Source organism: Ascidiella aspersa, chromosome 7, assembly GCF_963924565.1.
Source record: "Ascidiella aspersa chromosome 7, kaAscAspe10.2, whole genome shotgun sequence".
Taxonomy (NCBI): domain Eukaryota; kingdom Metazoa; phylum Chordata; class Ascidiacea; order Phlebobranchia; family Ascidiidae; genus Ascidiella; species Ascidiella aspersa.
In genome coordinates this window covers 23,009,540-23,081,628 of record NC_139453.1, presented here as the reverse complement: position 1 = coordinate 23,081,628, position 72,089 = coordinate 23,009,540, and the positions used below count along the sequence as shown (strand labels likewise).

Sequence of the window (72,089 nt, the reverse complement as noted above, 5' to 3'; positions counted from 1 at the left end):
CGGAATATCCTAACCCAGAAATTATGAACATTTTGTCAACTTGTATAATATAATGATTGCAAACTGGTTTCTATGCCCGAATGGAGGAAAATTTAAAAGGGGGTCGGGCAAAGAAAACCTTTGAGTCCCACTGTTTCAAATTAAATGTCTTAAATATCTCAGCGAAATATACAAATTTAACTAAAAAATATGAACTAGCATATTTAATTAATTTAACAAATTATATAATTAAATCGCATGGTTTTATAGTTATGGGGATGTCTAAGATTAGAAAAACAAAATTCGCAGTTTTGACTGTTTAATTCACGTGCAGCTGAAAATTTGTATCGATGGAAAATCTAAAAACACCGTTGCACCATGTGAGGTTTTTGTTGAAAACGAAAAATTAGATCAGAGGAAGTATACACATTAGTCAACTAAAATTAGCTAGTTATCAGTGTCTGCGTGTAAGGAGCATTCTAGAATATGTGGGCTGCAACAAAAATAAAAAGAAACCAGCTGCGCTGTCTTACGCGTAACATTCTACAGCCATTTTAAGACGCGTATATTAACGCCCACCGGTGTATCGGACAGCACTCTGGAACCGATTACCATACAAGTTTCTGGAATGCGAAATGACGAATAAGGAACTGTTTTCCTGCTGCAACAGTTCAGCGGTCGGTTGCTTGTTTGTGTCAAAAAATAAACTTTGAGACGCACGTTTCCGCATTTTGCAGGCACTGAAAAGTCACTTAAACAGTTTTAATCTTTTCGTTTTTTACGGCTTTATTATGAATCGATGACCTAGCTAAACAATGATTCTCAACCTTTTTAGTAGGCTTTTTACTGGCACTAGGAGAAATATAACTGAAGTATCCCACATAATACACCTAAATAACTTTGGGTTCGGGTATATTTTCCAAAAAAAAATTTTTTTTTGCCAAGAAACATGACGCACGCTTTTACGTAAAAAAACATTCTTCAGACTAAGATGAAACTTCAAGTTATTTTTATCAAAAGGTTTAGTTGTTTTATATTATCTCATTTTATCATAAGCCACAAATTTTTGTCACAAATTGACCGACCCTTATTCCAACATAAAACGTTACGGATTTTATAATTTTTTAACTGGGTTTAGTGCGTAAGATTTTTAGACGAAATGGATTTATTACATATATTATGATAACATTTTTGAAAAAGATTTATCTTGAAAATATTTTTAATCAAAGCGGTGATGACCCAAAAATCAAAGCGGTGGTGACCCAAAGTTGAGCCTTGTTCTAACTATTACAGCCGCCAATGGTTCAAAGTCATATATTGCCCTAGGCCTAGGAATTGCTTGAAAGGAAACTTTTTTGACATACAATTATAGTTGGTGCTATACACAAGTGGTTCTCAACCGCCGGTCAGCGTCAACTTTCCTGCCGGCCCGCAAAATATATTACAATTTTGTATCTCAATTGCAAAATTCAAGATGTTGATGCCTTATCTATGAAATGTTGAACTTCGCCAGCTCCGCAATTTGCAGCATTATGACGTAACATAGAATTGATTTTGACTTTATTGTACGTCACAATACTGCAAGTTTTTGGCCAACTGTTTAAAAGTAGGCTACAACTCGTGTCTTAAACTTTAAGACCAGTTGTATGAGAAAGCTTAGAAGTGTATTTAGTTGCCTGTTGCGTTAATAAATTTTGGGTTGATTTGAATTTCTTGTTTTGGAGTTGATTTGAATTTGGGTTGATTAAGCTCCACCGTTCCGCAAAATTTGTTTTGAAATTTTACCGGTCCGTAAGCTAAAAAGGTTGTGAACCACTGGTATACCCAAAACACTTTCGGACAAATTTCCATGCTAATGCACAGAACGACTGAGTTTTATATTGTTTTAGGTAGAGGACTTTTTGTAAAGTTTCATTCTACACAAAACAGTTGCGGTCAACATACTTCAGGCAACTAGACAAACTGCGAAAGAGGAGTGATTTTGCCAGTGGCCAATGATCAGATCATGACGCTTTAATCCAACTGGTAAAATAAGCGGATCCATTGGTTGTATCCAAAATTGTGCGTCACAAAACACAAGCAAACACTTAATGAAATAAGAATCGCGTACTCAGTCAGGAAGAAACTCAAAACAACGCGTGAAAAAGTGAACGGTGACGTGCAAACATATTGATAGATTTATTTTTCTCTTTTTTAATTAGATTAGAATTAGGATTAAAAGATTTTCGTTTTTAAAAATATATTAGAATTAGATCATTTCAAGTGTTTTTAAATTACATTATAATTTGAATTGCTGAACTCGTGAAAATTAAAATATTAACTATAGAGTTTTGAATTAGAATTAAATGTGTTCACAATCAGCTTAGTTTAAATCGCATTTGATTGTGATAAAAATGTAAACGGCAAATATTTCTGTGCTAATTTCTTCACGTTTTAAAAAAGCCTATATATACATGCTATTCAGGCTGTAACAATCGCCTACGAGTTGTGATTTAATTCAAATTCTTTGTTAGGATTGAGTCACTTAAAGTTCCGTTGCAAAAAGTAGCGTTTTTCGAAAAATCCGATATAGATTAGAACTAAAATTAGAGCACACAGGCAATTCACAAATTAGATTAGATTTAGTCGAAATTTGCTCTAAATCATCGAATTAGAAAACTAGAATTATCTATAGTTGTCCAAAAAGTCTGCGAGGAACACGTGCTATCTTAATAAATCGCCAATTTATTTTGGTGCAAGGCAAAAGTGGACCGACATGTGATTCATGTTGTTTGCGACATGCAAGTGACAACCGCCGGCCGGAAGTATCCGACATTTAAAAGTGCGCGAGAGTCATCGAAATGAAATAAATATACATGGTCGAAAAAACAATCCAGCTCAAAAGTGTGTTAGCTGTCCAAACCCTCTCCGGCACCTGTACCAGCCTCCGTTTTAGCAAGGTGGGGATAAAGCATCTAAGCGATACAAAAAATAGAAACCGACTTTTAGAATGCAAACAAAATTTTATAATCGATGTTTTCCAAATTAAGATTCACTTTTCAGTGGCTCAGCATTTGTTATCAAACAAATAGTTATCGATAATTTTGCTTAACTATGAGAGGTGGCATTTGGTTAAACAACTGCGGAGGCCCGTTAGATCAAACACATTACAGCTTCAAATGTTAAAAATCCGCGAAATATAATTTTAAGATATCTATAGGCTATAGACAGAAAAATATTTACCGAGCCAAAAAATGATATGATAATCTCAATCATTTATTTGTGCAGAAGAACAATTTTCAGAAAGTCACCCTTTGGTGACGGTACCATGCGCATTACAGCAGAAATGTTGTGCAAGTTAAACATTAGAAAGTTCACAACGAATGTCACTTTTTTATTTTATTTGTAGTTAAATGAAAATAGGTATTTGTTGTTTTCTCATAAAAAAATACTCGATTACTTCGTAAATGACTAAAGTCATTAAATATAAATAAACATATCGATAGATGTTCCAGTTTAGGGTATATGACAAAGGAAGCGTGGAATATACTGATATTTATATGACATGCTGAAATTTCACATTTTACAAGCAAATCGATAAGACATATATGTGCGTAAAGCCATACGTAAATTCGTTTCGTATCTGTGTCTATCACATATCAGCCTCGTGACAGCAAAAACAGACGGAAATAGATAATTCGTGTAGTTGTTCTTCGACGTCATTGCTAGCTACGAGTCATGTAAACAAGTTGCACATCGGGTGATCGAATATGCATATACATGACACACACACACACACACACACACACACACACACACACACACACACACACACACACACACACACACACACACACATACATATAGGCCTAAAGTGGACCTACCTTCTTCGGATCGCAAATAGAACAGAGTTGAGGGGAAAACGCGGTTGAACGACAGTATAGTGACTTGTCGAAGTCCGGGTGAATCAGATAACCGAACGCGCTGCAACGGCCGGAAGTCAGAAGACGCATTTTGCAACAACTGTGCACTTAAAATAGCTGCACAGATCATCCGCCGACCGCCAACACAGACGCGTCAACCGGGCTAGTGCTTCGCTATAGACCAGGGTTTCTTAACCAGGGGTGCGACAACTGCTCCAAGGGGATGCGAGGATGCTGAATGAGACATAGAAAATATATTACCGTAATTTATTTATTTGCCCAGTTAAATGTAAAACTAACTCACACTGCATTGTGTTAATGTGTTATCATTTTCGTGTATAAACATAAAAAACTGCGAGGATTGGTTGGTGATTGAAAAGGGGTGCGGGAATTGTTTGATGATTTTAAAGGTGTGAAGCAAGGAAATAGGTTAAGACCAACTATACTATAAACCTAGGCAGCGCCGCGTCGAATCTTCTGCCTTCGCTGATTCGCTCCTCAAGCAACCGTGTCTTTCCAGCAGCTGTGGCAACCCCGTTTCCTCCTGCAGAATCCAAATCGGTCACGAGACATTTCTGGTCAGCAACGCAGCAGCAGGTGTATGTAAATCAGCGGCGCCCGCGTCTTTTTTATTTCGATGCTGGTGGTGGTGCGTGGATGGCATTAAAAGCGTTAAAACGCGACTCTTCCCGGCGGCGTGGTGGCGTGGGCTTGCTTACAAACGCGAAAACATGTGTTCCGGGCGGTTCGATCAGGCGCGTGGCAAACAACAATAGGCCTATTGTCGTTGGTTCATTTCAAACAACTTTTAAAAAATGCAAACGCAACTGGGAATTGCTACATTTGGCCTTTTCAAGTGACGTGGAAACACACCTCGGCCACTCAAAAAGAAACTCAATTAGTCTAAGTGCAACTGACACTTGACTGGTGCTCGTTTTGAAATTATGGATTTTTCGAAACTTGTTTTCGTCGCACGTCAGGGGAGAGAAAAATAAGAGAAACAAATTACATGAAAAAGTCCGATTTAATCAATAGCCCGGTGCGTATTTTTCGAACTACTTATATAGCGACAGTCGGTGCTCGATGGCCCTCGAAAAATACATTTTAATAGCTCTCAGTAATAAAGCGTTTAAAGAAATGTGTCACAAATTATCACGGTGCCACTTGTCTGTGGTGATCGGATGTAAAATTCAAATCGAACAAAGTGCCAAGAAACTCATTGATAAACACTCAGCGTAAAATAATTGCGCGCGTGTTACAACAGAAGACATTTTAGGAGCCTAAAAATAACTCATTATTTCATACAATAGTTCATTATTTTATGGTAGGTTAACGTTTATAATATGTTGAAAAGTTCTTGTTTTTTGTGCATTTCTGCGAGTACAATGCTACAAAACCAGTTATGATATACTGTGGTCATATCAATTAGCTAACTCTGAATGTCATCCGCATAGAAATACAGCCACAAACAACAACGCTTTGCTTTGCATAATTTAATGAAAAATAAATACTTCTAAAAAGAATTTAAAAACAATTTAAGTAATTAGAAAGCACCAGAGATAAACGGCAACAAGTTCTTGCAGCTTTGTTTCATCCTAAAAGAAATGGCATTCTCTAGTGATAGTCTAACGATTGGCCAACCGCCGTGCTATTTGCTAAACGAAAAAATGGCAAGAAAAAACAAACAAGTATATAGAGTATAGACAAATTATAAATTATCAATAAATGAGCAACCGACGCTTTTAGCAATTATGTTAATCATTTAGCTACAGTAAACCAGTCGTGTTTATGACGTTTTCCGGAACAACATTGTTCCACACTTAACTTTTTCTGGCCAAATTTAAACAATCTGTATAAAAATGAGAATATTTTGACAAATTGTATATTATGATTAAAATCTGGTTAATGTTCATGTACAATACACCAAATTGGGAGGTCGTATAGTTTGTAAAAGGTCGCCGCGACAGCAAAAGGGTGAGAACCACAGATCCAACATATCAAAAACTGCTTCCATTTAAAAATATGTTAAACCAGGCTTTTTCGGAGCATTTCTTGTACTTCATGTTACAGTTTGTGCACTAACCAATTTGCAGAACCTGGATAACATGCGAGTAAAATGTAGGACTGGAGAGTCGAAGTTGAAGGCGGGAACTCTGTAGCCAAGCATTTTAACCGCAGCCGAAGTCATTTTTATTTTCTTTGTTGAGCCTGAGCTGGAGTCGTATAGCCATTTGTAAAGTTTGAGAGTTGAAGCTATAAAATTGTTATCCGTTCAAGAATTCTAAATTGCTCACATGAAAACTACTAAACAGTTTAGTGTGACAAATGTAACTTAATTAAGCCTGTGTTGGAAATTTAAAAAATTACCACTACCAAACCGAAGCCATTGGATATGTGTTTGGTGGCCGGAGCTGGACCCTAATGAAGTTGATGAACCTCAGAAAATGTAGAGTTACCCATAGAGGCGTAAAGCGAATTTAAGTTTATTAGGCCTAATACAGTCTCGGTATCCAATATATAAACTGTTGCTACCAGGCATGGTAATATAAATAAAAAACAGCCTACGAAGGCGACTTGCACATGGTTGCCGAAACGTTGTTTAACAATTACACTTACCAGAGGAGCTGAATATCGGTGCCGATCCTATAACAAACAATATTCCAATTTTGGGCGTGATTTGTAATCCATCGCAGCGATTCTACCTTGACATGTGAATAAATTAAAAATAGTTGATACACAACCTATTTAAAGGTAACTAAACTTATTAACGCTAAAATAATTTTGGGTTTAAAAACCTGGTAGAAAAATTCCTTTGAACGTTTTTTCTTTATTATTTTGCCTGTTAAAGCACAGCCATGACGTCACTATTAATCGGAAGGGATCGCGATGCTGTTAGTCAAAATTATCGGGTATCGCTATCGGAATAAAATCTACAGTATCGCATCCCTATTTATGAGAAATTAAAACAAACAGCCGAAAGAGTCGAGGCGTCTTTGACCTTGGCTCAGTTCAGACGACCCACAGATGTTACAAAGCCGGCCAAGACCACAACGGCGCATCAATTCAACACGCGTCAACTTTGTTCGCGCAGACGACACGTTTCGCTCGAGTGTGCTCACCAGATCCCTCTCAATTCCATTTCATTTCGAAACCTTGCACATATAAAAATATATGTATACATTTATATCTGAAGTGTGCGCGTTTGTGTCGGACTCGAATCAATTGCACTCGACGCAGTTGCACAACACGCCGTGAGAGAGTATCCAAGGGGTGCGCGCGCGGCATTTTTTTAGGGTAGTTGGGGGGGGTAGAAAGGAAGCACTCGAGTCGGTTTGTCTTGGTCGCGCGAGCAACTTCCCGATATCAAAAAATAGACGACCAGTGCGCCGAGGAGTGGACTCAAGCGGGGCCGTGTGATGGCGAGTTCGAAAGGCCCTTCACTTGCACTGCGCTGCCGCGATAAACGGCCCTGTCATTTTTCAAGGGGCCAGGCTACAATTGTACTCGAGCTTTATCGAATTTGTTTCGCGACGGCTGGCCACAAAGTGACGAGGGGTGACTGTTAACTGGGGCCACCTGTGCCTGGTGCAAAGCGCGAGAGTGCCACTCTTAGGGAACCGGACGCGCGACGCGGGAACTGGGTTATTGTTCGTCACCCCCCGGATTATTGTAAAGGCGCACTTCAAACAAAACGGCTACAGACGGGTTTGCGACAATTGCTCCCTTGATTTCTCTTTTCGTGTATACTCGATATGTGGGTTTTCATCGCGCGTTATGAAACTTTGAGAACGCCGACAGGGCTCGAAACTTTTTGATGGCATAAAAAAATTGAACGCAATGGGTGCGTGGTCATTTTTTGCTGATATAAAAAGAGTGAGCATCGAACTTTTTGGAATTAGAGGTGCTTTCAGAAAAGAACAAAAGGAACTGTTTTTCTGGAATATGTCCTTTAATACTAGGAGTACGTCTCAAAATCCAAAAAAAGTCAGCGAGTATATTGCTTTAGCAACTTTATTTAATGATTGGGTAACATTATAATAACGTAGATATAGACCAGTCCGGTGTTGTAATGTCAAATATTTGTTACGCTATAAACCATACACGTTCCAACATAAAAATTAAATTAAATTAGAGGAAATTTTTCGAATACTAAGTAACGTCGTTAAAACAACTAGGCCACGTTGGTAAGTAACTAAACAAAGCATGTATTGAACTTACCAAGATGGTAAATGTAGGAACTATTATTTCGAATTTTATCATGGGAGATTTTTAGCTTATACTGTGGAGTCATTGATAAAGTCTGTGCCTACAGTTTATCTGTTGCAAAAGAAAAACGATGAGGGATCTTTAGCGCCCAAAAGCGGATTTTTAAAAAGGCCTGGTGTGCTCATCAACGTAAAATATATTGAACAAAGACAAATATTTAAAAACATTGGCATCTTACAGTTGCAATAATATCTAACATCTTGACCAATGCAATGGAAAAAGTTATACTTGACACATCACATCCATATTAATCATGCCTTGTGTTAGAAAGCGTCTGTATGTCTCCTGTCGTGGTGTTGAATAGCGGCTATTGTCCACAAATTGGTGTCAAATCAGCGTAAAATCATCCATTTTTTTTTCAAGGAGTTTTGTCCGATTTAGCGAAAAGTCAAACATTGCCTAGAAAATGAATCTCACGCCTGTCAACCGCTGTTGTGATATCGAACGCCGCAGCTGGTTTGATCAGGAATCACTTGGCAACTCAGGTGCTGGGACAAGTCGAGAAAGTAAAAACAGTCCAATCAGCCCTCTCGAAAACACCGTATTTACCTGTTTGTGGCGATAATGACCGATCGCGGCAGGAAAGCAGGCTCGGGCCAATTGTGTCCGCGAAGTGCAGGGGAGAAAGCAGGCCAAGCGCCGCGCAAAAGCCCCACTTGTGTCCGATAACTTGCTTCGCGCGACAATAGCAGTCAACACTTGAGTGGACAAAGGTGTACAGCAGGCAACAGATAAGAAAGTTGTCTTTTCGCCAACCCGCGCTCCCTTATCTCTACGCGTTCGCGACCGACTAGAGATGGCCGGAACAGTCCTTTTCTCAGCTTGGGCCCGCACTTGCATTGTTATGGTTGCCAATTCACTGAACTCCAAATATGATTTTTATTTACACGGGAGTTTGGCCGATTTTTGGCCCCTGTAAAGTTGCCGGCGTGAATAGCCATGTAGCAAAATACAAAAACGGGCTTTTGCCATATACGTGTTTTCAACACACCGTATACAACAGAATCGGTAGCATTTAAAAAAGTTTAACCAGGTGCCTTGCCCTACCCAAGGCCTTTAGTTACAATGCAGCATTACGCTGAACATCCCTTTACCTATTTACCAGTGTTTGTTGACTTTTTGCTTTTACTATACCCCTATTTAGTTTAAGAAAAGTTAAGTGATCCCTTAATCCTAAAGCGTTATAACTCTAATCAAATTCAAATTGGGAAAACGATCCCATTTCTAGAGGGATTGTTTTAAAATAAGGCTAAAATGTTCGGATTGGCGCCAGAAGTATGCACTATCTAGTTCAAATTACGGTTTAAGTCTCCATTTTTCGCAACACGATTTTTGTGTAATGTTGACGTCACAAACACGGCTGGTTCGCATTTTTTAAAGGTTGCTAAACATATTGTCTTTTCTTATCAATATTTCTTTTTCTTTTCATTTCTGAATACTACTGCTTTGAACCGATCAAAGAAAAAGTTTATAATGGAGCACACTCCATGCCAATGTCACAGAACAATAAAAGACTGATTTTTGCTACGACTTAGCTTGATAGGTTTCCTGTGTTAGCAACACATGTTGAAGCCTACCGCCCGAAACCGACATTTTTAACGAGGTTAATTACTTTATCTAAAAATGTAGCTTTTGCATTTTAACACTGAACTGCTGGATCCGTTTAACTTCAACCAAATTTAAAACACATATTATTTATTTGAAATCTCTACATACCATATTTTTTCAGATGGACAAGACATCCATCTTTCCTCTTCTATCATCTTGAAATTTGAATAGGCCTACATCGTTGCTAAGATGCACTTTTTATGATATTCATTAAGGTGGCATAAAACAAAGTCACTAAACGCAATCTTGCCAACAGAATTTTGCAACAACAAGCTATTACAATTGTGCTTGACCGAGATTGCTGCGAAAATGAGGATTGACCGTTTGGTGTTTAATTAGTATTGCAGGGCGTGCTGATTAGGTCGCACACACCTGCAAAGTGCCGTTTCCGGGAAAGCAAGTGCCGACTTAAGCGCATAGGGCCTACTGCGTGAAGGTTTTATGTTGCAAGCGGAAAACGACTACAAGGGTTGTGTTGTGCTTTTGCGCTGGCAATCAGCCTCGTTTGACGTGCTAGCACCTAGACAGGTTGCGAAACTGCCTGCTAAAGTTCCCGCTCCGATTGCTGCAAGGTTCAACGTATAGTTTTACTGCAAATCTCATGTCTTCCAACGCCGATTTCAAATTAATTTGACAGCTCTGGCAGAGAGTATTTCGTTTCGTTTAACGAGAAGTCGTCTCTTTGTAAAACGGCAATGTTGCCGGGTTTCCCTGTAACACACTTATTGGGGAATGCCTCATTAAGCCATGTATTATTTTGTTTGATTGTCCCATGTCCTTTTTTGTTTGAGGTCAATATTTTGTTTGGATATGTTGTTTGATAGGGTCGTACGTGATATAAACATTTTCTATAAACATTTTTCTAGCAAAATGTAATAAAAACATATTTTACGTTTTAAAGTCGGTAGTGTAGTAAAAAGTCAAACAGCTAACCTGGAACACCATTGTCCAGTGTGAAACGGGCTACTTAAAACAACATTAACAGCGATGAAAGTAACCAGAACATTAACGTTTTAAAAATTGGCACTATTGTGAACCCCAATTAACTAACATTATCGCGCTAATCACGAACATGTCTTGAAGTCCGCTGTTGAACTTTGTAATAAATCGATTTGAAAAGGCACCCACATCCATAAATCCCTTTAAGCCTAGTATGTTGCAAGTCAGAAACAATACATAATTACCCTTGCGATGAGTCAAACAGCTGACCGGGAACACAACTGTTCACTGTGGAACGAGCTATACTTAAGCAATATTAACAGCGTTGACTAAAGCGATATTAACAGCGGTGAAAGTAAGCATATAGAACGGTCCGAAACGGCGTTTCGGTAACATAATTCTAGCAAGTACGCCGTAATGTTTTATTTTTACCAGGCCACACATTGTTGAACATTTGTGCACGACATCGTCAGATATTGGCTCAGGTTGCGTAAGGTTACTCGTTTTATGACGTAACGTTATGACGTAACTCTGTGAAGCCATTTCTAGGAAATTTTTATTCGTTTCAGTAGGAAAATTATTCCAATTTCACCTCTGAATATTAGGGAAAAATGAAAGACATAACATGTCTTTAGACCTGAATTTACTGTAAAAATATTAATACGATAGAATTGCTTATACCGAACTCGTTTTCCGAGATTCAAAGTACATGAGTTGGTAAACCATTTAGTACAGATACATGGTTTGGTAAACCATTGGCTACTGGGCGACTGGACGTGTAAAATAATGAGCAACTGCTCTAAAACTATATTTCTACAAAATCTGAATGACCATAGGCCTTTGGAATGCCCCTCATCACCGTTTCTACGTGCAAACCAACAAACAGAGACAAACGATTACCCGAAACTGCGCACCTGGCAACTTTCGTCGACAATATAGTGTTACCTCACCTGCATTCGCTGCGCGTCTTCCGGATTTTCGGGTTACGCGTTCCACTTGACATTCACAAGCGCACGACAGCCGACCGACTTTGCACCAAAGTTAACTCGATCTGCAGCAACAAGCGCACCCGTGCAATGGTTGCCCGATTGTTTCAGGGGCGCTAAGGTGACTGCCTATGAACAATTCAACAGGGTTGGAAATGTACGCATGTGTGTGTTGCCGTATACGGAATTTTTTTTCAGGGTAAAGTAGTTTTACTTGTGATAACCGACTCCATAGTGAGACAAAATATGAGTATTATTGAACCAATTTGTGTTACAAAACATGTATATAGTATATGTGGTGCAAAGCCCAGTGTATAGTTTTTTGTAATATATTACCAAAATGATTAGCCACTAGTTTGACGCGAACAATGAGAGACTTCAACAAAAACCTCAAAACTGTTTCCTGTTGGTAGTGCGCTGGTTTGAACAACGCAAGGTTGCACCTGCACAATGCACATATTTGCAAATATTTCGAGCCTTGCTGGCAATAAAAATGAATTCTTTCTTTCGTGTTGTTTGCAAAACCGCCTGAAAGCCATGCGTTTCCCAATTATCGTCGCACGCCGCGGCGCCTTCTCGATTGCCCGATTGAGAGGCGCATTTGCGTGCAAAAAGTCTAGACCCAAGCGCGAATTTACAGCGTTGCGCTCATCATCGAAGAAAGGCGCTCATCCTTAGTTGCAACAATTGCCGTGTTGGCCGACCATACAATACACAAGACGTAAAAAGCAACAATAGCTAAAGCAGAAAAATCCATAAAACATAGTATTGAGACCAACGGCATAATAAAGCAACTTGTGCAGTAATATCCACGACAGAATAATAACTTAATTGTCTGAATAAGACATAACCCTGCCGGGATAAGTCCTAAATTCATCGCAATAAGGCATAGACGGCCAAAATAAGGCCTGGAACTGTAGGGAGAGGCCATGTGGCGATCGGGGACCATGGGTCTGGCATCGGTCGGTTTGGTGTTGACGGCGCCTAAATTTAAATGGCGCCGTTAGAGCCGCTGTTTTGGAACCAAATTTTTAGCCCTGTTTGGGATTTTTTGAAGGTAATGAGTTGAGTTAAAAAATAAGTGTTGAAATTGTTAGGGGAGTTAGAAATGTACTTAAGGGTGTGGTTTGGGTTAGATTAAATGTTGTACATAGGCCTGATTCTGGCCATTTAGGTCTTATTCCGACGACTTTATTTCTATTTCTACGTAATTACGACTAATAAAGGTATTAGTCCTATTTTGGTCTTATGCCAAACTGTGTTTTATTTCGACATTAATGTGTTTTTTTTCGGTCTTATGTCTGGAGTCTGGCAGACTTATCGTTACAGATGTAGAAGCCTACTGTTCTCCTGCCGCTATGCAAACCACGCCGCCCTTTGGTTGTTGTGGCTGTTCATGGCACTTCGCCCACAGATGTTGCGCTCTATCATCTTCACCCCCAACCCCAAACAGGGTTCGGCCCCGCGCCCCATTGCTGTCACGAGCTTTGCGACTGGGGCCTGGGTGAGTGGCAACCCAACACGGTCGCACTTCGCTGCCTCCATTGACGGATGAACATTTTTCGACAGCTTAGAGATCAGATAACCGGAAGCCGTCCTTGGAAAGGGAATTCTGAGCGTCCCCTCTAGATATTTCAACTATAGTCACACCGCGTGACGTAACCTTAATTGAGGACAAATGCAGGAAAATCACAAAAAGTCGAGCTGGACCATTTCGGGTTGTGCAACAAATGTTACATTGTAACACTCGTGTATTGGGGTTTTTCTTTATAGTTCATTACTGTGATGTGTGGCGTAGTGTCGTAGGAGGGCAGATTGGTCATTATTGCCTGAAATGTCAAACTTTTTCAATGGTTTCTATGTGCGGTCCATCTGGTAGAGAATTTATTTTTTGTTTGGCCGGCATACTGATTTTTACATAATTTACATGTCGCGACATAAATCCCGTAGTTAGAACACGTTAGATTGCGTTTGAGTTTGATATAACCTTGTGGAGTGTAGAGCTGTTTAGAACAGTTAACCATTGAAGTTTTATATTTTCCATAATTGTCACACAAAGCACACTTTCCGCATGGGCCCGACTTGCCTTCATCAATATTTTGACTGTGGAAAGCTAAATTTTATTTTATTTATATATAATTTTGGTGTTTCGTTGTGTTTGTTGTATATTAGCAGAACTGACGATGCTTTTTGCGTAACTATAGTATTCTGCTTTTGTTGAATAAAGTTGTTTTTGGATCTCTTTTACAACCTTTGTGGTTTTGCTTGAATTTATCGCAAAACAAACACTACCTTTTATCATAGCGTGTCGTATTCAACTATACCGCCTAAGGTTTATATGCTACCCCAAAGAAAGCATAATATTTATTGCTGGATACATGTGTTAGGTGTTCTATAATTCACTCCTAGGGGGAACTTCGAAGTTTCAAGGGGGGAATTTGTAAATCCTATTTTTATGTTTTTACGTCGGTTATTGTAATAATGGTGCAAAACTATTTTTTGCAACGTTTGCTACTTAATTGGACAAGCGTATTATACTCTGCGTTTCCATGCACATATATGTCCTATGACTTTTAGCTAAACGAAAATTCCATACAGCTGTGGGGTCAATTTGAAATTGGTTTGAAAATCATCTAAAAATTTGCCCAAATTTTTTATTATATGAAGCAAATCTATTTTGCCCAAGTGTCATGTTGCCCCCTAATTCATCAATAATGTGTCAAACCATAGGTGAACCCTAAAATGGGACGTTGCCTGATTTGGGACATCGCGATGACGTCAATTCAAGGTAGAGTAATCAAGTAAGCATGAAAATATTTAAAATCATCGTAAAAACTGAGAACTATAATCATTTGAAAAAAGTGTCCCATTATGGCAACCTTCCCCCACAATTTAATCGAAAAATACTTTTTTACTACTGCGTTTCAGAGATAGTAGAACTAATGTGAAAAACATTGGCAAAACTGGTTCATATAATAACACCAATTAACACTGAATAATTCGAAACGCTGGATGTGAATAATAACAAAAACAAATTGTTCTGAAAAACGGAGTTCCAGCAGGTAAGAATGCCAAATAGGTATAGCTTTAAACACTTGCCATTAAAAAAATTGCTTTTAATATGTAAACCGTGCAAGCGTTTGTCTGTTTGCTCAAAGCCGTTGAAAAACGTTATGTGTTTATAGTGCAAAAATAATTCTTACATAATATACACGTGTCTCATGGGTCCCTTCATGGTGGTTCAAGGGACCCGCCTACGAGGGACCCTTGAGCCATTTTAGATACCCCGATTTTTGCCTTCTTAGTTAAACGGTTTAAACGTAAATCATTTGAAACTGCTACACAATCTACCCTTAAACACAGTAGCACCAGTTGTCCAATAATTGGGCATATTGATTTAGAATTACAGAAGTTGTGAGCAAAAGTTTGAAAAGTTGCTCACTGGTCCCGGTTTTCCCCCAATGGTTAACTAAATTTATTAAAACCGTTCCTCGAAGATGTACAATTAAGATTTGTTGAATACTGAAGTTAATAGATAAGTAAACAATCTGTAAAGCTTGATAATATATATTTGAGTTAGCTTTTCGGCAAATAATAAACACAGCAACTTATTTGGTTGGTTGTCTTTTTGGGTGAATTAAACGGAAAAAATGTTACACACTAAAACAGAAAATCAGTTTCAAGGTAATGAAATCCAGTTGCTATAGATAAAACGCTACACTTGCATGGATCGCTGGTTGTATCTGAATAATATTCAGCTCAACGTCTTTGATTTTTCAGGGTCAGAGGATGTCTATTGTCACCCTAAATACACGGGACAAGTTCCCACCGCCAAAGTGCAACTGTGATTCACTAAGGGTCGATTCTCCAGGCACACACACACACGCATATACATAAACGCATAACCTACACACCTACACACGTTCTCCCTTCACGCGGTCAATTAGCACGAATGGTCGGGTGTTTTCAAGTTGACACAAAATCCAGCCACATTAGCCGGAGCGGAAATCGCGCTGCTTAATCTTGCTGCGAGTAGAGCGGCCTGGGGGAGGATGAGTTGACTTAGGCGCGAGCTCTGAATCACTCGCACTCCAAAAATGAAGCGATTGCACAGCGGCGCGGAAAGCTACATATGCAATGTTATAAGGGACCGGGGGCGTGAGAAAATCGCACTACAAGTTTGACAGCCTCGCTTGTCGGCGATGAGCGTTTAGGAAGCGGAATTCAATCAGGCGTGTGCGACCCCTGACTGAATAGAAGGCCTTGCCTCGTATCGGACGAGAATTGACGACTTTGCCGCGGCCCAGAGCACTCTCGATTGCTGGCCGGGGATCGCGTTACAACGCCCCCAGTGCAAACCCCAGGCCAACGGCAAAAGCCGACTGGCGCATTAGCGAAATTATCTTGAGGATTTGGGCGAAAAGGCAGCGAAGAGGAATTCCGGTTCTACTCGTTCGTGTCTTGCATTTGGTCGCTCACCGCGCTTCGCACACCAGCATTGTTTTGAGGCAACAGAGAGCGCTGTCTTCTGACACTTTCTGCCCTGCACCCATGTGTGCTGAACAGTAAACAGCAGTTAGGTTCGGGCGCCATTTTGTATCTTCTGTATACGCATGTTAACGGATGATGTAAAATGTAAAAGGTGATGCGGAAAACTGTTCTTTCTTTAATAAGTCTCTATGGTACATCTGAATAACTTTCACATTACAACGTTTATAACGTATTTTATTGGTTATGTGAGGATCATTGGACTTAATCTCTATGTACAACATATACTAGGATCAGATTGCCTAATTTCAAAAATAATTGAACAAATTTTACCTGGTGAAGTACCAATTAAAGTATCCCGCCTTAAATGAAACTCATGGCTTGTAGTTTTAAAACTGAGCATGCGTGGATGTGACAGAACTTTTTCGAAAATATGTCGAAGGAAATTATTTATAAAAATTAAAGTTGTTACCTTTTTTTTGTTATGTTTACCAGCTTTGTTGCATACGGCCACCAAAGCGCTTACGGTGTCAAAATCAAATATGCTAGTGTCGAAACATCCTGAAAAAGAAGTTAAAGAAGAGGAATCTCGCTGTAACAATACCCTCGATAAGTTGAAATAATTACCGGGCAACAAGCCGTTGTTAGAGGGGCAGTGAGTCGGGCACTTGGAGTTCACTTCGGCGTAAACCTCGTCGAGCTGTTGATCGGCCTCGGGTAACAGCTTGACTGGCACCAAATTAGCCCAGCATTTCTTTTCAGCTGCGCCTTAAACCTTTAAACGCCGATGGCTTTCGAGAGAGACGTGGGCGCGTGTACCCCTAAACAGCAACCCAAAGTTCCCGATGCCGGGTGCGGAGTGGGGCTAAAATGAAGGGGGGAGCCACTTGCTCCGTGTTGTGTGCCGATCTTAAGTTTCACTTCCGACCGCTTGTTTGCAAGAGGCCGCGATCGACGCGCATTTGCGTGCAAAGCCCGGTAACCTTATCGCGCAAACTTGCGCGCCGGGCGAAACCGATCCGCCGTCGGTCACACGCGCTGACCAGGGCCCTTTGAGAGCTGCCCGCGTGACGTCACTCTCTATTGTGGCAGCTATTTGACGACAAAACACCAGGCCCCCGGGCTCCGGGTACGGGCACTTGTCCCCTTCAGCGGGCCCACTTCGAGTTGGATGTTTAGAAAATTAAGGCATTTTCATTGAGATTTGGTAAGGATATAGCGGCATGACGAAAACGGCCTGAATTCGAAACGCTGTCTCGAGTAGCCTTCGTGTGGAGGTCTCAGCTTATCTCCCAAATTTAGGAGTCGCATTTTACAAACGGAGTACTGTTGTAGCAGTGGATTATAGTTACTCTTAGAATCGCACAATTGTATGTCTATTTATCACTCGTTTTTATTTTGTTTGTAACAGTTGAATTTTTTCTGTAATTTTAAAAATATCTAACTAGCTAAGTCCTAGATTGATTACTTACAATCACGGAAAAACAATCTCTAGGTCTAGGTTAATTTGCTATAGACAAACGTATTGGTAGCATTAAATGAAAATATAATATCTTTGGCCCCAATGTGTCGTGTCAAAACCGTTGATAAAGTACGATTGTATATGTTTTTCGGCGCTTTATTTAACGACGAAAAAAGCTTAAATTTACGTCATTGTAGTCTTATTGTTTACAGCAGTTGCGTAAAAAACTGTGCGCGAGGAAGCTTTAAATGTCAGCGGAAACTCGCTCAAACGACTTCCAAATAAACTGTAGGTCAGCGCGACACCTGCTGGATTACAAGTTCCCGTAACGCCGTACGATACAGACATACAGTATATATTAAATGTGAAGACTGCGGCCCAGAGGTAGCATCTAATTCGCGTTTGAAGCCTGCGACTGTGCTGTTTGTCGTTTTAGCAATAAACTGTCGCTAATCGTCACGGCAAGTGAATACCGTGGAGGGTAATCTATTTAAGGCATCCCGCGCAGGTGCTGGGACCATCGGCTGCTGTTTATTTGTACATTTCCGCCTCGTAACACGGTCTAGGACAGATCAGTTGGGCCGATCAATATTGGAAGAACTCAGAGTTCGCCTTGTAAGATTCAACCAAAGTAATTATGGCTTATGCGGGTTATCGCGACCAAGCAAATCGGTAATTTTTGGTACCTTTTCCGGTAAATGTTTACAATGCTTTGTTGAAATCTATATACGTTTTCTTGTTTTCTGGACATTGTGTAATTGCTAAATATCCAATGACTTTACAACTTAGACGGCTGCACAGTAAAGAATGTTTAGGAATAGATGCATGATGTACCCATATGTAATAATTTTTATAACTAATTAGTCAAAACAACAAGATTTCAACATATATTTAATTATGTTTCTCGTTTAGACAAATGAATGCACTGCTTCAATTCTTATTCTTTGGGTTCGAAATACTTAACACTTGTCTCACCACTTCTAAGGTTTCTGAGCCCCTAAAAGAGAATGAGAAACAAATATATTAAGATCGCAAAAACATTGGCTGTTAGTAGGGATGTCCGACCGGCATTTTGGATAAAAAGCATCGCGATCCGATCGGATACAAAATGGCATCATTCCTTAGTCCAGTGGTTCTCAAACTGGGGTCCGCGGTCCTTTTGGGGTCCGCGAGACAATTTTCTGGGACCGCGAAGCACCCAACAAAAAATCAACAACCCGACGCTCCTGAAGAAGAAAACCTCTTGTGCAAAAAAAAATCAGGATACTTACTTTTCCAAAGCAAGCTGATTAGTTGTTCACTCACGTTATCGCGCAATTTGAGTTGAATTGTCCATTGTGACGTCATAGTATTGCATTGTGCTAATGAGAGTTACGTTTTTACAGCTTGCTGCGCTGTCAATGTGAGCTGTACGGTCACGGTTTTAAAACTGTTCGTGATTGCTCCACACAAAAAAGTGATTCGTTAGAGGTTAACATAGCCGAGCTGATAGCAAAGAAGCAACTGCACCCATCCCATTGATACCATTAAAAACAAATGTTATTTTGTGTATATTTTTAAGGGACCGTGACCGTGAGCAATTTAAAAAGTTGCTGAGGGACCGTTGCGCAATTTTTCTAAAAAAATTTGAGAACCACTGCCTTAGTCAAACAAGCAAAATGTATTACATTAAAGTGTTTAAAAGATTTGTTTTTCAAGTTATTGGGCCAAACATTTCTTTAATGTGAAGAAGTCCTTTCAAAGTAGAACAGCAGGGTTATATCGTAAACCATGGCTGAAATTCTTATGTTAATTTGATATCTGATTGGCACCGTTACTATCCGAGTACATATTGGACATCCCTATAGCTTTAAGTAGAAATCGAAAACAAGTTAAGAGTTTGCTAATAATATAATGTTACACATTTTGCAAAATGGTTAAACCACATTAACAAAGAGTTCAATGAGAAATTGCGAAAATTTTAGTTGGTGCAAAACGAAGTACCAAAAACTGTGTTTTTCCAACTCATGATCAGACAGTGTTTTTACAGGCAATACGTTTTATATTTGCTGACTGATACTCAGAACTATAGCCTCAACTTCATGTTAAGCTAACCCAGGGGTCACCAAGCCGGGTGAATTAATTCTGACCGCGGCATGTTTCCCTAATGAAGATAAAGTACAGTTAAAATGATGTCGAATGCCATTTAAAACTAAATTTGACAAAATTTTAAACCGAACAATTATTAAGGCTAACTACAGGCTTCATTGCATATATAGTTCCTTATATTTTCGTCGTTTAACTACATTTAAGTTCATAAAGTACGACACAAAATTCTGTATCTGGCCTGCGTTGTTCAGTGCTTTATCTGACCTTTTATGAAAGACGTTTGCGGACCCCCCTGATCTATAACCTGTTGTTTATGTGTACTGATTATTCAAGTATAACCACGTGCAAAGTGAAGCAACAAATGACTTTATTGGTTTTAAATATTCACTCTGGACAAAGGTTATACACAATGGAGGACGCGTCGTGGAACAGGTTAAATCAAATGGAAAGCAACATGAAACGAACAATTTACGACATGCAGCAAATTACTAAAATCTCTTTCTGCAATAAATAGCGCCACCTAGACACCATCGCATCCCACGTTTTGTGGCCGCACGATGCCGTCAAAGCAGCACACGGAAATCGTCTTAGTGTACGGGGTTGACTTGCAACACATCTGGTTGAGCTCTTGAATAACAAGAAAATAGTTATGAATATTGTTTACTAAAAACTGGGGTAGGGTAGTAAAAGATTAAATGAGATGTTGGTCTAGACTTTAGACTGTAGATCAGCGGTTCCCAAACTGGGGTCCGTACAACAGTTTCAGAGGGTCCGCAATGAGAATAGGTCTTTAAGTTGTTACCATTAGGCTTTAGCGAATGTTTTTTTGACATTAGACTATGTTTTAAACATTATCTGTCATCAATATTAGTCTTTAGTTATGCTTTATTATTCGATAGAACAAAGTGTTTTATGATGTCTCTTGTGATCATAAAGCACCTATTATGATGTACTACCTGCTATCAGCGAATCGTTCGCATTAGTAAGAAAGTTGTTACATTAGAAAGTAACGTAACTGCACTAGTGTACTACAATGGGTCAACTGACCCTTGAATTTTAATAGGGCCGCGAAATATCAAAATAATTGCAAAGGGTCCACCAGGCAAAACTTTTAGGAAAGTTTGAGAAACGCTGCTGTAGATGGGTGGTAGTTGTTAGAATTTTGTCTGTGTCACATGTAACCATTGTGTTCGTACGCTTAAAGTTGAACATATGCAGTTTTTGCATGTCCTATAAGCTTGTAGGGATTTTTGTTTGCCAAATATCGAATGATAGTTTTGTCAATAAAAAAAAACATCTACAGCTGACAGTCGTCAAGTTGCAAATTAACGAAAATGCACTCAATCTAAATAAACAAGTTTACTGAAACAACATCAGTTACGAATTATTTAGCAAGCAGGTGGTATACAGCTTATTAGGAGTCATGCAGGACAAGTCATCTCGGTTGAGGAAGTTATGTATTTCGAACGCTGAGTTTTATTAATTTATATACGCGTAAACAAATAAGTGATCGACACGCAGACACCTGCTGTCAATTTTTAATTCCGTTTGGATACCCTATTACAAAGCCTTTTATTCTCCTTTGAGATTATACAGCATTTTGAAATGACTTTAGTCTCAGTCAAATCACTTGTAAAATAAAACTTTTAAAATAACTTAAGTCCAGTGTCGAGTCTTAAGAATAAATAGCAAGTCAAGTCCCAGTTAAGTCACAATTAAGCGCGTCAATTCTAAGTGAAGTCCTTGTTGTAAAATTACACTTTCTTGTCCGATTATATGAGCTATACCTCAACTAAAAAAGACCGAAAACGCAATATACAGCAAGCACATTGTTTTATGTGCAACAATTAGAATGAATGTCCAAATTTTAAAACCAAAATTCTTAATGAAAACACTTCATTTCACCCAAGTTATTTATCTAAAAGACTTGAGTCAAGTCAAGCCAAGCAATTTTGACCTAAGTTATGTCACATGAAATCAATGACTTAAGCGCACTTAAGTGAAGTCAAGTCATTGCCTTATGTGATTAGAACATTGGTACGCACCTTGTCGAAGAAGGGTTTCTCCGCAGCAGCTCTGAGTGGATGAGTGGTAGGGTCGAGCCCCACAGCATGAATCTGGCGCCACCGCTTCGGGCCTCGGTAAAACCCGCGGTAGGTTTCCTGCAATGCGATAAATGGTATTTTTTTATAATATACTGTAAACGTTGCTGCGGAATTCGGGCTAATGTGCCCAAGTGTTTTTCATTTCGAAATCACATCCATCAGATAGCTTATAATCGTATTGCGAATTTATATAGCCTTGCCAATCAGGGTAATTTCCAACCTGTTAGCAAATTGCATTGATATGTTATAACGTTTAATTTTATAATGTTACTAATATTCATTTTCATTAGGGTAGTTGCTCAGTTCAGTTAATAATCTGCAATTTTTCTCCATCGTAAAACCTAATAAAATATATATTTTACAATATATAAAAACTGTAATGGCAAATTGTGTATGTTACGGGCAAAGAAACTTTTTATAAAATAAATACTGAATCTCTAAGAGCAACTAGACTATAAGTATAAGGCAAAATTGTACTGTCGAAAACCGAAAATAAAGTTGCCGTATGCGCAACATAAGTAATAATTAAGATTGTCGCGATTTTCTTTGTGGGCCACTATCTTAAACCAACCACAACTATATAACTTTAACAGAGAGAAAAACTCACGTGCTACGATACAGGGCAGCGCTCTCCTCGGCAAGTTGGCCGGGTTCCGAATGCGCCCGGTCTCGGGATCGACGATGGCTCGTGACGATACTGTGAGTTCAGGACCCTCCAAATTGTTGCTCACACAGCGCGCGTGGATCGTATAGCGCTCCTCCCTCGGTAAGTTGGACAGGTAGATCTCCTTCAAAGGCGAAAAATACGCGTGATTTCTAGTGTTTTATTGTCTTAAGCTATAGTACATTGACTTAATTGCACTCAAAAATGTGGTGACTTATTTACATCTATCTGTTGTGATTGCATATCATATTTACGCCAAATTATATATGCAAATTGCTAAGGCTTAACTTAAGTTTATTTCAATGTTATCAAACCACTAACTAAACAAATGTGTTAAGCATTCTATGAATTTGTCTTACCACTTTTAGTTTGACCGAGTTCAGAACTATTTACCCTTCTATATAAGACTATATTGATACATACAGAGTCATAACTTATACTATACGAACCTCTCCGAGCTCATAGAAAGTTGGTGTCGTGTCCGTTTTGCCAGGACTCACGTGGACTTTGGTGACTGGACATCGGCCAATGGGTGGCCGGGAAAACACCAGAATGACGCCGCCGTTTGTTGGGTCCATGGTGGCCACCACCGGAAGGGGTGGCACTATTTAAATAAAAAAATAATAATTAGATCAGTGATTCTCAATATTTTATGGCTTAAAGCAACCCTCAAAAATAATAAATGGACTTTCGGCACCCCGACTGGAATTTTTGTTGAGTATTGAACTGAAATGTCGCTATAAATGGAATTGGAACAACATGATCAACTTAAAAAATATACAAAATTTGCATTTAATTTAATGGTCTCCAATCGTACACAAATAGTTGTATCAAGAAGCTTACTAATTGAGCAAATATAAGATTCTTAAAAATTCTCAAATACCTATCGGCGAACAATAGAGATGGCACACTGCGGCGCCGTGGCACCCCGGTTAAAAAAAACACAGAATTAGATTATTGTACGCTATATGATGCAGTTAAAGTGGTTTTCTTGCTAAACGAACTATTCGTTTGTTGCCCTATTACGTGTTATATCGAGTGCTTGTCTCAAAGACAACTTGAATTTTAGCATTTAACATGCAATATATTTGTTTATATAACAACGAAAAAATATTTTAATAAGCAACATCCCCGTAACCACTGTTGTTAGAAGAAAAGGTTTTAAATGCGTTCAAAACAACAATAGTTGGTTTAGTGATGTTCGCTAATGTTGATCAAATATTAATCACTCTAAGTTGATAACAAACAGTTAAAAAAAACTCTAAAAAGTGACCTTTACGTTTCGATTCGCAGAAAAGCGATATCAAGTAATCACGATCCTTTTTCTTGATATAGGATTAATTTTTCCATTGGTTAATTAAATACATTGCTTTAAATCGAACATGTAATGTAGGTTAAGTGCATTGTGGACGAACTTGATGTCTTAAGTATTTTTTGTTAATTTGAAACAGATGCAAAAAGACGCGATACGATATTAAAATTTTAGATTGCGTTTTATATCTTCCCTTTCTTTAGATTTATCTCTTGGATTTTTACACTTTACGGGCAAAACCAATTATAGCTTGATAATTAATGAATCTCAAAGCTTGAAAGATCGAATAAACAAGCGTTATCTTAATAAAGACGTTTCGATACGTATACTTGAATCGTCGTCAATTAATGTGACTGAAATTTGTCCAAACCTTACAATATATAGTTACATTAACTGACGATTATACAAATACGTTTCGAAGCGTATTTATCAAGATGATGTCGACTTACTCGAACATTTTGGCTTTCATTATAAAGTTCATTATTAAGCTACATTACAGATCGGTGCACAGTATACCAGTGTTGTAATGACGTAATGACTTGACATTAGTACACATCAGTCACTGTGACATCACTTGACTTGACTTAAGTCTTTTGACCGAAATGACTTGACTTGGACATTGTGTCAATTAACTTGGGTTTAAATAAAGTGTTTTCATTAATTTTTTTTCTAATAGAATTGGGTTTTTATCTCCATTTTTGCACGTAAAACAATTTGCTATATTGTAAATCGCTGTATCCTGCATTTTCGGTGAGTTATTGCCTATAATCAAACGGGTTTACCATTTTTAATAGTTAAACGCTTAATTTATTATAAGTAAATAACACGACTTGAATTTGACGTGCTCTTAAAATGACTTTACTGGAAATTGACTTGGGCATCTAATGACTTGGAATGGGACTTGTTATTCTAGAAAAAGACTTGACTTGGACTTAAGTTATTTTACAAATTGACTAGGACTTCAGTAATTTTAAAATTACTTGTTTACAACATTGCAGTATACCCAAAACCAATAAATTTGTTAAAACAATGAACGGAGTACGTACGCGTGGTTTGAACAACGTCGCCCTGTAGTGTGGGGTCGCTTCCATCGGTCTTCGTGTACACCATGAACTTGTAAGTGACGCCAGGTACCAGCTTCTGGATCCTGGCATGGACGTTTGTCGCGCCCGGCTGCACTCTGATGGTCTCGCTGCCGCCAGCAACGGTGCCCTTAACGAAAACATCGCTCATAGTTATTTACGGCGGAAGATGGATTCAGTTTGTTTTTTTAAGTACGGATTTCTTTAAAACCGAGGGGTTATTTAAATTCGGGTTCCCGGGACTTTTCAATGTGCGACTTCTTTTTATTTTTTAATTAAAGTGTTCAGAACCATTACTTTTGATAACGATAAACAGAACTATATAATGTTCGTTTTCTGCTTCGGAAGATAATATACATTTTAATGCCGGGTTTAGTTTTACTTATACAGGTGCGTATATTTTTTGTAACACGAAAAATTATAGTCTATAATAAAGGTTAAATTTGTGATTGTTAGTAAGCTCCAAACTAAATAAGATGGCGAGGCACATTGGCTTTTAGTTTTTATAGAGAAACTATGTCAGGTTACGCTAATTTGTATGCCTGTTAAAAAAGTGAAAAAATAAGACTTGTTCAGATTGAATACCTCGATATCCATATAACGAAGAAGGTAATCCACCACCTCGCCTTCACCAACATCACTTTGAGGCTGATCCCACTGAAGCGTGACGGACGTGCTGTCGAATGACGTCACGGAGAGAAGCATTGGCGCAGTTGGTTCTTTAAAATTGAAATAAATTTCAGCAAAAATTTCTATTTTTTAATCTACCAGAATCAAATTAAAAGAAGGGACAGCACAGCTAAATTTAAGGACATATTAAAAACGATTAACGGGTATATTGGACAGGCATAACCGCGTTTTAACACTCTTCAACGACTTTAAAGTTAAAGTAAAAAAAATCAGTGGCCAATTATCGCTATTTTCAGCAATAGTTTGAAGGGTAGCAACCCTATAGTTGAACAAGTAAAAATATCAGCCGTATTCATAAACTTGTTCGGTCTTTTAGGAGCACTTCTTTTTAGGAACAATTTAATTGGGGTTAATCGCTTGCTGTTCCAAACAAACATTCTCATATATATAACACCAAGCCGGTTTACACGACCACTGCAAGAGACGTCGGCCCATTTTTTTTTCGATAGTCCATCTTCTGAAGCAAATTCACGGCACATACACATCAACGGTTGTACAAAACGAAACTATTCTTTAGAGGTGGCCAAGACGTTCAAAAATCTTAACCACAACTTAGAGCCAGTGGGCATTTTTTTAAAACTGCCCAAACTGACCTGCCGACAGCAATAATCGCGAAGGGGGGATTTGCGACAAGCAATTACACGCCAAAAGCGCGAAAAGACAGTTTTAACTGGATTACCACAAAAGGGCGACATTTCGTCTCCACTTTCAGGTCGAACCTGTCGGGGTTCGGCTTGGAAAGGTTATCGTTGTCGCCTTTGTTTGAACCTGTCTGCTGGGAAAGCAACTCAGACGCCTTTTACTTAAACAAGCCAACGCTCTTGAGAAAATAAACAGCATACGATTAACGAAGGGAGTTTGTCACACAAGCAATAAGGTTAAAGAGGTGTTTGTTTGGTTTCTTTCAAAAGTTTTTAGAAACTGCTGACATCGACGCAAGCTCAGCAACGATGTTATATAATGATGCAACCAAGAATTTTCAAGGATCTTCGAGTTTATTTGGGAAACTTATCAAATTTATAAAAAAAAACGTGAAAAACAAAAACGACGTAAATTATAAGGGTTAGAATGAGTTCAATAAATGGCTTGACCAAATGCCCTTATACCACTGAAAAATCTAACTGTTTTTTTGTGAAACACTTCTTAATTTTTCCTAATTCTATTTGCAATTGCCTGAGTTTGACTAAAGTAATTTAGGTAAAAGGCTTGTTGCTATAAGTATTTAAATTTAATAAACTTTTGGCTAAATTGTGGAATTTGCAATTTGTAAATGCTCGGAATCAAACGAGGTTATTACCTTTAATATATATATGGGTTGTTTTAAAATTAAGTTGGCTGTGGCGAAAGTCAATTTACAATAAAGTGTTTAATACAGTGAATTGTTTTCCAGGAATTACTCTCTGAGGCACGCACACTGAATCTACCAAGTGCAAACATCATAAGCGTCCGAATATGAACAATCTCACCACAAAACGAAACGCAAACTTACTCGTATTGATTTCGACGGTGAAGGGCTCCCAACTTCTCACGCCCTTGGACACGGAGTAGACGTTAAGCTTATAGGTGGTGCCTGGACGCAAGCCTGTGATGGTGTACACGTTGAAGCGGTTGTAGATCGGGTCAAGGCTGGGCGGGCCGATGACACCGTGGTCCGGCTCAAGTACCAGTTCCCTGTGAGGTCGGAGAGATGGATTCAATTGAAACAAAGATAGAAAATCGAGAAACCTATACGTTGGGACCAATGAGTTGAGCGTTTTTGCATGAGTTTATAATATAGAATGCTGTCTTAATTTTTCGATATTTCAAAAGAGGATTGTTGTTGCTTTAATCAAATTATCTTTTCGGGAACTTAAAGCTGGATAATTTGGACAAAAAAAATCGAAAATTTTAGCAGAAAGCCTTTCAGGTTTGTGCCTGCTTTATGCCGGTAGCGTACGACAATTCAGTTTTATATACATTATGGCAACATCTTAATTGTTGCCAACACTACATATATAGTAAAACAATGTTTGATAAACCCGCACTGGTAGGTTGAGATAAGTCAGTGACTCAAATGGGTTCGGTAATAAGACCAATGGTTTTGAAAGGCGCTCTCAAAGAGGACGATTAATTTGATTACAACTGGAGAGTTTTCATCGCGCAAGCGAATTTATGTTAATTAAATTTGCAGGAAGAGCGAGAAAATAAAAAATAAACCTAAGTATAGTTATAAAGGCGGGCCCGGTAATCACAACGTGTTAATTTCAAATTTTCGGAAAAAAGCATGAACTGCAAGTAAAACTGCGATTTACTTAATCGAACGACACTAAACGGAAAATAACTGTGCTCTAAATTAACGCGCAATCGTCGAAGTGGTTATATGCATCAGCAGTATTCTTGCTAGTGCTTTGCTGTCACGCGCTTAAGTCGTGCCTAAACGTCATTAACGCGGCCACGTAACGAAATCTTCGTCTGCCCTACGGTATTGCTTCGACCTTTCTCGGTATAGGCCGTCTATCCGGTTAGCTGTTCGTTTCAGCAAACAACAAGTTCAATAAAGGCCGCGAGGAGTTGTCAGACTGCACTAGCAACCCACAAAGAATCTGTATCGGGCTTTACAATTTCTGCATACGGATAAATAAGGCGGAACTTTGGAGAAGAGATGCAAACAGACCAGCAATAAGGTCATTTGCCCGAGGTGCTCTAGATGCAAGGTGATAAAAGCGAAAACTGGCGCACTTTTGCCGAGTTCGAGATGGCATCTGCACGGAACAGGGTTTCACGGCTATGCTTTACATAATATGTACATATGGCTGCACCAAACCAAAAACGCGACGAGGTATGGCTGTAAGTTGTTATCGTGCTCTGTAATCCCGGTCATTTTCGATGAAATTGCAGTCAATTTTAATGGAAAGCAAAAGAACGTTGTCACGCCGGTGCAAAATCCGAAAATTAGTCGCTAATGTGTTTTTATCATGACGTATGTGCCTTTATCACGAAAGTGTTTTTATCGCGACGTTTTGATTTTAGAAAATGTTCTCTTAAAGGCTGCAATCGATTTCTTTCGCTCGAAAATGTTTGTATTAGTGTTATGTTGACAGGTCGGAACAAGTCACACAAGTGATATAAGTTTGATCAATCTGGAAATCAGGTGGCACTGACCAACGGCAAATTGTATTGCGATATTGATAAGCTTTTTCGTGGTGTAAGTAGGATAAAGCAAGGTGCGCGAAAACTTATCAACATCGTAATTAAGGATATCCGATAATATCATTTTGGAGCCGATACTCGATGTCACGTGGTAATATAGGTGTCGTCCAATACTAGAGTGCTATCGGTGACGCCCGACCCAAAAATGGTATAGCAATTTCATTTAGAAGATGATAAACTATAACAACTTGATTGGAACTAACCTTAAAAGTTCATTTTGGCCTATAATATCCTGGAAAGAAATTCTTTAAAGGTTTTAAATATGTCTGTATTGCTTGTTTGTGCATAGTTATGACGTTATTCGGTTTCGGATCAAAATACGATCCGACACCAAAATGGTTTAACAATTTCAGCTATGATTTGCGTTCCAACACAACATTTTCTACCATGAAAGGATTATTTTTAGAAAATGGTAAGCTAACAACTTGATTGGAACTACACTTCATCACGCTAAAGCTTATTTTGGCCTAATATCATGGAAAGGAATTCTTTGGAGGTTTCAAATATGTCTGTATTGCTTGGTTGTGCGTAGTAATGACGTTATAAGGTTTCAGATCGCGATACCTTCAATTCAAAATGTCGGGTATCGGAAATAAAATATTAGTATCGGATATACAAAATCGTAATGCAATTTGCAGTTAAGCAGTGCTACCTCCTTTCAGATTATGAGTGAGAAAAATATTAACAGAAAATGAAGTTCTATCAGATAACTGATTGAATGGCAATTAACGATTAAAGTTATTCACGATACTTTCAGTCCAAACTGTCGGGTATCGCAATCGGAATACAATATTAGCATCGGACACACCAAATCGTAATACAATTTGCAGTTAATCAGTGCCACCTGATTTTCAGCTTAGGAGTAAAGGAAATATTAACAAAAAATGAAGTTCTACAAGTCAACAGATAAAATGATAATTAACGATAAAAGTTAGAATTTTTTGCTTGGCAGTCCGACTTTTATATTGAACAACACTGTATCCACTCACAGTCCATCGTGTATTCCATCGACTGGGCCCATGGTGCTCACTGTTGCGTAAGTTGCACCCTCTTCTGTCACTTCAACGCTGAAGGGAGTCGCAGGTGCTGGACGAAAAATCAACGTAAGTTACACCAACATGTATAGTTGTACAAGGTATCGTTATATACTAAAATAGTTCTGCTTAATGTAATAAACAGCTAGCGACCGAGGCATGGTGGCTCGCGGTTGGGAATCATGCGTCACGTGTATATCCTATATGCGTTGCGCCACGCAATCAATTATAATATTCATGCGAAACAACATTTGGATATTTTAAGAAACTGCATAATATAACAACAGTGTTTCCCAAAGGCTTTAAACGGCTTCCCAAGTACTTAGAGTCAGTAAAACAGCGAAGCTGTTTGTAAGCTTTAAGTCAAAAATAAAAATTTAAAATAGCATTCATAAAATTGAATTTTGATATGAGCCATTTCTCCGTATTGCTTTCGCAATTTTCTTAATGTTTGAAGATATTTGGTTGAGAAGAAATGATGATAAATCTAACCATGTTACATACACTGCAGTTGGCGATCCAACCAAATCAAATGGCAACCATTGGTTCAGAAACACTGAGAAGGAAAAACGTTCCTGTGTGGTGAACATATATGTACCCTTTGCAAATTTAGTTTCTAACTTATAGCGCTGTTTAACCTTATTCTACATTGTGTCGAAGGAAAGTGTAACCTTCGGTTTTGTTGCTAAAAGGAATGTGCTTTTTTCTATCGACATTAAAAACGTCGTTTTTATAAGCGTATATTCAGTATTTTTTACAAGCAAAGGTTGTCGGGTAGGTTTTAACCAACTTTGCTCAGATAGGCAAATTTAATGCATCAACACAGTTCTATAGGCTTGGTTAAATAAGCGCAAGACCGTTCAGCCGTTATTTGATGCGTATTATTGACGAAAGTACGGGTTGTTTTTCAGCAGCCATCGATCAGCCAGCATTACAAATAAATCCCACCTTAAAAGGCTAAACCCGACGGTCAGGTTCCATAAATTATTAGGCGAATTTCAAACATCGCTAAGGCACTACGTGTTTCGTTTGAAGGGCAAAAATCCCACTTGTTTTGCCTTAATTAATAAGCAGTTCTAACACCGCGGAGAGTCCATTATCCCAAGTACGGTATAAATACTCCGGCCTGATTTCGACTCAGGCGGGCTCAATTTGTAAACGCTGTAAACGTGAGAAACTCATCAAAGAGCTCAATGACTTTTGGCTTTAGGCTAACCTGCTGGAAAGCGTCCAACTCGACAACTTTTCATCGTGAAGCAATTAGCTTTAAATTACGCATTCCGCCAACTGGTAGCTGTCGCAATGCACTTAAAAGGGGGCGCAAAAAGTACAAGTTTTCAGAGGTGTAAATTTTCGACAGTATTTGTGATATGCCTATTTAATTTCACTTACGAACAACGGCTCTATCGGAAATGGGTTCGCTGAGAACAAGGTCGTACGGTGGCCCGGTCTTGGTTTGCACTGTGAAGGTGTAATCCTGGCCTGTAAACAAGAATGAACGTAAAAACAATTAAATTAGAAACCTGTGTTTAAATAACATCCACCTGTCACGACATTAAACAAATCATGAAGTGTCGCATTGCAGCAAATCCATAAAAAATGGGTTTAATTTTTTTCAAGAAGATTAAATATTTCTAAAAGGCTTCAAGAAAGATTATTTTTAAAAACAGGTTCAAGAAGATTAAAAATATACATTTTTAACATGACTAAACAGCAGGTCTATAGTTCGAAATTTTAAAAGCAAGTTTATGTCCTGCCTACAAAAGCAGAGATATGTCAGCTAAAAGGGATTACTTAACCAAAAACGCAGGAAACTTTGAGTCATAGCCTGGTCTTACTTATACGCTAAATTAAGATGGGAGATTTTGGCCACCAATGCCACACATTTTAATTCCATCGCTGTGTGCATGCGATTCATTTTGATAAGACTTAGTTGGTGATTACAAACAGCGGGTTTTGCGTAATACAACAACCTACCTAATTAATTAGCAATGATAAACATTCCAACTATCATAGAAATGCAAAGAGTATATGGCTGTATTGAATAGGGCTGTTAGGTACATCATGTATGTTATTTCATTAAATATATTTGCTGTAAGTAATTTTAAACTGACCCGGTGTAAGCCCAACAAATGTCCTGCTCGTGTCATCCGGTACTTCCCCCTTGTTTGGCTGAGGATAAAGCATTGCACAGTCTTCTTTCGGGTTCATGCTCACTTTGTATCCCGACAAACCTACAAGTACGTCGAAAAACTGGATTTAGGTATGAAGTCGAAAAATAAAATATCTTATTTGTCTGGTGTGACAACAATTAAAACAGGAGAAAAATACACAGCGTATTTAATTTTAGAAAGTAAAGGCGGCAGTACAAATTTTAATAGGCAATGAAGTTGCAGACACTCAACATATCAATATCATCTGACAAATGTTGGCTTGCAAAAAGTGCAAAATTGTTTGGAGTATAGACGATTTCTGCCATTTCGTGGTAAAACAGGGTGCTTGTATGTGGTGACGCATAAATGTGTTGTATTATTCTCAAATAATCTCGAAATAAGGCCGAATGGCCATTGACGACGTATATTGTATAAATAAATAACAAACAAAACAATATATTTAGGGGCAACGCTTTCATAAAAGACGCCCAGTTTAGTTTCATTGTTTAGTTTAGAATAGGCGATATAACACTCAGCTCTCACTGAAATGGGTTAAAATTGTATTGAAAACGGTTCGAAAAGTTTCAGAGTTTATTATTTCCAAACATTTACGCAACATCTACCTTTTAACAAACTTACGCAATTATTGCTTACACAAAACTTATATAATTTTTTGCATGTATATACCGTTGTTCCGAAATAAATTTAAATCTATTATATCTATCTATATTGTGCGTTAGATTGACGAAACACAATGAGTCCAACGGCCAACAAACATGGAACATTGTCGTTTTTTTTTTGGTACATGGGACATTGTCGTTTTTTTTTGATACATGGAACATTGTCGTTTTTTTTGATACATGGAACATTGTCGTTTTTTTTTTGATAGATGGAACATTGTCTATGCAGCGCAACGCAGGTTATTCGCAGAGGGCCACATGCAATGCGCTTGGTCACCGCCAAAGACGCGACGAATTACTTGAAAACAAAATGCAGCTGCCGTCGCAGTTCTGTGTTTACGCGAGCTCTAAATGCGAGACGGATTGGTGGGCAAACAGATTGTCCACAACGCTATAACCGCCGCGGTCACTCAGGTCTTTTCACACTTGTGGAACGCCCGACTACTTGCACGCCGCAAAGTCAGGCGCTCGATCATACTACAGTTTACACGAGACAAAGTGCGACTTGATTTCGGTCAATTCCACTTAGCTGAGGTTTCTGCTGCTAACCTGAAGCCACTTTGTTTAGGCGAAATGGCACTTTTTTTGCAAGCCAGTGTCAAAGTTCATGTTTGAAACTTGTTTTTCACCGGCATACTTGTTTTACCCACAGCAATGTCACTTTTATTACCTTTGATATAGTATGCTTTATTACCGATGCTTTAAAGTTGCCTGTAAATCATTTTTAATCACAACGAAAATGTGATTTGTCAATATATAGATTAAAATACTATATTTAACGAAAAGGCCACTTTAATTGTAAGGCGTTGTGCAGGTTATAATGAAGAGATTATTTATTTGAGGTTATCAAAATTACTCCCTTTAAAATCCTAGTGTGATATACTCTTTATGTTTATTGCGATCGATTTTTTTGGCTATTATGAAACAACTTATATTTGTCACGGTTGTAATAAGTTTTTCCGCGAGACGTCCAAAGAACTTTCAACTTATCCATAAAGTAACCATTAAATTCGATCCAAAACGATTTTCCACCAATGCGCTAAGCCAAATTGACTTCTCCATTTCTTAGCGCGGTTAAACTACTCGAGTCAGAATACCAGTCGTGCCGGTTTGGCAGATAACGCAGGCTCTAACTATGACATGCCAAAAACGCTGAGAGACGGGTGTTGCAGTGCCGTCTCGCCCATCTAATGGATTTACCGCAGAGATGGTATCGCGCCAGGGCGAAGGATCATCGAATTAGCGCCGAGCCTTAACGGGTAGTTTTGCATATACACAAAACGCGAATTCTTGACGTTAACTTTGTTTTGACCCTTTAGCGGTAACCAAAAACGTCACCAATGGTCAACGCGCTTTTAAAGCGGCGTGGTGATTCTTGACCTTTTCGATCCGAGCTGGACAAATTTAAGAGCCTTGTGACAAGTACAGACGCTCCCCACTTAAATATCAACGGCACTTCTTATCGAGTGACAGTTACCGGGCCCCACCCTACAGTAAGAAACGCCAAATAACGAGCCCTTAAGATATTCCGATTCAACAATGGTATTCAGGTGTAGCCAACTTATATTTGATGGTGATCGACTGGTTCGGTAAAAAAGTCACAAGAACACTTATTAAACATTTTGAGCGTTAATTGCATTCCAAGCCAGTAATGGAGGTTAATTTGTTACGTCAAAGAACGCTTAATTAGGCTTGTCCAGACAACAATTGGTCTTTGTAATGGCTTGTGTGCGACAGCCACTGTAATGACGTAACACATATTCGACGCGATCGACCAGGTGAAATGTGACAATCCACCGGTCGATCGCGATCGACGTGTTGGCTACCCCTGGAATCCATAGCAAATTCCCAACAGGTCAACGATTTTTTAGTTGAGAAATCCTTGAAATTAGTGATGACGCTACACTTTGACAACGATTTTTTTTTTCACTGCTTCGGTTGTTATTTTCCGTTATAGGCAATGTATTTTGTCTGTTTTGTGTGGTTGTTATTTTTCCCGGTAATTCGAAGTCAAAAGTTTGCTGAAACCGCCAAATTATCACAATCCGGCATATACAAACCGCTGGTTATACAACAAACGCCAACAACGCACAGCGCTTTGTAGCTGTCATAAAAAGGGGTGCAATAGGACAGCCGCGACGGCACGTTTTCGTCTAAAAAACCGCCGCCGACTGTTCGTCTTCGTTACTTTAAATCAGGGTTAGTTTATTATCAGCATACACATTCAGGTGCGGAACCGACAAAAGAAAACGGTAATTCCGTACAGCCGTAGGCATTTTAAGCGAAGTCAAGCGCACATGCTTACAAAAACCATCGGAGTTTTTGCGCCTATCGCGAAACCGGTTTTGACTGTATACTTGATCTTATCACCAGACACGGAAAATCAATTTTCGCAATCAAATCTCGACGGAAGGGAAAAGTTTACCTGTTTACAAAACCTCCACCAACAGTACAGCCGGTATTGCATAATACTAACGCACCTGTGGGTCCCTGAGGCTTCTCCCAGTCGACGTGGACCCCAACCACAGGAGCAGAATAGGTGTCCTCGTATTCCGCCAACTTCACAGCCAGGTTGACTTGCCTAATCGGCGAAAGCACCAGGTTGCTCGGCTTTTTAGGTTCTGTTGATGAAAAATATTCAACGCTTTAAATATTATGCACAATAATTTGGTCGGTTGACTGTCGTGACATTTTGAATGCCCAAGAGATGAATTTTTATTGTTACATGCAGTGATAGAAACGGCTTGTCAACCTTTTACGATCTTTAAACTTAATGTGCAACAAAGGTTTGTTTATTCTGTTAAATGTTTAAGAGCAGTGCTCTTCATCCAATTAAACCGTATATCCAAGTGTATATACCGGATCAAGGTAAGGTTATATGCAACACACAAAGCGTATGCCAAAGATATACAGATTTGGTCCGATTTGGTGTACGACCCAACGTGATAGAATATATATTGGGGGCCTTTGCAAATTGTTTTGACCGCCGGGGTCCGTAAAATGTTGATGGGGTATATGCATGTTTTTGTAAAAACAAAAAATTGTGTTTATAGTTAAAAAAAGTTATACAATCACTAGGCTACAGCAAACTATTTTACAAAAAAAAAACACTTAAAATTTACAAATAAAAAACGAAAATCGAAAAAATTACAATATAAAAGCGAGAATCGGTCAAAATGCGCGTCAAGTTTTGCAATAAAATTCCACATCGGTCAAAAATATAAATGCCCGTGTCCAACTTTCAACATTGGACACCCAGATTTAAGACAATCGAGGTAAGTTATTTAGCCAACGTTTGGAGAAAACACTTCTAACGAGCTCTAAAACGAACTTCGAGGTTTTAATCCAACTTAGTGGAGTTTGACTTGCATTCGACAAACGTCTCCGCCAGCAACAGCCGGATTGTTTACACGTTTCAAAGCCGCGTGAGACCACAAAATGGCAGGATTAGAAGTTAACGGCGCCGCCCGGCGATTTCGCTTTAACTGCTCTGGTGCGCGCCAGCATGTCCTTTTAAGTGCAAATTTAAAGCGGACTGTCTGGAAGTTATAGTTACAAACCGAAACAAGTGTGAAGAGGTAGTAAGAATATCAAAGCCCATACAGAAGTAAACGATGTTGAAAATGAATAAAGAGTTATTCGAAACGTTCAAAATGATACCTACTTCTGTATGGGCTTTGATATTCTCACTACGTCTTACTACAACCCTCAATCATTATGCTTCAATGTGTAAAAATTGTTATTGGTGCCATAAGATTACAACGAAAACCTTCGAATTATTAATATAACAGGCTTATTGTGTGACGGAATGAAACGTATGAGAAATATTATCTTAGTTATTACCTGTTTAATCCAAAACGTATTTAATTAAAACTGCGAAAATGTGGGTTGATTTAGCTACATCTACAAATATATTCAGCATTAGTTTTACACAAAACGTAACACAAACGCTGAATAAAATTAAACACAACTTATTTAGCTCAGCATTTAAGGTCAAATTGATTACGCAAGCCGAAACGCTCCAACCAAACGCGTCATTTTAATAAGCTGGCTGGACTACTCTGACAAAACTTCAAGTGTAGGCGCATACCGATCACGATTACAACGTCACTATTTCAACGTATTATTCGTCAACTTAAAAAATCGCAAAGGTCACGTAGACCCGACCGTAATGAGTAATCCGTTTTTAATGTAGGCGTATAGAGATAAATAATGGTCAAATTTGTAATAAATTCTATAAAATGAACAGCGTATACACATCTAACGAAAATCGTGAAATAGTTTTTTCGGTAATTAATTCAATGAGCCCTTAATGTTACTTTATTTACAGGTGACAAAAACGCTCGTTCAGCGTTACTAACCAAATATTACATATTTGTGTGAAATTTGTGTCGTTTTGTGTGCCTTCATCGACAAATGTAATCGTTTGTTATATAGTAGGATGGGACGCATTGTGCTTGTGCAATCAAAGCAGCCCTTTTAAAACAAGACGATAAAGCACAAAATTTTACTTATGTAACTTCGATCCTAGCCTGTAAACCGTATTACGCTGATTATTTGAATATTCTTCGATAAAGTATGTTATTTTCATAAATCGTTAAAACTACCATCTTCATCCCCTAAATTAGAATTACGCAATGCAACGATGTCATTGAGCAAACTTGTATATTACGTAAAGGAACAATGACGAATCTGTCTCTCAGTGTGGCCAAAAAAATAATAATACCTCGCGCCAGATCGGCACATTTTTAAATCACTAAAAGTCTCAATGCAACTGTCCTCTGAACTAGTTTTGTTTAAAAAATGTTTCTGTTAAAAAAACAAGTGTTTGTTTTGTTAAAAACGTATAATAAGCATCCATACATTTACGTGACCCGTGTCGGCGGCAGCGGCAGACTCGGACAACTAAATAATTCTATGGAGCATAATGGTTGGAGGTTGTAGTAAGACGTAATAAGAATATCAAAGCCCATACAGAAGTAGGTCTCATTTTGGACGTTTCGAATAACTCTTTATTCATTTTCAACATCTGTTGAAAATTTTCCGTTTAGATCTGTATGGGCTTTGATATTCTTATTACGTAAATAATTCTAGTTTTCTAGTTCAATGAATAAGAGCAAAATGCGTCCAATTCTAGTTCCAATCTAATTCGAATTTTACCAAAAAATTCTACTTTGTCCAACAGCGTTTTTAGTACCTCAGTTGAAAAAAGGAATTTGAATTACAACTCTTTGGTCAGAACGACTTGTGTGTAATATTTGGAAAGCATAGGCTATATGCTTAAAGGAATAACATCAGAACAGGAATACTTAGCATTCACGTTCTTCTAATCTAATTTTAAAAAGCCAAAATATATCCAGTTGTCCAAGTCTGGTCGGCGGTTAGAAATTAATTAAAGGCCCCATTTTCACTTACTACTCCAAATGTGAAATCTCAAGGGCGCCGAACGTCGTCGGTCGCTGGTTTCTCCTCGGAGGGTCACGGTGTAGGCGATGCCGGGCTGCAGGTCGGTGAAAGTACGCGAAGTGTCGTCGGGCTTCTCAGGGTCCAAGATCGTGGCGCGTGGAGAAATCTGGACAACGCAATATCAGGGTTAGTTCACAAAAAAGTGTTTATTACGCTTATTAAAAAGGAATTATATGGGGTGAAGCACATATAAGAGGTGTGAAGTCTTAGGAGTCTTATATCCGTTTACCGATAATATCGGCCGATATTTGGCTTCTACCGATATATCGGTATCGGTAAATGTAGGCCGATATTTTGGCCGATATTTTAGTACGAAAATAAGATATAATTTTACCTGCACAACAAACAACTTACCCATTTTTTAATGAAAAAAATGGGTTTTAGCATTACGCCAAGTTAATATGCAAAATAATAGTTTAATAATTAATTAAGGTACATAATCTAAAACGTTTTTTGAATTTTATATTCAATTAATTCAAATGTTTAACATTTTTTTAGGTAAATAAATAATCGGTATCGGTATCGGGTATCGGTTGACAAAATTGTAAAAAATCGATTATCGGTATCGGCCCAAAAAAGTGTTATCTGTCAATTTCTATTTCAAATTACTGGATTTTCTAAAAATATCTTAGCCGACTTGGAAGTCTATTCTTCTTCAACAAAGAGTATATCAGGTATTAGAGCTAGTCATCGGTTGCCCAAGTAAAAATATAATATAAAATTATAGTGTCGTCAAACTAAAACTATGAGTGATACGAAAATTAAGTTGTTAAAAAACAAATACATACATCACACACTAAGCAAAGAGCAAGAAAGCTGATTTGCATGTACAATATTAATGTAATTAAGTGAGCAAATTTTACCAGCAATTTAACACAAAATATTCAGGTACAGACAAAACATTAAAGTGACGTATAGGCAACTATTAAGTCTGGCTCATATGGCTCTCACAGGTTGCAAAGCGTAAAATCGTAAATTGGAAAGGTCGCGCGACCCACTGGTTAATTCGTTCGCTGTCCCCAAATATTTTGATTAATAAAGTCGACTGTTTACAAGAGGTTAAACTGACAAACTTAATTGATAACTCAGTTGCTCCCAAAACTAGGGAAAGGTCGAGAGAAGGAAAAAGCCACTGGTCAAACACATATACAATATAGTTAACTTCAATTTTCGATATATGGCTGGTATTGAAACGCATAAAAAGTCATTGGGCTGCATTTTACCACATTGTACGCTTGGGAGGATATACTCACATTAGTTCGTTTGGTTTGGATAAATTACTGACCTTTAGAAGAAACCTTGCATATTTAATTGTCGGGGGTTGCATCCAATTAACACGTACATGGGTCAGGGTTCTGCTGGGAACCGTGATACGTACAGGGGTTGGCAGACGTTGAGCAATTCCTGAAACAACAAACGTACAATTGAGCATTTAAATTAGTTATCGTCAAAACCATAATGACAGTGTATTTTCGAATTCAAATCTACTTAAGTGTCTTCTTTAAAATGCCATATGAAAAAAACAAAAACAAGTGGATTTTACCCCCATTAGTGTGCGTCACAGAAATTATACTATAGTACAAGGTTTTAGAAAAATTTTAAAATTAAATTTCATCGCAAATGTAAAACAACTTTTTTTAGAATTGTAGGGCAAACGTGGAATTAAAATGGTTGCATTCCATTACAGTATAAGTCGCAATAAAAAAATCAAATAGTGATCATTCAAGTTTATGACCAAATTCCCTTTTTTTAGTGCACTAAAACAATATATCTACTAAAACAGTTTAAAATAAGTAGAGAAGCAGGACATTCAGGTAACACAGAGGACGCATTTATTTGATCATTATAGCCACAGCCGCCCTCATATCATGCCGCACATACATAACGCGAGTTGCTGATTTATTTCTTAACTTTACACAATAGTTTATGTTCTTTCAAACAGTTGCGTCAATTAAGGTTTTAATTCGTTTACGTATGATTTTCAGATGGTTTACAAAATTTAGAAAACAAACAACTGCATTAGGCTTAAATTTGGTAGCTTATAAACGTGATTTAGATTCAATTATAAATTTCAACTTACCGAGACATACGATGCACGATAGGAGCAAAACAAATGACGCTGTATTACTTCCAAACATTTTCTTTCGAGGACTTGTTTCAATCCAGCCGAAGCAGACAACAGACTTCTCGCAGTGACGTTCACTAAATAACTCTCGCTTTCTTAGCTCAGTATGGTCACTATAATTCAAAAACACGTAAACAAACTAGAACGACTGTTTACTTTTCGATTTTCTTGCAGGCGTGAAAGGTAAAATTAACCCTAATTCCGGCGCCTCCTAAGGCAGAAAAGCGACTGGTAAATCACAGCGAACGCTAATGAAGCTTCCTCGCAATTTCCTTTCGAATGTTCACTTCTAATTCGCGTCTCAGTCGTCCAAAAGAAGTTTCGCCCGTTCACCCAAACACAATAACAGCAGTTTGGGCTTGGAGCTACTTATTGCCTCTCTTCTGTTTGGACGGCGGAATTTAAAAGGTGGGAGCGACCGTCTGAAGGCTTGCCAATGCTCCACCAGAAAGAAACTAATGGCACTGGTCATAACTGCTGATTGACATATCATTAGCCTGGCCATGATAAACAAACCCGACATTACTTTGGACCGGAGTACTGATTAAGCCGGCGCTCTATTTTACCAAACGATAATTACCTTTCTTTACCAGAGTTGTAATTATTAACCTTCGACAATGGATGACGAAGTACACCATTACGTTTTCAACATACATTGTAGTTGGCTAATTGCATGCAGACAAATATTGTTTTGTACAGGCAACCTGAATTAATTTGCTATGCATGCCAAAAATTCTTACGGGCACTCGAAGAAAATGACCTGCCTAACTGCTTCAAGTGAAATAAACGTGATTTCGGAAAAGAAAGGCGATGCCCCTAGGCAACAGTTGATATGCCAGATGCTCTTCGTGCTTTGCCTGTTGTCTTGTTGTGAAACGTCAAACGTCACAAACGTTTCATTGATGTATTTCTCATAATTTATTTAAAATGCTTACTTTTGGGCTGTGCTTTGGCAGACTAATTAGATTAAGGAATGTGTTATAAAGCCCCGCCTTGTATTGTTATCTGGGATACATCTCATTGTCTAGCCCAGTGCTTCTTAAACTTTTTTAGTTTTGTTCACCCCTAGCGTCTATCTCCAGATTTCATTCACCCTTGTCTCATGATATGATAAAACTCTCTCGTCTATATAACAGCACAAAATGACTTGGGTTGTTTCGATTTTTGTTAAGATCAACTCAAGCTAAAGTTCTCGAGTCCAGAAATATGAAGTCATACAAAAGCACAAAACACAATCATAAAAATTTTGTACTTCAACACTCAGTGCAAACCAACTTCACTGTTACAATAAGCAAAAAATAACACCAAAAAGAACAGTGCAGTAGTCGATTTGCTGCAGAGCTATCATCCATTTCTGACGGTTCACCCTTATTTACCCCTTTTGTTGGTTCACCCTTATTCACCCCTTTTGGTTGGTTCACCCCTGCAAAAATTTTATTCAGCCTGGAATGAACCAGCTTCGTTGACCTGGTAACATGCATATTGCATATGCACTGTGCAGGTTCACCACGCTTGAACCATTGCGACTGTACTTATTGATGTAACAATTTTTTCAAAGGTGACCAGGGGTTTCGAATCAAGAAACCCGATATATACAGCTACGTGTGTCGGCCAAATAGACCAGTGTTTCCCAACGTGGGCGGTACGTCAAGGAGTTACAGGGGGTCGTTGTGAGTCTGCTATTAAGGGGGTGCTAAACACATGTAAGGGAGAGTTTATAACATTTTATCGTATCAATAACTAATTCACCTAGCACAGCAGTTTAATTTAAGGTAATTGTTGTAAACTGGTTTATACGTTTTTATCCAGCAATACGTATATCGAACACTGTAAACTTCTTGGACCATCAATAACATAAAATTTTTAGCCAATTTTTGGAAAATGATACGTAAACAATCTGCAGCTTAAGACTATATTGCTTGTGATTTAACGTTGTTTGAAGTTTCCTTGGATTTTCATAAACCAGTGTAATTTCTATGTTTACACACAACATCACTTTAAAAAATCCTAATTATTCCCCAAATCATTTTCATGTTATGTTAAAAAAAATCATTTTAAAATAAACCTGTGTGTATAACATTACCCCAAAACCATATTTGCAAATCCTGCAATATTAATTGAAAATTTTTGTGCAACGTTCGTAAAACAAATTAACAAACAAGTGGATTAAGTTTATGTTTCATCACAATTTAACATGCATGAAAAAATGCTGAACAAAGTTTGACTTTGAAAACAATTTTGACTCAGTGACCCTCCTGAGAAAAACACTCTTACAAACCCCGGAAGCGATTTAACTTCTTATTTTCCCGCTGAGAGAAGCATAATAGAGTCGCACGGTGCCGCAATAAAACGACAAATGTCATAAAAGGTAAGAACACTATTTAACGATTAACGACTGTCGTTGAAGGTACATTTTCTGTTGACTGTGTTTAATTTTATGTAACCAAAGTGAATTGCGTCCAATGATAATATTACGTATTCTCTATACGTTATAACACTATAAGCAATGCCATTTGAATGCTCAGAATGGTCACAAAACATTTTTAATACCTCACTAATTAGTAATAAGTTTTATAAGCAATATAAGCAACCTACTAACTACCTTGGCTTAATACCTTTGTTATGTTCAAAAAGCTTTGGGTAAATAATTTGCAAACGAGAGTCTGCGATTTATATACTTTTTTATTCTTTTCTTAGCTTAGATAACCGCTTTTTATTTTTAACCAATTAATTCGTATTTGTAATTGTGACGCTTTTGAAAACACCAACATGAATGTTCATTTTTGCAAAGTAAGGTCTCATTTGTTGTACTTGCATGGTCTGTGGTGGGCAAAAAAATAACTTAGTCAACATCTGAGGTGTTTTGTGGTATACCCCACGTTGTTACATCACCATCTGTTTTAGGATATATTCTTCTTTCTTACGATATACACATTTTTTTCGGGCTAGCGCTAGATTCTGGTGTGCAATTCAAGTTTTACTACCTGCCCGTGGCATGTTTACTATTGTTATTTCAAACTAGGTAATCTTAGAGAATGTAGTTTTAGTCTTCCTACTGCTGTACAAATCTCGTTTAACAAATTAACAAACTGAGTTCTCCATACATCATTGCTAATAGCGCGCATGAAAACAGTTCTTATGAGGTAGTTTACTCCGAAATACCATCGATCAACAAAGTTAGAAACATCCGTGTTCGTTAAAACTCAGGCATTTTTGTAAACCATTTAATTCAAGGGTTTACATGCATTTTTTTAAACCTGTGATTCTCAACCGCCGAAAAAGTTGCATATTTTAAAACTCGCCGCTCTTATTTTTATATTCTTGATCGCAAAGACGAGAATTTCTCAATATGAAGTTTTAGGTATTGAAATGAAGAATCCTTCATTAAAATTAATTTCTAAAAGGCAAATGAACACTCGGTAAAGTACTCTTATTGCTTATCACAATTATACAATTGATGTTAGCATAACTTTCGAAAGTAGCCGAATGTGTCAGTGAAACATTTTTCGTTGTATGTTTACCAATTGTAAATAGAGCAACTAGATTTTTGAACTGGGGGGCCACGGAGCGGTCATTGGGGGGGGGCCACCGGCATAACTCTCCAGCTAGATATTGCGAAAACCAAAGTGTCACCACAAATTTACCAGTTAGCCTAACTTAATTCTGTGTTTTTATTATGACTGCACAGTGTACACCTTTCTTGTAACGTTTTGTAACACATTTTTCTGACACCTGCTTTGACTCGTCAGTAGGGCTGTTTAAAGTAGAATAATATATCCTTTTCATTCGTTTTATCGCGGAAAGTTGCGCCTAATTGGTCGTTCGCGAGTGACAAGTTTGGTTAGAGACCTGTCGCTGTGGCGAAACAATTATTATGCTGTTTGTAGATAGTCAGGTATTGTGCGGCGTCAGCGTTTTTCGAGCGGCCAATTATTACTTGCCGATACCCTTCGCCTAATCATTAAGTGTCTGACAAATGCTGTTAGGCGAGCAACTAGTGTGTATCGACAGGTGCAACGGTTCGCAATTTCCTTTAAGGGCGTTCAGTTGCAAAAGAAACACTTCACCGTACTGTAAAACGCATAAACTACGCTACCGGGTTTTCAAAAGGTCATTTTTAGGCCAACATTCAGTGGGGTTTATGCAGCTTGTCATTTAGGCTAATAGTAACGCGCATTAACAAAACGAAAATCGAGTAATCATTTCGACTAATGTAGTGATATCGCTTGGCTCAGTACAAAACAGAGCCGAATATAAAAAATAGCTTGGTGGCGTCGAAGAACAAGATTTGTAATGACTAACTAAGTTAATTTAAATTAAAATGACGTATTTGTTACATTTTTAGAAAGTAAGTGCATTTATTCGTGGATTAATGGCTGTATTGGTTATTAACGTAAAAAAGTAAAACCATTGAAAATACTTTAAACATAATGCTTAGTATTTTTGAAAGCAGGGGGGGGGGGGGGCACGAGGATCGAGAGCCTTTCAAAGGGGGCCACGAAGCATAAAAGGTTGAGAACCACTGGCTTAGCCTGTCGCAGTTTTACGTATAAGTTTACCCAACAACAATGACGTTATTTGGTACCGGCTCGGACGACTGTATACTTTATTTTCAAAATTTTGAGGACGTATGTATCAGAATAAAATAGGATCAAACTGCCTTGTAGTACGTTTGTCGCACGGGTCAATGCGTTCATTACATAAAACCTGAAAATGAATTTATCATGTGTGTTTTTGTCTAAACAAATGTTGAACAACAAGATATGGAAAAAATATAAGATAAATATAGTGAAAAGGTCATACGTGTTAATGGATACACATGTTGAGAGTATTTATTTGACTATAATTATAATTCGCAGAAGTTTCAGAAATAATCCAAATCGAATGCAGCAATTTCTATGTTCATAAGCAAGATATTACAATTTTTCAGGCTGCAGTTTGTCTGCCTTATATAGTGCTGTATGATGGACTCTTCTTGAAATACGTGGGTTGTAGTTCGATACGATTTAGCCATAATTTTCCACATCATATAGGAGATTTATTATAACTAACCTCAAACAGCACAATGATCAGCATTATACAGGCAGTGTTGTCAGATAAATAAAAACTTTGCACAAATTGTGCAGAAGCACTTAAATGCAAAACCGACAAACCACGTGAGGGTCGTTTTGATACCGTTGGTTTCTTTAAGCTCAGGGGTGCACACCTGTGGCAGTAACGGCCGCATGTGGCATTGGACAATTACTTATGCGGCCACTGCAAGCTTTTTAAGATTACCTAACTTACGACGTGATTTGTGACAATATTCATATATCCAATATTAAAACTCTAAGGCCTAAAGGCCTAAAAGGTTATTTTCCAGGTGATTACGCAAAAGTCGCTTTAGCGTTGACAAGTTTCGTCAAGTTTATTGTTTACTTGTCAACGCTAAAGCGAGTTTTGTCTACTAATCCTTTCGAGGTTAAATTCACTGCATTATGAAGCTAATCATGGCGAAAATACATAATCAATTTGGTATAAGATCGGCGCCGATACAACTATAGCTATCGAACAAATTCCAAAACAAATTTATATATCATCTCTTCTGGCGGCCGTGAGAAAAATATATAGTCTGTTTATGCTGCCGACAAAAGCCTAAAGGTTGTGCACCCCTGATTTAGCTAAACGTTAGTTTAGCAATGTAATTCTGTAAGTCAGTATATAAAGTTAATAGGAGTTGTGCAACATGCCACAATTGCGAATTGTAAGAAGGTGAGTTGTAAATTGCTATAGGTGTAAATTAATTGCCGTTTCTCAAAATATGATTTTACTTGTAACTACATATGAGATAGTGTGCACGGCGCCTTTAGACTGATGAGCAATAATTTCTTCAAACGCAAAAAGTCGTAAAATAAGTCAAAATTGGAAAAGCACTACATAACAACAAAAAATTGAAATTAGGCCTATATAGTAAATTGGCAAAAAATATTGTTTTAAAGAATGGCTTTCGTAAGTATTTTGATATGTTCGTTGCCATGACCCTAACAAACTGTATTTTTTGCCTATTAATATAAAAAAATTGTTTCTAGTATATATCAATTCATGTTTCTAGTATGTATTTACCCTTTTGATAAATTTGTTTCAGTCCAAATGAGTCGTGCGTTTCAAAGTTTACTACGTAAACGATTTAATGACGTTTTTTTGCTTTGCGTGAGTTTTTCCATTAAACGTAATACCTATCCAACATAAAACTTGAACAAAGTTTTCTTAAGATTACTTCTTTATCCCGTCACGTTTAGAATAACTTTGTCGTCACTTCACGTTGTGACGCCACGTTATGACGTAACTTTGTGGTGTTATATCTGAAAAACATTCATGCCCTCTAAACAAAAATCCTAGATCCAGGCCTGACCTTGATTTTTCTGTTGCAAAACGGGTTGACCATGAAATGAAATCAGAACAAAAAGGTTACGCAATTAACCTACATTACTTGACAGATTTCAAGTGGGTTGAAAGTCAACCGATGCGAAATGCCCTGTCGGTGAAAATTTTACAGATCGGTATTAAGACAATGCAGCATTAGGGTTTAATAAAGGGCCATTAACAATGTAGTTTGCTTTCAGTGACGTGTCGAGCTAACTGAGCGCGTAATTTGCGCGTGTGCTTCTGCAGTTAATTATTGAAGAAAGGGCTAAAGTAAATATGACGGCCGTCGACCTCGCAGGCTTTCAGGAGAGCCCGGAGACGTGTGGTCAGGGCAAAACGTCCTTTGAGAACATGACTACAGCCAGTTTAATGGCCCTTGACTGCGACAGTTGAGATGAGAGGCCCATAAAGTCTATGTGAGTCGATCGCTAGGACTTTCACAGTTTCGAAAGTCTGCTTGAAAGTGTTGCGGACAGACCTGACGAAAACGTTTTACACTCGCAACTGTTTGTGAATGAGATCAAGCTTTAAAAAATCACACGGTCTTGCCCGTCTTGAGAATAGGCTAGTGGCAGACTAAAGGACAAATTGAAAAGTGTATAAGTCAATGCAATGAAATACCAATCGCCTTTAGCTTTTCAACGACAAAGGCACTTTCAGCCTGGTGTGAATAGCGCAAATTAAAAACCAACAAACATTACGCTACTAGCTTACATCGCCATTCTTCCGTCGCTATTCAGCATGTTTGGCTTTCCTGACAGCAGAGAAAGGTGTATTGTGTGACGAAAAGGCTGTGGCTAGCTTATCAGGGCTTATGTATGGGCTTATGTATAAAGACTGTAAAACGAAAGTTTTTTTGAATGGAACAAGCAAGTGAAACAAATGTAATCGTAGAATAGTAACCAGTAAATCAACGTATACTGTACCATGCTAATGTTGCCTTAAATAACTTTTTTGAATGGAGCTTTGGCAAATAAATATGTTTGGATAAGTCGGGTTAGGCATAGTAATAAACGTCAACTGCTTGTTTCGGTTGTCCCGATTACTCAATCCGATGAAAAACTGAGATAGGCTTACACCGCTTTCGATATTGAATCCATTTGATAGCGACATAAGTAGGTTAGCTTCGCTGGTTATTAGGCTTGTGTAAAGGGTGCTGCTGTAATATTGGATAAGACCCACTATCCGTACAGGCTGTCTCACGACTCAACCAGGCTGGCTTAGGTTACCAAGAAATTAAACGAGTCTTCCAAGCATTGCTTAGTGGGAAAGCTATTTATCGATGTCTAGTGACAAGTCTGCAGTAAGTGAAAATTTTTAACTTATACGTTCTTGTTTTCAGAAATAATTCAAGTCATTTAATTCCCTGCTGTTTTTGGGGACTCTAGATAGCGCACCTAAAAAGCTTGACATTTATTCACCATGGATAACACTAACGACCCAGTGTACGAGGTATGTAGCCTATGCTTTTTATTTTACACTTGTATGCGTTAAAGTACGATAGCTTTTTTCGTCAAGTGGCCATCGAATTGATTGCCATACAAGAGCTGTAGCATTTACAAAGGACTGCTTGGTTTAAAATCTGTATCATTGTGTCTTTGAAATAAAAACTTTGATAGGGTTTTCTGAAAATATTTAGTAATATATTTGCTTCCTTTATATATCAACTTCAAAAAAACTGCAGCCAAGTGGTGCTTAAACCCAATATATTACTACTGTTCAAAACAACTAGCTTTAAGTTATACTAATATTTTATGTCTTATTGTTATCATAATAATAGCAACAAATGCATGTAAATAAACGTATTATAAAGTTATCTAAATTGACTTTACAAAATATTCTATCAAAACTGTGTTTATTGAAGTTTATTTTACAAAAATATGTTATCCGCCAGTGGGCGGTATTGCTTAACTTTTAACGCGACTGTTACATCTTGTTTTCTTGAAAACCAGTTAGTCATAACGTTTTTCCGTCATGATTATCTATAGCAAACGTATGTTAAGTTAACTACACACTATAAAACATAGGGTGCCGTAAATTTTGATAGAACTCCACAAAAAATAAACTCGAGTGGGATTCCCGTGTCCGGAGTGCGACTCTGCGGCCTGTATTCCACGTTCCACCCATTTACTTAACTAACATAGGGTGGACATACAATATACATCAATTAACACTCGCGGGGTATTATGTAACTCATTTAGACACAACGCGTGATTGGAAAACATTCAATAATCGATTTCGAAATTATTACTGCGCATGCGCACATCGGCTTCGGTTAGTCTTACGTTGTTTACTTGATTCGACTCCAGCAAAATAAACTGACTCCGTCATGTCCCGAGTCCTACTCATTTTATTTACCAAAAACTAACCCACACCCGTTCTTACCATTGGTCATACATGGTTTATGCCTAAGATCGCCCGTAGGGAATGCGATAACACTTAAACTTCAACAGTCAAACTAAAGTATATGTTTTGTTGCAAAGAATGAGAGGTAAAATTGGATCATGCAAATAGGCCTACCGTGTCAACCATAACGTTTAGCCTACTGTTTAGCTTTAGATAAAATGTTTGGCAACCCGTTTAGTGGTTATTACTGTATTTTGGGGAAATTTTATCTTGTCAGATAGGAAACCACACGTTTAATAATAAATTTCAAAGCCAAAAAGGTCGAGTTAGATCGACAGCATAATGCTGTCGATCTACTCGACCTTTTTGGCTTTGAAATTTATTATTAAGCTACATTACAGATCCGTGCCTAGTGTACCCAAACCACACGTTGTATTGTAAAACATAGCTAAAAACAAAATTGATGTCAAACTGTTGTCGATACCATCTTTTAGCGGACCTTAATGTCAATGTTGTCACCTGTTTACGGGTAAAGGCACCAATCTTATAGCCTTATAATACAGATTTTTAAATACGGCCACATTAATTTGTTGCAATGGTGTACTCTTTTTACCACAGTCTGGCTATCCCGCAAATGAAAATCCATTGGAAAGTATGGGTATCGAGTTACGCCCGAACGGGGCGCGAAAACCACACGTGTCTACACAAGTCACATATGTAGGGCATACAAGGTTTACTGTAGCCTACATACGTTTAAACACCGACTGTCGGATTTCTGATGTTAAACCTTAGTCTATGTCTATAACATAAATGTGTTAAGTGCTCTGTTTTAAGTTACACACTATTTGGCGGATCAAATAGAACTGTTATCAATACAAAAGACAGATTTTCAGGGAAATCAGTCTTAGTTTTTTCCTAATAAAGGAAAACATGGTGGCTGTCCTATATAAAGGCTTGAGACGTTTCGCGAAGGGCTATCATAGGAACAAGCTCGACTGTGGGCAGAAGAGCGTGGTGTCATCACGAACACTTGACACAGTGCAGAAGACTCTTTTATGTACTTGGGCCCTTGTTCGTGCCACTATTCTGGTTCGTAGAGGCCTGCACGAACAATATGTCACATCAGTACCACAGGAAATGATTTGAAAAGTACATTCTTAAGTTGTTGCAAATGCAGGCATTGTGTATATGTGTATAATATGCGGACGCTGGTCTGCCGTTTTTGGCACTTTTTTAGAACAGAATATGCCCAACGCAGATCGAATGTCTTCCTAAAGCGAATATATACTTTGAGTTATTGAAGACTAAAAAGTTGTGCAGTTGGGCAGAGTAGGTACCTTTACTTCGAGAATCGCTTGCGTCATCTACCTACGATTTCCTTTTCAACACGCAGCATTGTATTGCCTTCAAAGTAGTTTGTTTAGATTACCATGTGATTCATTGTATTCAGTTGGCCTACTCCGCACTGAATCAAATGTAGTGACCAGCATAACAGTAAAATCCATTCAGTTAGAAAGGTTGAGAGTGAGACTGGTTGGAAAAAACTAAACCAGAAAAGCAATTTAATACGCAAATTTTATAATATGGTTTGGCTTGTTACTCAAAATACGAGTAAAACTCTTTATAGTGTATGTCCACAGCACAAGTTTTGGCGTTGGTCTAAAATCCTACCACTTTTTTTGCAGCAAGGAAACGTTTTAAAATTAAAATTACAAGGATGAAATAAATATGGGACTGTAAATATAATAACAATACTTGACCCTCTCATAACCAAATCTAATTTGCAGCCTAACCCAAATAATGTTAGCAATAAACCCCCGGGATGAAAATGTGATAGGATTTTTGATCACTGCTTAAATTTTTAGTCAAAGGTTTGTTTTAAGTATGTTCTTGAGTTTTACTTTGCTTTAGTTTGCAGATGTATTACTAAATACATTTCCTGTATTGAAAACCCTATTCAAATAATTTCAATAGGGTGAAAGTGAATACGCTAACCCTGACAACAACAACACTGCTGAACAACAGTCCGAGGACTACTTGCATCACTACCAATCAGATCAAGCTTCTGAGGACGACCTGCCCCCTCCGCCGCATCAATTCGACTTTGAGAAGACCTCTTCTGCATCATCACTTAACGGAGAAAAAGCGGAACCTGTGCCTCTAGCAAGCATGGCTGACCAAGTTGTTCAGGGGATTGAAAACCTTAAGACGGAGGATGTATGGTTATATTTGTTGTTTTTTTGGCCGATTTAGCATTTATGTACCCTATTGTAAAGTTTAAAAGTCACCATCGGCAGTTTAAGTTAGGGTTTAAACTTTGGTTTTGATTACATGTTTTCGAAAAATGATAATATACCCCAGCTTTATATCTAAAGTCAAACATCGCATATAGGTTACTGATAAAAGGTTATGCAAAATGTGGCAATTTGGTTTATGCTGAAGGTCAATGCAAATTTGTGATAATTTAAAAAAATGTCTGAATATATGAGTTGGTAATAATCCCTAAGTTTTTTTTTTAATGGAATAAAACAAGGTTGTCCGGCTATTTCCGTATATATGCTTTATTACTTTTTAACTTTTTGGCATTACTTGAATGAAAAGGGTCCCTTAAATCTAAACAATATGCTTACAAATAAAATAAGTATATACTTATATTATGATACATAATTATTTACTATCAAATAAAATTTATGGTTCATCAGTTAATGAATCTGAACGATGCTGTAAGCCCGATTTTAACTTTCTGGTGGACTGCAATCGGTCCGCAGAACTTAGTTTGATAATACCGTTATTTCACTTACAATGTTGCATAAAACTCTAAATTCCAGGAAGAGCCTGAAATTCGAACTATCAATCCTGAAGGCGAACAAACAGAAAACGTTGTTTTTCTCTTTATCAAGGTTCAATCTAACTCGAAATACATAAAGTCATATTACTAACCCATCCTTTTTTATATTAAACAAAACTCAAAATCTAAGTTCTTATCAAACATTGGAAAAAAAATTAATGACGTTTATGTTTTATTCCCTTTAAAGCATGCATTGGGTGAAGTTATATTTTACAGAAATAAATTAGTAATGAACAAGCAAGGGTACTATCATTTTAACATTTATTTTTAAGATTTGCATGATCCTTAAATTTGGAAATCTTTATTTATTTGTTTCATGATTGGTTCAACAGAAATCATCCAGTGAAAGCTGTGTTGTCAATGGTGACAGCAATGAAAGTCCTGGTAACAACCAAGAAAAAAAAATTGTGCTTTTTATAAAGGTAGGTCGCTGAATATGTTTACCTGGGCCAATCGCTACCACCTTTGTTTAATTAAAAAAAAAAACACATAGCTGCAAGGTGCACTTTTCTGAGATGTTATTTTACAGGTCTATTTGCATTCCCCGAATATGATTTGTTGGTGTGGTTTGTTGAAAACCTGAATGTATAAACATATATCAACAAAAAAGTATTCCAAATGATGAAAATATTTTATAATAAGAAAATATGCCACCTATTTTGCTTCGTTGTGTCAAGTTGTCTATTGCCCTGTAGCGTACAAAGCACATATGTGTGTTTGTTAATGTTTGACTTTAACAATTTTATAATTGAATAGGGTGTGTAGGAAACTTTGTTTAATCAAGCGTCAAAGTGTTAAGTAAAGTTTAAAAGCGCAATGGCATTTAGAGTTTGAACATTGCTCACCTCTGGTATTTTGGTGCACTGGTGTTGTGTTCTGTGCTGTCCCCAGATTTCCATGGGTCGTCGCTGATATTATATAGACGCAACACGTGTACATAACTACATATAAGCGATTAACCGGTGTTTGACATGTGCAATTGCCAATGCACCGAGCTGCCATGTCGTAGGACCAGTTAATCATTAGCCACGGTGAGCCAACTAGCTACACCCCTCTGTTGTAACGTCCAGCAGCTAAATTAACATCTCAGCCGCAGACAGCGCCGGTCGGTCCTCGTCCTTGGCGCTGCACTTCCTATTATAACGACCTTCGCGCTGTTGAATAAATAATTAGAGCACGGCTTGGCTACGCAGCCAGCTTGCTAGTTGCACTGTGCTGTTCGCTCAGTCGGTTTTAGGCCCCGTCGCGCACGTAGTTTGCCCAACTAGCAGCAAAGTGCGAATCGGAACTAATTGCCGCGGCTCGTCGTTTATTGTCCATACTCCCATGTGTTAGTGCGCACCCGTGAAAAACTTTCTTTCTCGGCCGGCCGGTCTCAGGCCCGCCTGTCTTCTGGGTCCCCAAGGTACCTTGCTACTGTCGAAAGCCGACGACAAAACTGCCGCTGCTCGACGTTTAGAACGTAAGTCGACCGGCTTCGGTATGCCGCAGTTAGTCCTCGGGCGATTTGAGACTGTATGCCCATATCAGGTAGAGGCGCTTCTTCGATAGCCAGAAGCTACGTTTTGAGTGCGAGGCGTGTAGTAATTGCCAGGAGTCGATTAGCAAACGAATTGTCAGTTCTTTTGCTCGGTATTGATTCTTGACGCCCTGATTAAGCTGTACTTTGTCCTTGCTGTTTACCCAGGGAATATTTGAGCGGAACGCTTTAACAGCCAGTGTTAGGTTCTTAGCAACGCAAGGCAGGTTGCGACCCTTCGAAACCCGCATTTTCGTGCATAGCTTGCGCGATTGGCAAAACGTCAATTCGAGCTTCAATTGTGGCGCGGACAGAAACTTCGCGAACAATAGGCGAGCGCAGCTATTTATTACGTGAAGGGCTCCCCGCTAAGTTTGCTGTGTGGAAAGCAAACGAACGAACAGAGTGCCCCGGCACGCGGTTTAGTGAGGCAGAAACTGTTTGCACAACCAGCCCATTCTTTTCGGTCATTTCGCCTCGCCAAAGCGGACCGACGTGACGACGAAAACAGTAATTTGCCGAGTGGCTCGTAATCGCCGAAAAAGCAGCGGCGAGTCAGTCGCGCTGCTGGACTGCTGATGACAGTGTACGATTCTGCCGCCAAGCTCGCAGTCAGCCTGCGCTATATGCTCACGGGAGTTGTTTCTCTACAGACGCTTCTATGATGATGTGTAGGTGTTTACCAGAACAATCTTTTCTGTTGCGAGATACGTTTTGTTCGCGGCCTGTGAAACCCCAGTTGGTTACTGACGGGAAATTTGCAGCAGCCTCTTAGCACGTTCAGCCTTATCATTTTTTTATTAGTATCATTAAGTGTGGTGTTGTGTGTTTAATAGGCGTTGCAGGTCTAGCTTAGCAAATTACGTAGCCTTTTTAAGCAGCCCAATGCCAGTCTGGTTTATGCTGTTTACGCCGTCAAATCTGTGTGCGCTCTCTTTTTGTGAGGAGTGCGTGCTTTTAAGTAAAAACAATTTCCCTTTACAGTCCAGGGCTTTGTGCTGTTTGTAAACCGCCTGACGTAATCTGTTAATGCTGAGCCGTTTTTGACACGCTGCTGTGTCGCGATACTCCTTTTAAAAACATACACCAAGAAGAGAGACCGGGCTTCCTAGCAAAATGAGCGAGGAAGAAAATTCTGTCCAGTATACGCCGGAAGGGAGCGAGCAAAATTCGCTGAGCGACCGAAAGCACGTTATTAATTTGTTCGTCAAGGTAAGACCGGCTGATGATTGTACCCAGTTGCTGAAGAAAAAACAGGACCTGATGGCTTTGTTTTGTGGCTCTGAATGTATTGTGCGGTCGCATGTATGTAACCATTAACCAGAGACTGTGGCTACTGACACTTTGCTTTTTTTATAGTGCCGAGAGCATTTAGAGAAACCTTCGTAGAGGACGCTTTTTTAAATAAAGTTTAACTGTCTTAGTTCACCACACCTATATTCTCCGAAAACGTAACAAAACTGCACAATGAACCCCTTAATTTTTTTTAAGTAAGTGTAGTACGAGAGACTCTAAGCCCCACTAAAAGCTATTATTCTAAAGATCTTTAATCGGACAAATACTGGATACCCAGTAAATTATACGATCTACAGTTGTTTTTCAAACTTGTATATTACTTTTTGCCTTCTAATTCATCGTTTTAGTTGGCCAGTAACGCAGGAAAACCAATATGTATGTTGATATTCATCATAAAAATGGTCTATGGGCTTGTGAAATGTTAAACACATAACACATTTAAAAAAGGATTTGGCAAAATAATGAGTGATTTTCACTTGCCATTTGCCATCCCCTCGTCATTGCTAGCTGCACATACAACCCTAATGAGCTGCGTTATTCATTTGGTATTTCCCTTTTCATTGGCAGTTAACGTGTTTGTTTGCTGCGCTTTGTTATGCCGTCTTTGCATGGATGTTTGTTAACGTTTTCCGCGTTGCTTTAACCATTCGCTGCCTCTCTAGCCAACTAAATCGCACCGTTTTGGCTTGACAAACGGCGCGTAACGCCAAACATCGATTTTCCGACGAACTAAGCGCTAGTCTTGTATACGCTTGACAGACAAAGCACGACCGAAACATTGCCCCAAACCGACTGAAAACGTTATCTTGTTTGGGACAGGTTTACATAAGTTCCACGGCAATCCATATCGTTTAAAGGTCTGTGTTTCTCAACCTTTTTTTGCGGCGATTAAATTGCAAAGCGTAAGCTTAACAGCGAAGCTTGACGAGTCAAATCTATTCACTAAGCTTTTCGTAAGCTTAAAGTGAACAAAACACAAGACAATAGCATAAGTGATGTTACATTTAATAGACATGAGCCATAACTTCGTATTGCTTTAAACTTTCACAGACTTTGTAGAAATCTTGCTCAGAGTCAATCTCAAGGAATCTAGCTATGTAAAACTACTGGAGTCAGCGACCCAACCAAATCATACGGCGACACAAAATTCTTTACCAAATTAAACGGCCAATCCCCCCCCAAAAATTATAGCGCGGTTATTTTCCAAATTTTTAATTTGAACGTAAGGCCAGCCCTGCTGTTGTGTTGCGAACGATGACAGAGGCCAACTTGAGCTGTTAACGTCCCTTGGGCTTTCAGGCTTCACATGACGCCTCACCCTAAAAGGCTTAAACTGCGACTTGCGAAGTTAATTGCGGCGCCTAAACGAACTGCCGTGAACCTTTGTTCGTTCAACGCCTTTGATGATTTATTTAGAACCTGGTAATCCGCCTTGCCCTGTCGTTTAGTTTACTTGCTTTGTGACTTGCTGGTTAGTGGCTAGATAATGTTTTTGTAAGGGCTCGTTTCGTGACGTAATCACTGATACGCGATCCGCTGGTGTTATTCGTATTCCACAGAGGGCCGAAGGCTTATAAAACGTGAGAATGGCAAAAATGCTCAACTTTTTGACTTGTGAAAGAAAGCGTTAAAAAAGTTGTTCGTGTTTCACTTTGTAAAACTGTGTTTTTTTTACTCTACGAAACTTTTCGCGAATTTCAATTTGCTAATGTGCTCCGCAGCCAGCACATTTGCATGCTTCACTTTGTGGAAGTGCATGATTAGGTGTGATGACGCCATAATAGACGTTTGCAATGCGCTACTTACCACCGCGTCCATGCGTTGGGCCAATGACTCGACATTCTGGCAATGACGATATACGATTTAGGCTAGCGCCCAGTAGCAATCAATTAGAGCTGGGTCGTTGCCGCCCATCTATCGATGTGAAAGCATCGCGGACTTGTTTACAAACGTGTCGGGCAAATCAAACTGCGACAAAAGTCGATTCGTGTTCGCTTGCCGTGCTCGCGCTTATTTTGCAACGCAAAGTTGACGCACGAGGTCGTCTGTTGGTTTCTATCGTTAGCGTGATTACCTTTTGCCTATATAAAACAGGTAATTTAATTTTAATAAAGCGCAGCTGTCCGATAGACTGAAGCTGCTTCTCTAGTATCCTACCGCAACCGTAGGTCATTACGGTGATCTTTTTTTACCTGTACTGAATGCAGTTTATTATAGCCACCTTTTACTCAGTTGACAAATCTCTAAAGTATAATGTGATTACTTTTTAATGGCGTGCATAAATAGATAAAAATAGCAAAACAAATTAGGCACCTGACCTCAGATTAGGCACCGCAATGCAATGTGTTTGCTATTTCGTATTGCCACCTCTTACTAAAATAGCATTTACTCCCCATCAAGGTCTGTTTTTGTATTTAGGCCAAAGCTGTTTCCTTGGCGTTGAAAATCGCCTCTCTTCAACTTTATGATTTTGGCTCCTATTTATAAAGTTGATTATTGTCGCACTGATGTAATCAGTAAGGCGCTGTTTCGTTTGCTGTTCACACGAATCCGAATTTAAAATAAAAGGCCGCCAAGGGCTGCTGCTTAACGAGCTTCGAACGGATTCTAAACGCGCTCGTAAACCCCAGACGACCAGACGTGTTTCCGCGCTATAGATATAAAGCAATGTTTTTCAACCCATTCCGTTTAATTTGATTGGGTCACCGACTGCAGTAGTTCACATGTATTGATGTATTTAGATCGGTTCTGAGCAGGATTTTTTCACGATTCGAGAAAACTGCGAAAAATACAAGGCATGACTCAAATCAATTAAATTCTAAATTATTTATTCTATTTGTCTCCTGTTTTGTTTACTCGTAAAAAGTGAAGAGAATTTGGTCGTCAAAACGTCACTCTCATATTTACGCTTTGTTGGAAATAAAGTTAAGAAACACTGCTATAGAGAGACTTGAAAACATAATGGGTAATCCAAATCGCTGCGAAACCCCGGACTGTATTTTTGTTTTTGCAAAGTCCAACCCGGAATTCCGCGGGCGCGTTTCCCTTGGGATAAACGGCATCTCGACAGGTCTGCGAGTTGAGTCGGTTTCGCTTCGTCTCAATTGACATCAGGGAGTTTTTACACATTTCGCATTCTTCACAGTAATACGAACTTTAACCGTCAACGCTCCACTGGCGTGAATCGTGAAGTATTGCGTTGAACGAAATGAAACGCGCGCTTGTACACGGCCTAGCTGCTGTTCATTGTCAAATGCAACTGTCAAGTGGTTTCTGCGCTTCGTCAGACCAACGTGTTTTCGGTTTCATTGGTCCTTTGTTTTCCCGTACGTGGTTTTGAGCTTTTAAAATTTCTTTCTCCCTGTTGTTATTTTAACTGAAAAGGCGCGGCGGTGCTTTCCTATCTCAGTAGGTTAAAAACAAGTCAGAAATCCCCGGGTATGTATCTGTTGCCCTGTTGTCTTGCTCCCCCCCCCCCCTCCCCTCCTGCGAAGCAAGTGTAAAGTCTTAAAAATATTTACTCCACTGAATTTTTTTTGTCAACGCTACAGTAGGACATTCTGTGAATATTTTTGTTTTAGCAATTTACGATAGCAAGGTCAATTAATGTAAAAAATAAAGAAATTTGGATCGGTGTCACATAACAGTCACCTATCGCTAATCAATAATGAAACGATGCGGATTTGCTTTTGTTGCGACATTTAAAAAAAACGTTTAGAAGGCCTGGCAGTTTTACACATTTTCTAATTGTTGGACCAATTGTGTTATCATGTAAAATAACTCCGTTGAACACCGACCTACCAAACGCTTGCCTTGTACTCAAAATAACAGAGGAGTTGTGGTTGACCCAACAGGCAAAAGCTACCGCTACGTACAAATCAAGTAGTTTTTTTTTCGAGGATTGTAAACACAGCTTTCGTCCCGATTCAACAACGGATTTGCGTTCAAGTTTATAATCGAATAGCAACGAGAGCAAAAATTAACCACAGCGCCGTTTTTTTGGAACCCGATTTTTCGCCTTGGCTTTTGTTCGCGCGTTGCAGCCCAGCGCCGAAAGGTTGTGGTGCGCTATATTAGGGCCGCCCGCTTTTATATAGTGTGACGCAATCCGCCGGTATGCGGGTGGCTGTGTGCTCTTCTGTCGGCCTTTGTGGGCGGTGGCCCGGTTCAAAAATGCGGTTGGGCGGCGATAAGGGAAAGCAAACGTCCGTTCGTAACCAGCCGCTTTTTACGGCTCTTTGTCCCAACAAGTGGCAACCCGTTTACTATCAAATTGCGCGTAAAAACGTAATGTTTGTCGAATTCCAACGTCTTCTAACGCAAACACATGCTTTTTTGTGAGGACCCAAGCAAATAGTGTTACAACGCGAAGCTTCGTAAAATACTTAGTGAAGTTTCGGATGTCGTTCGTTTTACTCTACCTAGTATTGTAGCGCATCACAAAAGGGTTAAATTTCGTTTTATGGCGTAATCATTTTTATTTTGTCACTTGTCGTCGTCAGCTATACGGTGCGCTATGTTTTTTTTATTAAGCAACACAGAACATACCTCAACTTTAGTATGTGATTCATAGTTGCATATTTTCACATACTTGTTATATGCAGTCACATATACCCATAATAGCACTATTGCAGTGCTTGGTTTAACAATTCGTATTAGACTTTTCCTACGAGCAGGAACATTTGTTTGACTATGTTTTGGCAGGTACTGTTCTTTACGTTTATACGCTCGAAGCGTGAATATGGGTAACTTCAAACGCATCATTCGTGTATTGTGTATATATGCTGTGTATCGTGAAACAGACACAAAGTTGCTCTAAATACAATACTTCAGTAGACGTTTAAAATTGCCTTTGTTTGCCGTATCTTGTAAGCGCAAATTCACAATTCTCGACCTATTTATGCAGTCGAAGTTTAAGGTAAATAAAAAGGTGTTACCATCGCAGCCTCGCAATGTAGAGATTTCGTTTAAAGTTTTCGCGTAAACAGTTGCTAAAACTTGGCGGCGCCAACACAACCATTCAAGCGGGTCATATCATCGCTTTCATTGCATTGCTTCCTGGAATGGCGAGCTCTGTGCGAACGACAAGTCGATCAAGGTTTTACAAGCAGTCTTGCTTTTGCCTATGTTGCTAACATTCCTGCCTGCAAATAATCGAAAACCAAAGTGAAAAACCTAACCCCACGATCGAAACGCTGATTCGCGATTCGGTATGGAAATCTATTCTATAACCATTAACCAACTGACAACCGCTGTTTTTATTTTACTGTGATCGCAGATTTTGGGTTTTTGTTGTACAAAATTTGTTAAATATTTACTGGCCTTGTTTTTAATGCCCTTCAAATGATTGTCTTTTTTTGTTTTTAACTTTAACAGTTATATAATATATATATATTTGATGTTTTTGGGTTTCTCTTATTTATTGTTACGGCCGGGTTGCCACAAAGACTTTGAATTTTCTTAAATTTATTTTTGTATGTACGTTATATGTTTGAAAAGTACAGCTGTAAAAACAATTTTCTACATTTATACTGATTTTTCGAAATGTGATCCAATTTCAGGTATTTAAATAGCAAGGAATTGTTTTTGAATTTTTTTTTTCAAATTTTGTGGCAACCCCGCACTGCATGACCCATATGTAATCCAATTTATTTATAAGTAAAAATATAAAAACGGGGCTCGGAATATTCGTACTGGCAGTACAGTGTTTTAAGCTGCAAGATAACTATACTGGCAGCCGACAAGACGTTCAAGATACCCCTGTTTAGCAGAACGTAAAGCCTCACTATTGGTTTTTCTTCTCAGTCGTGAAATTTTCGGTTCAAAATGATTTATATATCAATACACGTAATTGAAACCTAAGAAAGAACAACCCGCAATTTTTTCGTTGCCGTACATTCCGAGTCCCGGCTGAATATTCAGCATAGTACATTTTCTGTGAAAGACCCTTGGTTTTTTACCTAATAGCACTTCATAACTAAACCCTGTGGTTCTTAAACTATTAGTATCGCCACCTCGAAAGGAATTTTTTCCAGGTTAAATAACCTCAGTTTATAAAAAAAGTAAAAAAATTATGATGTGCCACCAATTCACAATAAAACAGCACAAAAAATAACATCGTAGTGTGAAAAAGCCCGGCACTGATTTTGCTGGCAAGCAGTCAAATTCCCTGTGAAAGTTTCCGCAAAGCGTCTAACACCCACGGTTTAAGAACCACCGGGCAAAGTTGCCAAAACGCGAAAAAAATATAATCCTGACCTACGCAAACCTCATTTTTTTGTGTGCCAGGCTGGCTCGGACAAAGAATGCATCGGCTGCTGTCCATTTTCACAGCGTCTATTCATGATGCTTTGGCTCAAGGGGGTCGTCTTTAACGTCACCACGGTGGACAAAGCCACGTGAGTAGCCAGGCAAATTGACGTGGACTAAATTACAGTATACTATAGTGTAGGAAATAAATCGAATGGTTATATAACAACTATTTTGCGCCGATTTAAATCAAACAAAACCACAGAAGAATTTATAAACAGACGCTCGTTTTGGAAAATAAAAAACTATTTTTTTATTTTATTGTTTATAGCCAAGGCAAAAAATAAATCGGGACAATACGATTTTAATGTTTTAAACAATATACGTTTATTTGAAAAGTTTTGGCAGTTTAGGTTTATCTCCTTTTATAAGGTAAGCATTGTCCTACTCAGCTATTGTGCCAATCTAGCTTACCCACCCCTTCACTGCATTAAGTACATAGGACAGCACACAATAAGACCCATGGAAATATACTTTATTCTCCGAAAGAAGCTATAATACTAGAGTATTAGAACCAAAGACATAATAAAACCAAATACTCAGTAATTTCTACTACGCAAAATACCTAAACTCGTCGGAAATAGGAAAAGTAGCAACTGGACTCCACCGTTTTGCCGCTTGGGCACCGGACAGTTTGCTTTTTGTTAGGTTAGACGTGTGTAATGGGGGGAGTTTAAGCTACTGCAAGGAAAACGACATTGGCGAAGTTAAACAATAAAACTCAAAGTTAAAAAAAACGAGTAAAACCAGGATCAGACATTTTTTTAAAAGGAATATATATTTCGACTATGTTATTAGCTGGCATTAAATGTCTGATCCTGTTTTTTAAACTTTGAGTTTTATATGCGCGTTAGCGGAACTGTGATCGACAATCAGAAACTTGCTGCCAATGGTTTTGGATTCCATAAAGATACGCCCTTCTTTTGTTGCAGTTAGTGCATACTTGGACAACTAGTTAATTCTAGTCATTGAAATAGAGCAAAATGCGGCTAATTCTAATTCCAATTCTAATCTAATTTATGAATTGCTTGTGTGCTCTAATTCTAGTTCTAATCTAATTCGGATTTTTCGAAAAATGCTACTTTGTCCAACGGCATTTTTAGTGACTCGGTTAAAACACAGAATTTTAATTAAAACTCTTTGGTTGAAACGACTTGTATGTAATTTTTACAGTCTAAAAAGCATAAAAAGGCCTAAAAATTAGCACACACATATTTACCATTCGCATTCTTATAAGAATACTTTGCGATTAAATTAAATTGGTTGTAAATAATTAAATGTGATTCTCGTTGAAATTTGTTTTTTTAGGAAACGATAATTCTAATCTAATTTGAAAAAACTTTTCCAAGTCTGAGTTAGTGATGAAGTTAGGATGGGTCGCTGCTTAGGCAAAATATTGAGATTTAATTCCCGCTATAGCCAGGTCTTGTTGGGTTAATTTCGACATCAGACGTTACTCCAATTTCAGTCGTATTGCTAGAAAGCCGCCCGTTATCCCTGCATTTATTTAACACTGTGTTTCTCAGCCTTCTATGGCTAGCGGCACCCCTAAGAAATATTAAATAGATTGCGGCACCCTACAAGATTATTCGTCACAAATTCACTATAGAATGTTACAAATCACAAACACTATAGAATTTCACAAAAAAATAAACTGGAAAAACACACATCAACCCTTAAACAACCTAGGAAGTTATACTTGCATTTACCTCACTCTAATCTTACACAAAAGGTTATAAGAGTTGAGCAATATTCATATTCTCAAAGATACCCAAATATCTCTTGGCACCCTAAGTATTAGAAATGGCACCCCAGCGTGCCGCACCACCCCGGTCGAGAACCACTGCTCTAACACCTTGTGTTGGCGAACCGTGCTGCAGGAAACCGAAGCAGCTTTCGAACGTGGCTATGGGAGCAAACCCGCCCTTTCTACTCTTCAACGGCGAGGAGCTGACCGACATCCAGAAGAGCGAGGACTACATCGAGGCCGAACTCTACCCGCCACGCTACCCCAAGCTTGCCTGCAAGCACCAGCAGAGCAACACGGTCGGCAACGACATCTTCGCCAAGTTTTCGGCGCTCGCCAAGTTCCGAGGCAACCCCAACGACCCGAAGCGCCAGGGTAAGTCGCCAGTTTCGAGGCTTTTTCGTTTATTGCTTAGATTTTTTGACTTCGGATTTAGATGGGCCTGGCTGCAGATGCATTGGGTCGCTTTTGACGTTTTGGAAATGTAAATGTATCTTGTCTTATGTTTACCGGATCCCTTGTAGAACCGGGATGGGGCAGCGGCTAACTGCATCGTGTGATTTTTTCATTTTTTATGAGGAGACACAACAAGAAGTTGCGCTACCTCTAATATCAATATTTCAGTTTGTAATTTTTGTGACTTATTGCAAGATTTAAAACGAAATCAACACAATTGAACTCTTAGAAAAGATTCATGTCTTTCGAGAATTATGCTTGATATAGTAGCTGATTGACTAACTGTCAGAAATTATACGGAAATTTAGTCCCAAATCGCACGCATCCAACGAAATACAGAGTTCTTTACAGTATGATTTATCATTGTTTAGGAGGGTGGGGGCTGACCCCAGTTTCTGCTGGGGGTGCTCAGATCACCCTAATAACCCCAAACCCGGCGACCATGGTTAGCCCTCAGAGCCTTCTATGGCGTCACTTCTTGTCTTGAACTTCAGCTGTCGCCGCATTTAATTCGATGCCGAGCCATCCCTAATGTGTTTTAAACAGTTCGTTAAGCTCAGACGGGGTGCCCCTCATTATTGAACGCCCTTTGGTGTTCGTCACGTACCGAAATATCGTTGCAACGCTCCCGAGGGCCTCTGTGCCCTTTTTCACACACGACCATGCGACCACCTTTTGTATGTTTATGACGTGAGCTAAAACTGAATGCTTTGACTATGGTGTTGTTTTATCACGGGTTATATAACCGTTGAAATTCCCACCCACCCATACGTGCATCTAACTAACAATGGCTGGACACACACTATAGGGTAGATAAAAAAACACTTGAGGATCATAAAAAGGACAATTTCTACGTGCTGATATCAGTCTGTAATGTGAACGTATACAGATCTCAGTGTATATTAGATATATGCCAAGTAACCATATTGGTGTTGGTTATGATACAAGCTCGTATCGAAACGTCTTAATAATCAACATGATGTCGTTCTACTCGACCTTTGTGGCTTCGCAACTCATAATTATCAAGCAACATCAAAAAAACGTCTGCAAAAAACGTGCGACAAATTAAAAAAAAATCTTATCGTTCTTTTTGCCCGCGCAGCCATGGTGCATAAGCTGACTGCGGCGCTGGCCAAGTTCAACAGCTACATGATGGAGCCGCTCGACGACGAAATCGATGAAGACGATGACAGCGATGAGGCTCAGGTCTCGCGACGAAAGTTCATCGACGGCGACACCATGACAATCGCCGACTGCAATATACTGCCCAAGCTCAATATCATAAGGGTGGGTTTGAAAGCGATCGATCGATGGTCTTTTTTATTTCCGACACCAGACTCAAAAGTTGAAAGACGTGTTGTTTTTCTTCAATTTTAAATGTGTCTCTTTTCCCAATTTTTTTGCACCTTATTCCTTGCATGGCTTTGGTTGCAGTTCAGATTTACTGGACTGGGGTAAAATAAAAAAGTTTTAGGTGTTTCACTTTTGCTAAACCGCTTTGTGATTTGTAATGCCTTAGGTATGACCGTTTACCTTTGTTTACATGAACTTTCTCGTGAACTAGATTGATGTTTAAATATTAGAAACCCTGTCGATTTTTATTAAAGTGACATATGTCAACTTAACAAAATATGTGGCCATTCGATTTTTTGGCCTAATCTTCCCTAAACTAGTGTTTCTCCACCATTTTTCGCAGCGACTTAAATACCAAGCGTAATTATAGTTTTGTCTACCCCCTTATCTTATCTGAACGTTTTATAAACTAAGAATATGTAAGAAATTAGCTTTAATAGGTTTCAAATTAAATAATATACAAATCTTATGCATACTACTATAGTGGCAAACCAACCAAATCAAACGGCGATCCAATTTTAATTTGCCACCCATGGGTTAGGAAACACTGATTTATTTTACAGAATTAAATAGATAAAGTTCAAAAAAATGTTTATAATTATCTTTCAAGGTTTGTAAACAGCATGTGTACTAAATTAGACGTTAAAGTTGATCACCTTAAATATCACCCAAACTGCGGATACGTCTAGAAACGAAATTAAGAAAGTCCAAAACCCTTTTTTGTTTTGTAAAATCGACGTTTCGACAATTAACTTATACAAGCACTTAATCACAGAAGCCTGGTATACTGGGTTGCATTGCTTGCCGATAAAAATTAACTGGATACTGTGTCGCAAAATACGTAACAAACTCCGATTACGTCGGTTTAGTCATTGTGACTAATGTGTCATCGGCACACGCCCTATTATTCTACGCAGCAGCGTTTGTAATTGTACGCTAAGCAAACACGCATCTATATAACTCACGCAATCCCTTCACGTTTTCAGCGCGACCGAAAAGTTTAGACACGAATAGCTTTTTAGAGCGACAACGGTTCCGTGCGACCTACGTTATATCAAAGTTTCTAAGGGTTATGTAATGTCCGCAATGTATGCCGGTAATCAGTGTTATATACTTTTCGTTGTAAAATGATATAATCCTGGTCAAGTCTCCTGCAAATAGCAGCAGGGCGATTCTCAGTTCAAACTATTGTAATTGTAGTCACATCGTTGATATCAAATTAGAATGCTTTAAAATTGACAAGCTCGCACTTTCCGAGCAAAATTTTTTTTTTTTTCGACCGTTTGATATGCAAAACTTAGGTATATAACCGATTTTTTTATGTAAACTAAAATCACGGGATTGTTTCATTTTCTAAGAAAGGTTTAATTAAGGCAAATTTATTTTGTCCAATAAAACCTGTGTCATGCCAAGCCATTTAAAAACCTTGACATTAGCCCATCTTAAAAGACTAGGCATTACAACATTGACGGTTAATTTACTTTTTGCCAAGCGAAAATCCTCAGTGATCAAACGTACTGGAGCAGTATCATATAGCTAGCCAGATATATTACATAGCGGAATTAGTGACCTGTACACGGACGTTATCGGCTTTATTCAGGACTACCCGAGCAAAACGCCACACTTGCCTCTAACACTAGGTCAATTTACATAAGCCACTTCAAGCGCAACTTTTATCCTTTTTCACTCATTCTCCCAACCCGCTGTACCCATAGGTTGACTGAGTTTCAACCGCGTGAGCTTTTGACAGCTCGCCGATATTCGAAAATTTGTATAACAAATATAAGGAAATTCGTTGACTTGTTTCGCACTTAACTTCGCAAAAGCGCAAAAGGCTGTAATTAACCGTTTACCACGCTAATTACGTTGACCAGTATTCAGATGTTTTTGTAAATGTGCAGAAAATATTGTGTGAAAAGTAAACCGATTGTAATGTTTCCCCAAGCTACCATCATCAATTGACCTTACATCAGATGCTTTGCGCACACGGTACCACAAATTGGAGAAATGCTGATGTTCCTTAAACCTAGATTTTAGCACCCCCATCCCCACAGATAACTGGGCGTTCTTTTTTGCAAAGTTTCCAGCTCTTGGTCTTAGGCTACACGGCATGGCTGTAATCGTTAGTACCGACAGTTATAAAAGAATGACAATGTTGGTGGTTTGATAAAAACTATTTTACCTGAAATTACCGTAAAGGAGTTTCGTAAAAGCAAAATAAATTGATAACACATTGACATACACGATTCATAATTGGTCATACGCAAGAGTAATATTCTCAAACGTTACGTCATTTTGTCCTCCCAAAGTAAACACCCAACCGTGTCGTTCCTGCAATTAAATGATCAAACCGCTTGTGTAGTTGTGAGATATACGACTCCTAACAGTTAAGCGCACGCCCCACTCTACAATTAAAGGCGTTTCGGGCGTAGTCGAATGCGCTGTCAACGTAACGTTTTGCCTCGTGAATAATTTATAAAGTTGCTGTATAGTGGCAAAGAACTGGCTCCGCGGATCTTCATACGAGATCAATGGCACCGCCATAAGACCACTCTTAACTGTCCCATGCCTTTTCTTTGTCTTACAGGGCAGACTTGGACAACTAGATAATTCTAGTTTTCTAATTCATTGAATTAGAGCAAAATGCGGCTAATTCTAATTCTAATCTAATTTATGAATTGCCTGTGTGCTCTAATTCTAGTTCTAATCTAATTCGTATTTTTCCAAAACTGCTACTTTGTCCAACGGCATTTTTAGTCACTCAGTTGAAACACAGAATTTCAATTAAAACTCTTGGTTGGAACGAGTTGTAGGTAATTTTTACAGTCTAAAAAGCATAAAAAGGCTTAAAAATTAGCACACACATATTTACTAATCACATTCTTATAAGAATACTTTGCGATTAAATTAAATTGGTTGTATGTTATTCTAGTTCAAATTTTAGTTGAAATTTGTTTTTTTAGGAATTCGATAATTCTAATTTGAAAAAACTCAAAACAATCTAATTCTAATTCTAATCTAATTAAGAAAAACTAAAATGCTCTAATTTTAATTCTAATCTAATTTTAAAAAGCTAAAATAAATCTAGTTGTCCAAGTCTGTTACAGGGTTTTATAGCTTTAATGTAGCAGTTTACGTACGGACCAAAGCCACGCGAAAAAGCCACTGTATTTCCTTTATTTTGGAGGCCACGCATTTTTAATAAGACCCTGGACGCCAAAATGTGTCTAGCATAAAAAAAATTCACGCCGGTTAAAGGGTTGTAATTTATTTTTTAAGAGTAAGGTCGTTAGCCTTTATCTTTCTAGTTTGTACAACGTGAACACATTAAAAGGTAGTAAGTTGTCCGACAGTATCGGATCGGAGCTGATGCTTGACGCCAAGGAGTAGTAAGGGTACTCCTATACTCAGGTGTCAGTTCCGTCCGATACCATTTTAAACTGCGCATTACAATCCGTTTTGCGATCCAACTAGTTAAAATTCCTAACGCAAGCAAATTTTTATAGCCTGAAAATCATTACCATTGTAGTTTCAATTTGATCAATATTGCTTATTTAACCAGTAATGACGTCAAAAATATTACTGGTATCGCATTGAACGTAGCAGTTCGGACCCTAAAGCTAGTTATCATTGTTGATATCCGATACTTCACAGCCGTGCTCGGCAAACTGTGGGCCGCGGCCCAAATATGGCGTATATTCTTCGTTTCATAGTATGTTTTCAATTATGCCATGGCAGGGTTTTGGGCATCAAGGCGCCGTGTATTCCTTCAACTTAGAATCAAATATCCTGAATCCGCTACTATATTTTAGTGGTTTTACGTACTGGGCCTTAAATAGCTCTAAAAAGAGTATTTTGGGCCGCGACAAAACAAGTTTGTCGACCACTGCTTTACAGTTTACATGTACGGATACCCGATATTTTGGACAAAATTTACAGCGGACCGATCCCGAATCAAATGAGTTCATAGCTATGGTCAAACGACTGGAATAGAAAAAATTGAATTGTTCGAATATTTTTTTAAAGGGTTTTAGGCTCAAAATTTCGTTTACCTAAGTAGTTAAGCTACCCTCAGTATTCCCTTACTATTGTTGAAACATCACCTTTTCGAGGGGGAATCATTCCTATATCAAATGTGACCGATCCGGAATTAAATGATGTCATAGTTATGGTCAAACGATTAAAATAGACAAAATTGAATAGTTGGAAATTCCATATCAATGTGGTACCTGGCCAGTATTGGCGTTTCTAATATCGGTTAAATACCTGTGCTGCCACTTGTCTGCGATCCGTTACTATCCTACATCCCTAGTTATCAGGATCGCAATAAGTACCAAGTTCAAATATTTAACATCTCTCTTCTTATGCAGGTCCTTGGCGGAATGATGCTCAAGTACGAGATTCCTTCCGAGCTGACCGGCATCCACCGCTACCTGGCCAACGCCGACGCCGCTGAGGAATTCACACAGACCTGTCCAGACCCTGGCGAAATCGTGTGGACCTACGGCGGCCGCAAGCCCATGTGCAATCGCAAGTAGTCGCCCGCCGGTCGCGTTTCTCGCCTTCCACGCTGGAAAACGGCGGGGAGAAACCGTTTTTTTTCCTCTGCCTTTACAGAGAGACCTGACTGAGAAACGAACACACATTCTTCTGTAAGCCCTCGCTGCGCACCGTCGCAGGCTTGTATTTTTATTTTGTTTTTTTGCAACTCGGAAAGCGGCGGAATGGCGGGATGTTTTGGCGAAAGCGGTTGACGCGCGGTTTCTTGCGGCAGACAAAACGACGTTTATTCGGTTTAGAATTTTTTCTTTCGCGCTGAAATCACGTTTTGGCATCAATTGGTCTTGACAAAGTCGTTCTATCGGTAGTTTTTAACCTGTAGCAACACTGACTTTCCGAATGGTACGCAAGAAGCTTTGGGGTTGCAACCCGGCATCCTAAGGGAAAGTAACTCAAGTTTTAAAGCAATACGATTAACCTCATTTAAATTTTCTGTTTGTTACACCAAATGGGCCCATTATAATTTATTCTGCGACAAGCTGTGGGAATTGATTTTTAAATCCATTTTTCACTGGTTTGCAAATTTGAACCAAATGGGTTTAATCGAAACAAAAAAAACACGGTTGGCAACCGCTAATCTACGCGACCCGCTTGCCGTTTGCGAAAAACCACCTTCGTAGGATGGGTACCCCACGATTGGGGTTGTCCTAATCCCAACCCCGCCCTTAGCCCGTCTTTTCGCCACTTTTCCGTTGGGCTCCCCCCTTGTCCCCTGTAAATATTCGTCAGTTTAAAATCTATTGGAATCGTGTTTTGTTTTGCTGGATCCCGCAATAACGGCCTTTGGAAGTTTTCGTTTTCCCGGCGCTCGAAGCGATCGCGGTCTTCATCGCGACCTTCTTTATGCAAGCGATTCTCTCTGGCTTGAATTTTTTTCAGCACCTCATTCTACGAAGGCGCCGTGCCGCAGCGGCGACCTCGAATGGAAATAAAAAAGTCGCTTTGTACTGTATTCATATCTATCGATGGAATTGCTGTAAAAATCTGCAAATTTTACTATTTGAAAATGTTGCGGTTTTGCAAATATTTTAGAAAAAAAAATTAGAAAAATTTACTCCTTTGGTTAAAAAAATTTAATTGAAATTAAATTTTGAACACGATGCCGAAATTTTAATTGAAATTTTTTTTAGCGAATTTTAAGTTAAACAAAACATTTTTTCGTAAACTTGATTCCGTGAAATTTTCCTGGTTGGCCGCATAACTGGTCGTCGCTAGTGTCGCCGCTTGAATCGCTTTTACCGCCCGGCGTTCGCCATTGCTTTTCCCGCTTTAAATCGCGTCGCTTCGGCCGGCTCTGATAAGTTTCACAATCGTCGTACGCGCCCCTGATTTTAGCGCGACAGAAAACATGCAGATATTGATTTTACTTAGCTCCACGTGATTTTCTTTTTGTTTTGCCTTGATGATATCCTTTGTTTGTATATCTTCCATTTTACGGTATTTTCCCGAATTGCGGTCTACAGTAAGCACTCACCAAACAAAATGAAAATCATTGGATGGGAACTTGTACAATATATTTTCCCAAAACTATTCGGACATCATTAATATTCAACGCAATTAACTCGCACGATAGTTACTGATTAATTTTCTCGTAAAATATGTTCAAAAAAATAATTGACAAATATTTTTCTCTTAATTTCAGTTTAAACGTCCGAACTTTATTTATTTACGTGAAGCCTGTGTTTGAAATCGTACCGAGCAAAATCACGCGTTTTTTTAGAGATCCTCATATGGAATCGTGTAAATATTCGTGCATAACGGCCTATAAAGTTGCTTTCATGTGACAAGACCCCTCGGCAATTGATTCTTCTGTCGGTTTTCGTTCCTAGCTGTTTCTCTGTACAGTATTTCACGGTGAAATAATCCATTATACCCTCATAATCCTTTACTCTGACGGAACCACATTGAATGTAGGCGCTGCGTCGCTATAGCAAGGTGTCCATCTCGCGTTTGCCTGTATACTGTATATGATGTATTCGATTTTCGACGCGAGATGCCATTTTCATATCGAGGCCCGTAAAACTTTGTAGCTTCTCTCATATAGCTTCGTGTTGTGTGTTTGTGTTTTGTGCTGCAGATGTGTGCGCTTTGCCTCTTGGCGCACATGCGTTTGCTTCCGAGACAATCTTACCCTAACTGTAGTCAAATTCTTTTGCGCTTAAGCTGCTGAAAAACGAGCGAATTTAAGCGAGGTGGCAAACGAGAAACATTTGACTTCAATTTGTTCGCCTGTAAAAAGATCCTTCCCTCTGCACGCCGTTGTACCATACACATTGCAGCTGTCTGTATTTACTCCGTGCTCATATAATAACTCGCCCGATAGCCCTGCTAACGTACTCGTCAAAAGGCCTTTTGCAGTGCTTTCTGGTTCAAATGGCATTCTGGCACTCTCTTGGTGGCCAGTCACCTCTGCAGTAGTAGATAGCAACTGGTTGATCTGCATTTTCGCGACTTCACGCTTTGGTGTTTTTTCCTGCCCATTCGGCCAATTTACGTGGCTTCTCAAGATTAGTGGTCGTATTTAATTGTCCACGCCCTTTAGAAAAGGGCATTCTGCTATAGCCCTTTGAATCGGCCTCGAAAGAGCGGTTGACGGAACTGCGTGTTTCCGATATTTTTCGAGCAGAGGAGTGTTTCCCGCAGCCCTTTAATGCTTCTGCTACATTTGTGTGCTCCTTTGCAATTACAGGTGTTGATTTTCTTTCGATTCGATGCGACGTAAAGTGACGGTCGACATCTTGTTTGCCTTTGTGTCCTGTAATTCTGGCGTCACGCGTCCCCAGTGTAATGTAACCACCGAAAATACAAGCATACCCGGTACAATACGAGTTCGTTTTATAGTTGCAGTGACCAAGAATCTATAGAAGAGAGGTACGCCAAGTCATCTATTACAATTCGCTTTGGAAATACCACAAAAAGACAATTTTGAGATATATATTTCTCCCGAACAACTGAGATTCTGTCCATTGTAGTACATTGCGAACTGCAGTGCTTCAATGGTTAATTTTTGTTACTGAATTTTAATAAATGTA

General features: G+C 38.7%; 2 protein-coding genes across 3 annotated transcripts; one reads left to right on the top strand and one right to left on the bottom strand.

The window, feature by feature from the left end:
* Positions 1–20,068: 20,068 nt before the first annotated feature.
* Positions 20,069–40,352, bottom strand: LOC146138395 (fibronectin-like). Its single transcript, XM_083393949.1, has 14 exons — positions 40,174–40,352; positions 39,379–39,497; positions 38,043–38,199; positions 35,108–35,248; positions 31,909–32,028; positions 31,187–31,276; positions 29,750–29,846; positions 27,061–27,242; positions 25,467–25,600; positions 24,846–25,011; positions 22,937–23,091; positions 22,431–22,611; positions 21,764–21,880; positions 20,069–20,345 (listed from the first exon to the last, which is right to left on the bottom strand). The coding sequence occupies exons 1-14, from the start codon at positions 40,229–40,231 to the stop codon at positions 20,239–20,241; spliced, it is 1,824 nt and encodes a 607-aa protein (XP_083250075.1). The 5' UTR covers positions 40,232–40,352; the 3' UTR covers positions 20,069–20,238.
* A 7,613-nt stretch (positions 40,353–47,965) lies between these two features.
* LOC146138394 (chloride intracellular channel protein 5-like) lies at positions 47,966–71,880 on the top strand. 2 transcript variants are annotated; one of them, XM_083394324.1, is made up of 7 exons: positions 47,966–48,075; positions 50,944–51,186; positions 52,150–52,239; positions 60,921–61,030; positions 62,822–63,063; positions 64,247–64,431; positions 68,868–71,880. In XM_083394324.1, the coding sequence occupies exons 1-7, from the start codon at positions 48,046–48,048 to the stop codon at positions 69,033–69,035; spliced, it is 1,068 nt and encodes a 355-aa protein (XP_083250450.1). In that variant the 5' UTR covers positions 47,966–48,045; the 3' UTR covers positions 69,036–71,880. The 2 variants fall into 2 exon arrangements, with proteins under 2 accessions (XP_083250450.1, XP_083250451.1); XM_083394325.1 differs by lacking the exon at positions 52,150–52,239 and adding an exon at positions 51,798–51,869.
* The last annotated feature ends 209 nt before the right edge of the window (positions 71,881–72,089 follow it).

Coding starts and splice junctions, on each gene's coding strand:
- LOC146138394 (XM_083394324.1), top strand. CDS start 48,046: ATGGATAACACTAACGACCCAGTGTACGAG. Junction 52,240..60,920: donor AAATTGTGCTTTTTATAAAG/GTAGGTCGCTGA, acceptor TTTGTGTGCCAG/GCTGGCTCGGACAAAGAATG. Junction 63,064..64,246: donor CAACGACCCGAAGCGCCAGG/GTAAGTCGCCAG, acceptor TTGCCCGCGCAG/CCATGGTGCATAAGCTGACT.
- LOC146138395 (XM_083393949.1), bottom strand. CDS start 40,231: ATGTTTGGAAGTAATACAGCGTCATTTGTTTTGCTCCTATCGTGCATC. Junction 29,847..31,186: donor TTCCGATAGAGCCGTTGTTC/GTAAGTGAAATT, acceptor TTTTTCGTCCAG/CACCTGCGACTCCCTTCAGC. Junction 21,881..22,430: donor GCTGCCCTGTATCGTAGCAC/GTGAGTTTTTCT, acceptor ATCGCATTGCAG/GAAACCTACCGCGGGTTTTA.